Source organism: Chenopodium album, chromosome 12 (genome assembly GCF_948465745.1).
Source record: "Chenopodium album chromosome 12, dcCheAlbu1.1, whole genome shotgun sequence".
Lineage (NCBI taxonomy): Eukaryota > Viridiplantae > Streptophyta > Magnoliopsida > Caryophyllales > Amaranthaceae > Chenopodium > Chenopodium album.
Genome location: NC_137845.1, coordinates 45,308,508 through 45,380,596, shown reverse-complemented (window position 1 = coordinate 45,380,596; position 72,089 = coordinate 45,308,508). Strand labels below are relative to the sequence as shown.

Below are 72,089 nucleotides of genomic sequence, written 5' to 3'. Positions count from 1 at the left end.
GGAGGGATGGGCGGACGGCGGTTTTACAGGGATAGGGAGGGGTTTCTAGGGTTTTATGGGGCTAGGGGATGTTTTTCAAGGTAGGGGAGAGTTTTGCGAGGGAGGGAAGGGGTAGCAAGGGCGTGGGAAGAGGCAGCGAAGTGCGGCGGTGGTGGGGGAGGTGCGGCGCATGGTGGGGTGGCTAAATGGTGGTTGGAAAAAGTAGGAAGTGAAGAAGATAAGCTGTTGTTGTAGGATTTTAGATACTCTAAGCGGAATTTCATGAATCGTATTAATAAGCATCTAATAACCAAGATCATTGCATAACACATAAAGAACATATAAATGTACCTTTGAAGCGTGATTCCACGTGCGATCGAGCAAGAACAATGGGAGATAAAAAAAAACCCCAAGCGTGATTCCTCTGCTTGGTCCACGGGCACATATTAAACTTCCACTAATGTTAGTTAATTGTGATTGAATGCTTCAATCAACCTTCAATGGAGAAGAGAGGAATGAATGAGCCACGAACCACCACCACCACCACCACCGTGAGCAACCACCTTGCTTGGGTGGTCCATACCGTACGGAAAAAGGGGAGGAAGAGAGAGGCGTGTGAGAGAGGGGGATTAGGGTGTTTAGTTGCTTGCTTCACAATTTATTGTATGGGTAAATTATGACTTGTATCAACCCTAGGCATGACCTCTATTTATATATCACATATATAATTAGAGACCATGTGAAGCCCAAACTCCTAGCCCACTTCTAACTACACTAACCCTACTCCTTACATGGCTTGTCATATCCTCATGAATGGGCCTCTTACTTGTTTAACCCAATACCCTTGTTGTGTGACCTCATAGGATCCATTCTATTGGGCTTTGGACTATTTAACTAGCCCAAAGATCATTTGTCATATATAGCACCAAACAATGACGACCCAAAAGAATGAATTTATTATCTCCATAATAGTGATCCTAGATATATCTAGTAATTGCACTTAATCGAAGACACAATTCCTTCAATCTCCCACTTGTCTGAGACAAGTGCGCAATATTCAAATTCCTTAAGTCAATGTGCGTCTGTAGGGAATATTTCAAGCATCCCACACTTGAGCCCCACTGTGAGCATACACTTAAGCATGGTGGCATCTAAAGGGAAGGAAGCTAGAGTAAAAGAGTCGCCAACAAGTTTTAGGAACTTGTAAACCGTTCACAGGGTGAAGGTTACACCCGTTAACGATCCAGGAGATCGTTAACTCCAATAGGTCTGGAACCATGACTGGAAGTTCGGGGATGAAGGTACAAATCCAACCTAAAAGAGATTGAACCTGCCCTAAAAATAGGCCTCTACTTTATTCTTCTCATATTCATGTGCGCTTTCTGACTAACATACAACCAATAAAGTAACCCTAAACCTGTTTAATCTACGTTGGTTGAATTTAATGCACAAACAAAACTATTATTTGCCTTCACTTGAATTATAATTATATTAGCCTAAACAAGATTATTAATTATCTTATTAAGCGTGATTACAAGTACAAATTCCCATTAAACATGCATAAAAGGTGTAATCAAGCAATAACAATGACAATATATATATAATAAGCAACATAATAACAATCATCATCATAATAATAATATTCTCAATCTCAAAGCATAATAATATTAGCAAGATCCTAGGCATGATACTAACAAGATTAATAACAAACCCTAGCATGTCACTAAACATTAAAGATCAAAACTTTATCCCTAACATGATACTAACATGATATTAGGAAAGAAATAAGAAGCAACCTAAACATGATACTAGAAACATACATGATATTAGAAATTTTAGTTATTACCTGTAGACACCCAAATGTGTCTCCCCAAAACCAAACTCAGTGATGAATACCTTTCATGTCATTTGATAATCGAACGAGGTGAAAGTGTGAAAGGTCAGGTGTTGCGGTTGGTTTTTATTTAAAAATTCTTTCTTTTTGTTTTCAAAAACAACTCTATTTTGTGAAAACAGCCAATCCAGTTTAGTTTGGTCCATGACAAGGGTCCAATAATAGTGTAGTTGGATGGGGCTTGCAAAGAGCTTTCCAACGGTATATTATAAGCCCAATCCCGATAAATAATGAGGAAGTTATGGCCAAAATACTAAACTGGGCCCGGTTCGATCTTTACATGCGGCCCAATGATCTAGGGGAGGGCCCAATGTTAATTATTATTCCTAGAGTTATTAGAATTAATTATAGTCTTCTAGAATTCTCTAGAGAGGTTCCTTTAATCCTAATAGCATTAGAATTAATAATTATATTTTGATAAGTTTTTTTTGGAATAAAATATTATTTTATGAAAATACGATTTCAATTTTCATACGGACTTTACAAATCGATTTTGATTCATAAGTGGACTCCGCGTTTGAAAGCGCGTAGAAATCCAGGCTGTCACCACGCGACAGACCCTGTCGCCTGGCGACAAGGTCGGTTTTGCAGCGACAGCGTGGAGTTTTATTCCTTATCAAATTCTACCTATTTCCGGACTGTTTTCTTATAAATAGGGTCCTAAACCTCTGTTTTTATTCATTCACAATCATCATCTACATCCATTAATTCTCTATTTCTCTATGCTCTCATCTCTCTAGCTTTTTACAAACAAAATTCCGCATTCACAAGATCTAGACACACCTAGCCAAGTTCGAAGTTGCCTTCGCCCTAGACGTGAAAGGTTATAATTTCTGAGGGTTTGGTCCCTAATCTCTATTTCAATTAGTTGATTTAATTGTCTGATTTTATTATTTTCCTTGAAGTTACTAACGCGTGTATTTTGTTATTATAAAGAGGTACGAGGCATCAAAGTATGTGATCTTATTGCTCTATTTTTGTAGAAAGCATGTTTAAATTTGTTTAATTCCTAGTATCATGTTAGGATGTTATTATTGCTTTCTAGTATCATGTTTAGGGTGCCTTTTACTCTTTTCTAATATCATGTTAGTATCATGTTAGGACTAAAGCTTTGATGCTTATTGTTTAGTGGCATGCTAGGGTTTGTTATTAATCTTGTTAGTATCATGTCTAGGATCTTGCTATTAATATTATGCTTTAACATGATTATAATAATTATGATTATTATGATTGTTATTATGATTATGATGATTAATATTATATTGCTTGATGATTATTATTGTTATTGCTTGATCACGTCTTTTATGCATGTTTAAAGGGAATTTGTACTTGTAATCATGCTTAATAAGATAATTAATAATCTTGTTTAGGGATAATATGGTTATAATTCAAGTGATCGCCAATGATAGTCTTGTTTGTGCATTAATAATCAACCAACATAAATTAAACAGGTTTAGGGTTAATCTATTGTTTGCATGTTAGTCAGAAAGCGCACATGAATACGAGAAGAATAAAGTAGAGGCCTATTGTTAGGGCAGGTTCAATCTCTTTTAGGTTGGATTGTACCTTCATCCCCGAACCCTATTTGGTTCAAGACCTTTTGGAGTTGACGATCTCATGGATCGTTAAGGGGTGTAATCTTCACCTTGTGAACGGTTTACAAGTTCCTAAAACTTGTTGGCGACTCTTTTGCTCTAGCTTCCTTCCCTTTGGACGCCACCATGCTTAAGTGTATGATCACAATGGGGTTCAAGTTTGGGGTAATGCTTGAAATATTCCCTACATGATACTAGGAATCATAAAGACATCCTAACCTGATACTAGAAATTAATAAAATAATCTAAGCATGATTTCTATATCAAAAGAATTAAAGCAACTACTTACTTGGATGCCTCGTATCTCTTTCTAATAACAAAATACACGCATTAGTAACTTCAAGGAAAATATTAAATCAAACAATTAAACTAAATAATTGAAATAGGAATTTGGGACCAAACCCTCAGAAATTATAAACCTTTTCACGTCTAGGGCGAAGGCAACTTCGAACTTGGCTAGGTGTGTCTAGAACTTGTGTATGTGGAATTTTGTAAAAGGGAAGGTTTAGAAAAAGGATAGAGAGAATAAGATTCTAGCTTTTTTTGAGAGAGAATAGAGAGAGATGATTGTTCTGAATGATTAAAAACGGGGAGATATGACCCCTATTTATAGAAAAAATAGCTCGAAATACGATAGAAAAGAGTTCGAGTCCCATTCGGAATAAAAGACATCCTGTCTTCAACGACAGGAGTTAGCGCCAGACGACAGAAACAGCGCCAGGCGACAGGTAGCAACGCCAGGTGACAGACCTGTCGTTTGGCGCTGGGACAGTTTTTTTGTGGATTTTGTTTTTATCATATCTTTTGATCCAGAAGTCCAAATAATTCATATAATATGTCGTTGGAAAGCTCTTAAAGTTTAATTTCCAAAACAATTTAAATCAGATTAAAATATTTTGTAGAATAAAAGATATGACCAAAATAGTGGAAGGGTGTCAGTTTTGGATAGAATTTCGTATTCTATTCATATCTTTTTCGTCATAGCTCGGAATTAATATTATAATATATCATTGGAAATATAATTTCAAGATCTATCTAATAATATAAGATTTGGATAAAGATTATGAGGCACAAAAATAATATCTGACTGTCTTTGAACATCTTTAAATTCGAAAAGAATTAGGACTTAAAAAAGGAAAGTTTTAAAAAAGGAAAGTTTTTATACAATTTCAAATTCTATGATCTTATGTTTTCAAAAAGGATAATTAAGATCTTTTAGAAACTCATAGAAGCTTCTAATTAATCCTATTTAGTTTAGGAATAGGATTAAACCTTTGGACCCTCCACATGATCATTGGATCGTAGGAAAAATCCAGTTTGGGCCTAGTTTAGTATTTTGGTCATAACTTCCTCATTATTCATCGGAATTGGGCTTATAAGATATCGTTGGAAAGGACTTTTCAAGCCCCATCCAACTAAACTATTATTGGACCCTTATCATGGACCAAACTAAACTGGATTGGACATTTTTCATAAATAGAGTACGAAAAGGAATATTTTCAAAAACAGAAATAAGTATTTTTATTAAAAACAACCACATCACTAGACTTTTCACATTTTACCTTGTTCGATAATCAAGCGACATGAAGGATATTCATCACTGGGTTTGGTTTTTGGGAGATACATTTGGGTGTCTACAGAAGCCACCCACTTTGACTGAGTTTGGAGAAACGCAAGTTTCGAAAACAAAAGTCAAAGTAGCGATAGGGACGGAGATTGATTCAGAACGTTCTGCGATCCTAAATCATTCTTGTAACGCCGATACCTACAAACTAGCATTAGTTGAACAGATAAAAGAGTTAATAAACGCGTATCTTGCACCGTCGAGCACACGTCTCTAGAGTAACCGATTTTTGTTTGACGATCTTCCTCAAGCTAGGGGATACTGCCTGAAGACTACTCCGCTTGAAGCTGCCTTCAATTTTCGCTATTTTATGACCATCTTCCACATCCTAGGGAACATGATCGAAGATAACTTCGCTTGAAGCCACCTCCTGTCTTCTGACAACCTTCCATATCCTAGGGAACGCCGTCGAAGATAACTCCGCTTGAAGTTATCCTTAGTTGTTGTGATAATATTCCGAAGAAAATTACCAAAGACCAACGCTTGTTGATCCTCAAAGCTCGCTTGAACTTTGCTGCTGTGATATTTGCTGAAATTACCGCGGTGCCAGTACGTCGGCGCATTTTGCTGCTTTATGCCTTGGGGGTGATGACAATCATCTCTTCTTTAGGAATAGTTGCTAACACAACTCTTGAATGATGTACGACAATCCAATTTAGGGAAAGTTGTCAATGCCACGTAACAATCCATCCTAGGGAATGTTGCCACGATGAAGTGACAATCCGTATCTCGTAAATTTTGCCAAAATCCAAATTCGGGAAAAGTTGCCAATGCTTCGTAACAATCTGTCATAAGAACCTTGCTACGGTCGACAATCCACGTCTTGAAATATAACTCTTGAAAGCAATCCACCTTGGAAATTTGCCAATATTATGCGATAATCCTTTTGGGAAAATATTGCCACAATTGATAATCCGCGTCTTGGAACATTTGCAAAAAAGAGTCGATCGGCAATCCCTTCGGGAAAATTTGCCACTACTGAAATGAATGACAATCCACGTTAGGGAACCTTTGCTGAAATGTTAAGATGAATAGCGACCTACGACAATCCTTTGGGAATTTTGCCATAGGGAACTTGATGCATGACAATCCAATCTCGGAAATATTGGCAAAGATTTGATGAATGTATGACAACCCGAACTTGGAAAAACTTGCTACATAGAGAAGGAGCACGACAATCCATGCTTGGAAACATTGCCAGATTGAGGTGACAATCCAATCTTGGAAAAATTGTCGTTTTAGTGATGCGCTTCTTTGTGAACCATTACTTCGGTGCTTGCGATGAGCCGATACTTAGGCGCTTTAAGCTAAGTGAGACGATCATTTGTCAGGTCGATCACTTACTGCGATTGTAATCAAGCCGACTACTAATCATGTCAATTTGCTTATAGGGGCTAACTGGTGTACCAAGGAACCCAATTAATCAATATGACCATTTGATTCTAGTTGATTTGCTAAGTTGTTTGCGTCCTTTTGCTTCGAAATTTTTGTAATGATCACCTGTCCGTCTGAGACTTAGTGTGCCTGCATTTATATATTGGACTATAGGACTTTGTTCATGTCTTTAAGGTTGACTTTGTGTGACTTAATGCTATTGCCTGACTTGACATGTAACTCGATGTACTCAAATCGACTCGTGTGCGTAGACTTAACTCAATGTGATAACACGACATGACTTAATGTGTACATGACTTGTGTGTGCAAATTATTATGATGTAAAATGCAGAAAAGCAAAAATTTTCCGTCATTTTTGTAGAGAGTATCGATTTTCTCCCGAAAAATAAAGACGCAAAAGGGAAGAAGTGAAGTGTTTGATGGTGCATGTTGAATGAGCTTAGTCAAGTGTATGCATTGATGTTTTATCTCATAGTGCAAGGATTAATTCACCCTAGGCTATTTCGATTGTTGAATCGACGATGAAAGTATTTGGGTAACTTAGGCACGGAGGCTAAGTACTTCATACTTTGTGATGCAATAAGAATTATGATAATGAGTGATCTTGATATGACAAAGCGTACTTCAACGTTGTGTCAAGATTTCATGACAAAGGGTTCCTATGAGGTAGGATTATTTGTCTATGTATCTGTGATGTGTGTGAAAGTGACACTAAAGCTAGGCTGCAAAGGCTAAGTGTATGGAATATATTTTTTTGAAAAGAGTCAAATCGTGGTGACTCTTAGGCTAGGTAAGCTAATAATATAGGGATCAAGCCCCCAAGTCTAGCTCTTAATGGATAGGGATGAGCATAGGAGATCCCTTGATATGATCATGCATGAATGTGAATATGGATGCATTTTTATTACAGCCGCACCTCGATGTGAGGTTGCCTACGTATCCGTTAGGAATAAGGCCAAACGTATCTCTAGCCGAACCTCGCACAAGTGTGTGTATACCTCAAAGAGGTCTTTTAGGAGTTGTAACGTGGTTAGGCTAAAGGTTGAAGAAGAAGGGGATAAAGGCTCAAGACCCTAGATAAGCCCCTAAGGTGTGCAACCTTGCTTTTGAAATCTTTGTACTTTTATGCTTGAGATTTTTCACTTTTGAACTCTCTTTTGTTTATATTTTGCTCTTTCTTTTTTTTTTTTTTTTTTTTTTGCTTTTGCATTTTTTTTATTTTGATAAGTGTGGGAAATCCCAATCATGCGGTCTATCACCCACTTGGTATTCATGTTTCTCAGGCACGGTACCGAGCACTCGATAAGAGACGCAATCTGAGACGTGTTCATATCAAAGACATGTTCATGTCAATGACATTGGAACACTTGCCCTTTTGTACACTTTCATTATTTTTTGCTTTTTGCTATTTGAATCTTTTGAAATCACTCAAGCTTTTATTCTTTGAAAATTGCATAAGTTGCACACCATCCCATCCCAAGGTTAGATAGATATGGGTTGAAGAAAGAAAGGTCTATCATTAGACGAGACTCAAAGTGGTTTGTCAAGAAATGATTGTATATTTGAAGGGTGAAAGGTGATATGATGTGGCTACAAGGGGTGCCTCAAATCATTTGTATACCTTGTGCTTGGTTTGACATGGAATTTTTTTTTTTTAAATGCAATGTAATGAAATGATCATATGCAAGAAAAGAAATACTCATTTTAATAAAAGGTAAAGTAAAAAACCTACAAAATAAGATCTAAGGAAAATAAAAGGTGCCTATGCTAGACTTATTAGGGAAAATAAAACAAAAAAAATAGAAAAAGAGGTCACGAGATCTTGTCGTTGAAGCTTGCCTTGTGTCTTTTGCTTGATCATCACCCGGTCTTCTTGCTAGCTAGAGGTAATGGGATCTTGTTTCCTTTTATGAGATCTTGAATGAGATTTTGAAATCTGTAACATTCATCCGTGGTATGACCCTTTCCTTGATGGTACTTGCAATCACTAGTGCATAATTGAGTTTATGTAACACATGATTAGTAACACTTCTTAAAATGCAAAATATTAGATTTATAAGTAACATTTTGGTAACACTTTATTAAAATGTAGCATAAGTATCATTTCAAAGTATCACTTTTAAAATAGGTAGCATTTGATGGTAACACAAATATAGATGTTACCTATTTTTTGGAAAAACAAAATACATAAAACATTGAAATTAGAAAAAATACATGTGTTAATCCCCAAATTTATATCAATTAATTAAAATAGCCAATTAGCCGCCAAAGTTAAAAAAAAAAAATTTGGCCAAAACCGCCAGATTAATAAAATAAACAAGAAGAAAAGAAATTTTTTTTGGCCAAAACCGCCAGAAAATAGATAATCGTTTAGGTTTAAGCAGAAATCAGTCATCTCCACTATTTCATCATAAGATTAGTCTTCTCGCGCAATTTCGTCTGAATTGAAGTTTCTATAAAAAATCAGTCGTCTCGCGGAATCTGAAATCAAGTCATCTTGGGCAATTTCATCGTGATATTGGTTTCATTGTATTCGTGCTTCTAATTTCAGGTACTTTATGATTTGTGATGGATGGTTTTCTAATTTTTTGGTTATTAACCTTTAATTTTCAAGAATGTATGATCTGAATTAAAACTTTTGTTTTTCGATTGAATTGTGAATGGTTATTGCCTTTGTGTTTGATGTGGTTCTATTTTTTAATTGAATTTTTTGATTTGGGTATTTCGAGTTTTATTTGTGATTCTGAATTTTAATTCTGTGCTATTGGTTTTTTTTTATTTTTTTTATTTTTTTTTTATTTTTTTGGAGTTCATGCATGTCGTAGAGGGCATTCTAGTTGCTACTTCTAAAGCTTGTTTGCATAATTCGAGTGAATTTGTGTTTCTTTTCTTTTTTTTTTCATTGCTGATGTAACAATCCATCTTGATGGTAATTGCCTCTGTTGGGTAGCATAGTTAGTGGATTAAATTTCCAATTAATTCCATATAATGATATAAACCATGATTAGTAGTAGAATTATTGATATTGAAGAAGTGAAAGCAGTTGTTTGTTGTTGTTGGTAATGGAGTTTGAGGTGATAGAGAGCAAAGATCATGTAGGTCCATGTGTGTGGCTCATAATGGAGGATTGATCTTCGTAGAGGCTCATAAGAGACTAATTATGAGCAACATTCTGAGAACAAATATCAGACATAAGGCATAATAACTTCAGTAAAAAAAAAAACTTACCAGTAATAGGTAGCTGTATAATGAGGAAGCAGATCCCATAGGCCTTGATAATTAAGAAATGTTTGCATTGGCTATACTGCTCTCTACATAACCTGTTGCATATACATTCTGTACTGCTGTGTTCTTGAAAGTCTACAATCTCATATCACCCGCTAAATATCTAACGCGCCTCATCACAGAACGCAGCCCATTGAGCAGGTCTCAGACTGTCATCTATTGGTTTACATTCACTAATCATCATTTATGCCCTTCTTCTGTCTGCAGAGTCGGATATTAAGTTAATTACATATTACAGATAGTAAATTACAGAAGATTCAAGGAACCCAACTTTTAGAATAAATTCAACAGTATCCCAGAAGCTTCATTGCATTTGTTATTTACACCTTTAAAGATACATCAATAAAATGTTCTTATCTTAGTGGAAACTCAAATTATTGTGTTGGATGACCTTGATGTGGAAAAAATAGACCTCTTTCTTAAGTTGTGGAACAATAAATTAGTACGAGTAAAAAAAATGAATTTTCCCAAAGTCATGTAAATATCACTCACAAAGTACAAGACAATTGCTAAAGCCCTGACATTATAGTAAAATCCACAATTTTAAATACTAAATTATTGCAAAGTCCGTAAAATCCGAAATAAAATATACCTCCTTACTCCTTTGTTGCAAATATGGAGTAATAAGAAACGGTGATACTTTATAGTTATAGTATGATTACTATCACAATTATTGTCCTAAAATAAAATAAAAATTGTACAATTGGTTCGGGTGTGACATGACTTACAAAATTAATTGCATAGCACATAAACTTTTACCAATCGTGCATAACTTGTTACTTGAGTATAATTGTGCAAAGCCACGTGTTAAATATTATTGCCACCACCATATAGATAGTGTGCAGAACTTCTGAACCTGTTTATGTTATTTTTCATCCTAAAAGTGTACACATCATAGTATGTGGTAATGTGATAATGAGTGAGAAACTTATTTTTGCTTCTTCCAAAGTCCCTAGAGTAGAATCTGTTTAGTAGTGTATAACATAATTCTATTGGAACAATACTATTTCTACATGTCTTACTTTATGGGAGTATGTCTCTATGAATATTATCATCCTTTTAGACATGTTAAAATTATATGTGATTGTTTTCAATCTCTCAATTCGTGTATGTTTAACTTTTCATAAAGGAGACGAAATGAGTAGTTGGACCAACTTCTTACAATCTAGTCATGAATATGAGAAAGGTGTAGAGGATTATTTAGATAAAGCGTTCTCTACACGAGCAATTGGAGATCAAATTACTTGCCCGTGTAAGGCGTGTTATCACCGCTTTTGGCATCGTAGGGAGACAGTGTTCAATCATTTGATTGCAAACGGGATCGAGCCTGGTACTGAAGGATGGCATTGCTATGAAAAGGTCAAGTCATCAACATCAAATACTAAGAGGGATGTTGAAGACATGCATGACGATATTGAACGTTTGATATATGATGTTCATAGAGATATGGCAGAAAGGTATGAAGGTGTTGGAGATGAGCCCGATGATGAGGCTAAGAAGTTTTATAAGTTAGTTGAAGATGGAAAACAAGAGTTATATCCTGGGTGCAAAAAATTTTCAAAGCTATCATTTCTTATTCGTTTTTACCTTTTGAAGTGTACTCATGGGTTAACTAATATAGCAATTTCAGAGTTTTTAGAGCTTTTTCGAGAAGTGTTACCAGATGCATCCAATTTGCCTAACTCTTTTAATGAGGCAAAGAAATTGATAAAAGATCTGGGTCTTCATTATGACAAGATTGATGCATGTCGTAATGATTGTATGCTATATTGGAAGGAGCATGAAGCTGCCACGTCTTGCTATGTTTGTCATGCTCTAAGGTGGAAAGAAACACAGACTGAATCCCAAGAAGATATTAACAATAAACCATCTAAGAAAGTGCATCAGGTCCCTGAAAAAGTTCTTTGGCATTTCCCTCTTAAACCAAGGCTTCAAAGGTTGTACATGTGTTCAGAAACAGCAGAGCTAATGAGGTGGCACGATGAAGAAAGAAAGAAAGATGAGTTATTGAGGCATCCTGCTGATGGTGAGGCATGGAAAGAGTTTGATCAAAAGTACCCAGATTTTGCTAATGAGACACGTAATGTTCGTTTGGGCCTCGCAAGTGACGGATTCAATCCATTTCAAACTATGAGCACACAACATAGTACATGGCCTGTTGTTCTAATTAATTATAACTTACCACCATGGTTATGTATGAAGCCAGAATTCTTAATGCTATCTCTCCTTATTCCCGGGCCCACCTCTCCTGGAAATGACATTGATGTCTATCTTCAACCATTGGTTCAAGAACTCAAAGATTTGTGGGAGTATGGGTTGGACACCTATGATGCGGAGAAGCGTCAAACATTTAAGATGCATGCAGCTTTACAATCAACGACCAGCAACTTTCCAGGTTATGCTATGTTATCGGGTTGGAGCACCAAAGGGAAGTTTGCATGCCCTTATTGTCACTACGAGACTGATCATCATCACTTGAGTAATAGTAATAAATCCTGTTATTGGGCTCATCGTCGTTGGTTAGATGAAAATCATCCTTGGCGGCATGATATGGTGTCTTTTAATGGGGAAAAGGAAGAGAGGACAGCTCCAGATCCTTTAACAGGGGATCAAATTTCAAGCTTGTTGGAAAACTGGGAAAACAAGTTTGGAAAGTTACAACCAAAGAAGAAATATGTAGATTGTCCTTGGAGAAAGTCCTCTATCTTCCACATTTTGCCTTATTGGAAAGATTTGTGGTTGTCGTCATCATTTAGATGTCATGCACATTGAAAAAAACGTTTGTGATAATGTGCTCGCAACTTTGTTAGACATACCTGGAAAGTCAAAAGATCATCATAAGGCTCGATTAGATCTGCAAGAAATGGGTATAAGGGGAGAACTACATCCCGTGGATGCAGATGACGAGCGATATGTTTTGTTTCCCAAAGCATCATTCTCAATGACGAAGGAAGAGAAAAGCATATTTTGTAGTGTTTTGAAAAAGGCAAAGCTGGCCCAAGGTTGTGCATCAAATATTGCAAGGTGTGTACAAGTCAAGGAGGGGAAAATATCAAGGTACAAGAGTCATGATGCTCATATAATAATGCAACACTTGCTCCCGTCAGCTATTAGGAAAACTTTACCAAAGCATGTTGCTTTACCTCTTATGAGATTGAGTGGCTTTTTTAGGGAAATATGCAAGAGAGTCATCAATCCAAAAGATTTGGATCGCCTTCAAGCAGGAATGGTTGAGACTCTTTGTGAACTAGAAAGAATATTTCCACCTTCTTTTTTTGACATAATGATCCACTTACCGATTCATTTGGTTGATGTCGCCCTGAGGCTTCTATAGCAGAAGGTTATTTAGCTGAAGAGTGCTTGATATTTTGCTCTAGGTATTTGAATGCTAGTGTAAAGAAGCGATCTAAGTGGTTTAACAAAAGTCAAGAGAAAACTGATGAAATTGATGAAGAATCACCTTTATTCCCTAAGGCAGGTTATCCTCTTGGGAGGAAAAAGAAAGGGAAGAAGAAAGGGAAGGCATACACTCTTGATTCAGACACAATGGCTCTAGCACATCGTTATGTGTTGTTTAATTGTCAAGATGACTAAGTTGAGAATTACATCAAGTGAGTGATTTTTTAATATCTTATCCATTGTGTTTAAATTTATATTTTATTTTATTACCTTACTTATATGGTTAATACTGTGAAGGGAACATGAAGAGTTTGTGAAGAAGAAGTCTAGAGACAAACGAAAAAGAAGGTGGAAAGAGGCGCAAGAGCATATCAATGAATTCATGGTTTGGTTTAGAGAAAAGGTTGTGGTGGATAATGTCCCAGATCATATTAAGTGGCTATCAAAAGGTCCTTCTACTATTGCAAGGAGGTACACTGGATATTTTTGTAATGGATATAAGTTCTACACTAGAGATCATGATGAAAGGTGTAAAACTCAAAATAGCGGAGTCTCTTTAACTGCTTTGACTCCAAGCTTCGCAAGTAGCAAGGATCACAATCCTGTTCTTGGTAACGTCACATATTATGGGGCTATAAAATCGATTATTGAGGTCGATTATTAGAGTGCGTATAGTGTTGTGTTGTTTGAGTGTAATTGGTTCCATGTGGAAGTAGATGATTATGGACTCACTTGCGTTAACTTTAAGAAATTGTGTTCTAAAGATGATCCTTTTGTCTTGGCATCACAAGTGCATCAAGTGTTTTATACTCAAGATGGCCTTGAAGTAGATTGGCATTATGTGCACAGAAATTTGCCAAGAGACTTTTTTTATGCCGAGGGGCAATCTGAACACACATATATGAATGAAGTTCGTGAGCCCGCAGAGGATGTAATTCTGGCTACAGACCATGATGAACACCAAAGTTGGTGTAGAGAAGCTGCTTATGATAGAGTTGAGGTGCCTGTTGACCGTGAAATGATAGATCAAAATCACGAAGAATGTTCTGATATAGATGACACAGATTGGGATTGGATGGAACCATCAAAGTGACATGTTTAGATTGTGATTTTTTTGGATAATTAACCTTCGTTTGAACTTATTATTTGGATTTGACAAACTATTATTGAAGTGTGCTATTTTTCTGTTTGAACTTGTTTTCTTATGAAATTTATAAGTTAGTGGTTAAATTTGGTGTTGTGCTTTAGAATTTACTCTAACCTTTATTTTAATTGTTAAATTAATTTGAGGTTCGATATTATAGTGACAGTGTTTACATTTGGCAGTTTTGAGTTGTGTGCTATCTTGGTGCTCGGGCAGCAGGTGAGTTGTGTCGGCTTCACTGAGGTAGTAGCAGTCTGAGTATTAGCAAGATTAATATCTACCTCAGACTATTAGCTGATCAGAGTTGAGTATAAGGTGATCATACTATTATGTTACTGAAATTTGCATTGCATTGCTCTCTCTGACAAATAACATGATTTTATGCAATTAGGTGCTTTATCCTGTGCTTATTCTGTGCTTAGGTGCTTAGGTGATATGCATGCTCTACTACAAACTGTTAGTATTAGTGCAGATTTTGTAATAGTATCCTTATTAGCCTATAAACGAAGTGTTTTAATTTTTTTTTTTCATCGAGTACAGAGATCACCAACTTCTAAAGGACCCTCGAATGAGTATTGTGTTTGATTTCCAGTGTCCCCAACCTCAAGTTTGTTGATTGGCATTTGATCACTTAGCTTGTGTGCTTTTTATATGTAGTCCCTCTGTCCTCTTCTCCTTTGGTTGATATGCTTTTTGAAGTGGAATTCCTTTTTTTTTTTTTTTTTTTTTGTTGCCTACTGATTTCCTTAACACTAGTAGATTTGCTATTAAAATTATTAGATTAGTCTGAAAAAGTATATACAAGTATACAACTGTTTCTTGTTAACTTTCCTCAATTTTTTATTAGCTGGTTAAAGATTTGTGTGGCAAATGTGCAAGTCAGTGTAACAACTAAAAGTTAGAGGGAATAATATTTTATGCTTTGTTACAACTGAAAAATTTGATTTGAGCAGGCTTATAAAGTCGCTAAATGGGCAATAAACCTATATTTCATTCTGTTGGTATATGCACATTGCAAACAGAGATTAATAAGGATGCATTAGGAACTTTGCAATCTGCATTTTTCTCTAAATAGATAAGCGAAATATTATAAATAGGCTGCTAACTATTTATAATAGTTCGCTTAACTATTATAAATCTACTACTAACATTTGAGTATTCTGTTGGTTAAATATGTATATAAGATTTTTCCTTCTGTTTCATGGGCTGATTTTCCCTCATAATTCATAAGAGTTGATATGTTAATTTATTACTATTGCTGGTTGAAATCCCTCATGCTTGTGCTTGGCTGCTCCTTTATTACCTCGTATTTTAGATCTTCTTTAGAAAAGAAGAGAAGGGGGGAGGGGGGGAGGGGAGCAGCAACATAGCATTTTTGCATAAAATAAAGTAAAAGTGCGTAGTTAAACTGGTAAAACTAAGCTTTTGTGCAAGAGTGCATATGGGATATGGGTCGTGTGATTTTTCCTCAATCTTGATGCTTGGAGATTCTCAACTCACATACCTTCGCATCCTATTTAAATCAAGGTGTTATTATCAAAATGTATCATGGGATGTAAAGACCCTTAAAAGGTCCCCCCTACCCCCGCAAGATCATGTTCAACAAATGTTATATTTTAATCTAGTGCATGCAGGTTATGAAAACTAAGTACGGGATTGTAATGGACTCATACCACTTCTCAACTAACAACAAGGCCCCAAAACACAAGTCCTAAGCTTACAACTCTCAATTAGTGGGTTTAGCCCATAACACTCAGAGATACTCTACTACAAACTGTCTTCCCTAAGCTTCCCCCCATTTTCATTTATATACACAAGTCCCCAAACTGATCTAGTGGCTGGTTTTGTCTTCACTTGCTGAATTCAAAACTGAAATCCAGAGCCGAATTCAGAATTGAAATCCAGAACAGAATTCAGAACTAAAATTCAAAACTGAATTCAGTTCTAAATTTCAGAACTGATATTCAAAGCTAAATTTCATAACTGATATTCAAAGCTAAATTTAAATATGTGAATTGATTATGAGCATGAGAATTGAATTCTTTAGTCCCTTACATTTTAATGAACCTGATGCAACTGATATTCTGCATGTATCTATCAAAAGCTACATTTTCTGCTTCAATGTTTCCCTCCTTATATTCTTTTAACTTAGCAAATCTCCTCACCATTTCTGGCGAGAGAATGGAAATTATTTTAGAGACCAAGGTAATGCTTATTAACATTAGTGGACACTAGACAGGTTATATAAATTCTTGCTTAGCAATTTAAGTATAAAACACATGCTCAGAATTTTTTTCTCGAATCTACGAACAAATATCTGCTGTAGACATTGTACAAACTTCTAAACTGACTGCCTTGTGTGTTATTTGTAGGAAGAAAGATTTAGATGGCAGACTATGAGAAACTTAGACAAAAAACTATAGAACAAAATAGAATCAGGATGAAGGATTTAGGGGTTACATCCATGGCTTATGAACTGAAGCAGTCGATGAAGGGATCGAAACAAACGAAAAAAAGGAAGAAGGTGACAAAAGATACTGACGAGTATACACCTGATGAAGAGGCTGAACTGAACCACTCAAGTGAAGAGGATGAAAATGAGATAAGGAAAAACGCTACAAACTTGAGGTCTCGTTCAAAGAAGGTGGTTTTTTTTTTCAACTTAATTTTGTGAATCATAATTGTTCAAAAATCATGTAATACTTGTATAATGATTTTCGTGAATACTTAATTTCAGGTTGTGGCATTGAGAGGGAAGATAACCACAAACATCAAGGACACGGCATGTGTCTCTTCAGTACCAATGGCTAATCGAATTAAGATGCATATTCAAGACACCGAGAGACAACACTTAGATCAAGGGTTACAAGGGAGAGATTCAACGCAAAGAAAAATCCAATTGGGCAAATCTACTACACAGAAAAAATCAGCAGTCCATAATCTGCAAGAGAAAGAGGTTGAGATTGGGAATGGTGCCCAAACTAAGACAAGGCAGAGTAAGACAGTGGTTGCCCCTGGTTCACTCAGTGCTTATAGGCAAATGCAAACACAGTTGCTAGAAAAGGAGAGGAGAGCAAAACAAAGTGATTTATTACTACGACGGCAACTACGACCTATTAACATGACTAGTTCACAGCCTGTTAACATGGCTACTTCACAAGTGCATTTGGGGAGTCCACAAGCACAAAGTTTTTCACAACCACAAAGATTTGGACATGACTTACAAGAAGATTATGAGAATCATATGGGTTCAAATGAACGCATTTTGGAACAATATGAAGATGAAGAAGATGATTTTAGTGAGGATTTGAGTACTCTTACCCCTGAGGAGCTAGGAATAATGCAAGATGCACCACTAATGAATCAAGAGCACGAAAGTGAACAAATAGGTAACGATCACTATCATTCCGTTCTAAATATTTTAAGATAGATATGTTAAGAGCCATATATGATTTTAATGACTATGTCGAGTTAATATTCATGTAGCACTTCCAAAAAGTAAGCGAACCAGAGGACCAACTATGTGTAAAAATGTCCATGAATGGACATTAGAGGAACGTAAGCCTATTGTTCTTAATGAAATGGGAAAGCCTATTGGTCCCGATGATCAGACTGTGAATACATTTACAAGATTCTTAGGGACTTTAGCTCATAATTCTTCTCTAGCGTCGTTGAACAGGATTAGTTGGCATTATGTTCCAGACAAGGAACAAATTTGGAGTTACGTGAAGGTATGCACTTTTTTTTTTAACGAATTCAAAAGCTGGCATAATTTATTGCTCCCTAATTTTGTTGTTTAATATTTTACTTAATACAGAAGAAATTCATTATCTCGGAAAATGGGAAAGATTGTGTTTTGTCATCTGTGGGAAAGCTTTGGTGTAGATATAAATGTAGTGTAAAGGCAACACACTTTACTCCGTACGACAATGATGGTGATAGGTTGGCAAATCCACCTAATACAATTCCAGAAGCACATTTCAAAGAGTTGCTAGAATTTTGGAATTTGGAACCAGTCCAGGTAAAGTTATGTTGTTTGTTTCCATTTATATTACAATTGCTTATTTCCCTCTCAAATTGAAATGTGTTAAACTATAAACCGTGTGGTATGCATGCATGCAGGAGGACAGCAAAAAGAAAAGGGAAATAAGTATAGATAAAAAAGATAGGCACACTATGGGTCCTATGACTTTCGCGAGGAAACAACATAAATTGGTATGTTTTTATACCATTTTTCCTTCTTTATCTTTCTCACTATGATCATGTAAACAATATTTATTCAATTCTTGTTTGGATGTGTTTTTTTATTTTAGCAACAACTAGATGTTGAAAACAAGCCACCATCCTTAGCACTCATGTACAAAGAAAGTCGTAAAAGGAAAGCAGATAATAAATACAAGACATCTTATGAGCCCACCCAAAGTAACATCGTAAGTCCTGTTGTCTGCATATTTTTTTGAATATGATTATTTGTCTAAAATCAGTTTTTAATTGTTATATTTCCATTATAGGACAAGATGGAGGAGGTACAAATTCAAAATGAAATTGATGGAGATGTTGCATACTATGAAGTAATGAATAAACCAAATAACTTTGGCCATAGAAAAAAGCAGCCAGGAATATGTTCACTAAGGGGAAAGAGCAGCAATCCAATAATTCCCGATGAGTTCTTAAAGCCCTATAAAGACCAAATTGTGAAAGAAACTGTAGCAGAATTAATGAAGACGCTCAAGCAAATTGATCCTGAAGTGTTGAATACTTTGACACGATCACTTGAAAATGAGTCATCCAATCCAGAACTTACAGATCATATTCCCATTGTACACTCTAATGAGCAACAGGGAAATGAGGTAATGGTTAATGTATAATATTTTAAAAAGCACTAACTCTTATTATTGAATTATTTCATCTTTGTTCTAATTGTTTGATACATGATGCTTTCACACATAGGATCAAATGGATGAAGATGAAGAATAGGGATAGCAACTGATGATCTACAAGAACTTAATTTTACCGCTTTTTTGTTGCTGTTACCGCTGTTTTGCTGCTGTTTTGCTGCTGTTTTGCTGCTGTTTTTTTGCTGTTACTGCTGTTTTTTGCTGCTACTGTTGTCTATGTTGCTGACTCTTGCTCATTCGGTTTGTTGCCACTGCTGTGCTACTGCTAGTTGCTGCCAACTGATGTCTACTACTGCTAGTTGCTGCCAACTAATGTATGCTACTGCTGGAAGCTTCCACTATTGTCTGCTGTTGCTAGTTGCCGCTAAAGAATGCTGATGGCAGCATCTGTTACTATTTTTTTTTTTTGTCCTTACTTTTTCCAAGCTAGAGATAGAACTTAATATTCTTTGAGTTTGGATTATTATATTGTTTGGCCAAACATTAAAATTGGTGTTTATGGATTTTTTTTGTGAGAATTATGAAAGTATTTCAATCCAAATTGTTTTCTATCATGTGTTGATTACTAATTCATATAGTTGTTGTACATATAATTTTTTTTTCTTCTTATATTTAAAAAAAATATAGTAAATAATAATAATAATAATAATAATAATAATAACAAATGTTACCTATTAATCTATAAAGTGTTACATTACTTTGCAAAAAGTGATACATAATGTTGAATAAAGTGCTACTATATGTCGTAACATGATTGAAAAATGTTACTTAATAATCAACAAAGTGTTACATAAGTTCGAAAAAGTGATACATAATGTCGAATAAAGTGATACTATATGATTGAAAAATGTTACTAAAGATAAGTAAGTGTTACATAAGAAATAAATAGTAACACTTTAAAAATGATACTAATCATGTTAAAAGTGATACATAAAAGGGTTTATAATAACACTTTTGAAAGTGTTACCTAACGTTACCCAAAGTGTTACATTAGACCTTAGGTAACACGGGCGGATGTATCACCCAATAAAGTGTTACCTATTGTCTATAATAACACTTTTACCACTTTGTGTAACACTTTTAGGGTGTTACTTAAGGTTAATTATGTACTAGTGAATAAGAGTTGGGATTCCATCTTGAAGATCGTCTTTCTGGCGTTGGATCTTCAGTAGGGCCAATAGGCTTGATTAATCCTCGATCATGGAGACGATCGAAAGCAGCATCATAAGTCATTCCAATGGGCGTAAACTCTCTTTTGGGCTTCCTTTAGATCCTTGATTATCCATGCCTAAGACTTCATTGAGATCAAAGGTACTAACATTGTTGCTAGAGTGGGTGTTTTCGGAGGAAGAAAGATTGTCGTTCTTCTTTCCTTTCTAGCCACTGTTGTTATTATTGGTAGTAGCTTTTTGTTTCGCAAGGTCATCTTCGATTTCAATACCTATGTCATAGACAGCCTTGAAAGTATTCAAATTATGTTGATATTTCAAATGTTTCGAATACTTGTCTTGAAGGTTCTTGATGAACATCCTTACGGACTCCTTTTCAGTAGGAACTTCAACCATATTAGCGGAAGTTTCCCTCCATTTGTTGAAGAAAGAAGTGAAACCTTCGTTTTCTTTTTGCTTTAGCACCTCGAGTTGTCTATGGCCAGTTTCAACTTGAATGTTATATTTGTATCTATCAATGAAAGCGTTTACTATTCCGTCCCAAGTAGAGGTTTTTTCTTTGTCAAGGGAAAAGAACCAATATTGACAAACGGTTTCGAGTGATAAAGAAAACAGTGTATGAAAAAATTTTCTTATCTATCCCCTTAATGTTCATTATTGTCTCGAACGCTCTTAAGTGGAAGTAAGGATTATCTGTTGCCTTGAACCTAGGGATGTCACTGGCATTGAACTTCTGCGGAAGAAGTTCCTTGTCCACTAAGACCCCTTGTGAGCTAATGCCCTGAAATCTATAGTCATTGGATATTTTGCTCAAGCTTTCTTGCATGAGCTCCATTTGTTGTTGCCTCACAGGGTCATTGACTTGAAGAGCTATACTCTTCATCAATTCAGTTAGGTTGGCCACGTTCTTCTTGAGTTCATTAACTTCTTCTTGAGACTCCATTATCTTCTTAGCTCTTCTTTTCCGACTGATTGGTTTATCAAAAAGTAGTACTTGAACAAAGGTGTTGTCTTTGATTAATCGCCCTTCCTTTCTTGACCAAAAACTGTGAAAAGGGAAGTTATGGATACTTTTTGTTAATTATTTGACTCAAACTCTATTCAACATGTAGTAGATAGGAGGAGGCAGGAAGAATGAAGGTTGTGATATGGAGAAAGCATGTAGAGAATGGAAAGACGATGTGGATGGAGAGATATGGAAAAATCAGGAATAGAGTGGACCCCCAACTCAAATGACGGAAAGGAGACTCTTGCATGAACCTAAGACATGGTCATGATGACATATACACAAAGTGTGTGCTAAGACTAGTGAGTGTAGGTGACATGTTTGACTCGTGTCATGACCATGGGACTAGACTATGTGACTAGACTTAATTAAGGACTAAACATGACTATTGTCATTAATAAACTAATTAAACCGATTAAGCAAACTGATTAATTAGACTCGTCGTGAGGACTTGAGCAAAACATGGACTATCGCCGGAGCAACAGAACTGTCGCCAGACGCTAAAGGTCAGCGCCAGACGACAATATTGTCTCCTGGCGCCACATTCCAGATCTCTGCGCCATTATTGGAACATCGATCTAAGACTGTTTCCAGTATTTTACTCTAAAGGGACAAGCCTAAAAACCGTACTAAGTCAAGTTTGATCAATTTAATTAGACTTTAATCATTTGTTAATTAATTAATTAAATTAGCAAAGTCCTTTAGTAAATAATTAATTTATTTAAACTCATTCACAAGTCAAACAAACGATTAGGGGAAATCACATATAAGATATGCACAACAAATAATGCACAAGTAGTCATATAGTCACGATATGATGCAATGAGTTTGCAACCTAACCATGGCTCTAGTTCTCTAAAGTTCAATATATGGGTTAGTCAAAGAGGGTCCATGGTTATGAGTCCGGATGCACCGCGCGGAAGCCTTACCTTTGGAAGGGTTGGCACGAGTGGATGGGACCCCGCGAGTTAAACTCGCTTCCATGGTTTGGTGAATTCAACAAACTCGGATGTACCCTTCGTTGCCAGGAGCGTTCGATTGGGTAGATGGAGCGTGAATCCCCAGAGGGTTATGACCATATGTAGAACACATATGGGTTTCAGAAAAAAGGGAAAAACTCAATCAAGAAGTAAAACCGAGCAAACAGTACTAGAAAACTAGTCGAAACAAGAAGGTAGATTTCTGGCTCGGTATTGGAAGAATTCGGCGCGAGAAAATAGCGTCTGTCGCCAGACGCTGGCACTATCGCCAGACGACAAGACTATCGCCAGGCGACAGCGCCATCGTTTGGCGCTGACGCTGTTTTCTCAGCGCTAATTCCTACATGCCTCGGCAGCTTTCTGTTCTTGAATTTTCCAGTTTTTTCGTAGCGTTATTTCGACTTTAGTTGTGAAAGATATTTCCCTAATTTCCTACGTGTAAAAATCCTATGTTTTTGACGCATTTCGGATGGTCTTTCCAATACGGACCTTTTTATGCATATGCCAATAATGTTAATCAAAATTACGCACATGAAATACTTAGAACTTTTCGAGTCTCATCCACTCATTCTAAATTATTGCCAAAATAAATTTTAGGAATTAAAATAGAAATCCGTCCCTAGTGGAGTCGCCAAAAAACTGTAGGAAATATTTCAAGCATCCCACACTTGAGCCCCACTGTGATCATACCCTTAAGCACGATGGCGTCCAAAGGGAAGGAAGCTAGAGTAAAAGAGTTGCCAACAAGTTTTAGGAACTTGTAAACCGTTCACAGGGTGAAGGTTACACCCCTTAACGATCCAGGAGATCGTTAACTCCAATAGGTCTAGAACCATGACTAAAAGTTCGGGGATGAAGGTACAAATCCAACCTAAAAGAGATTGAACCTGCCCTAAAAATAGGCCTCTACTTTATTCTTCTCATATTCATGTGCGCTTTCTGACTAACATACAATCAATAAATTAACCCTAAACCTGTTTAATCTACGTTGGTTGAATTTAATGCACAAACAAAACTATTATTTGCCTTCACTTGAATTATAATCATATTAGCCTAAACAAGATTATTAATTATCTTATTAAGCGTGATTACAAGTACAAATTCCCATTAAACATGCATAAAAGGTGTAATCAAGCAATAACAATGACAATATATATAATAAGCAACATAATAACAATCATCATCATAATAATAATATTCTCAATCTCAAAGCATAATAATATTAGCAAGATCCTAGGCATGATACTAACAAGATTAATAACAAACCCTAGCATGTCACTAAACATTAAAGATCAAAACTTTATCCCTAACATGATACTAACATGATATTAAGAAAGAAATAGGAAGCAACCTAAACATGATACTAGAAACATACATGATATTAGAAATTTTAGTTATTATCCTAAACATGATACTAGGAATCATAGAGACATCCTAACCTGATACTAGAAATTAATAAAATAATCTAAGCATGCTTTCTATATCAAAAGAATTAAAGCAACTACTTACTTGGATGCCTCGTATCTCTTTCTAATAACAAAATACACGCGTTAGTAACTTCAAGGAAAATATTAAATCAAACAATTAAACTAAATAATTGAAATAGGAATTTGGGACCAAACCCTCAGAAATTATAAACCTTTTCATTTCTAGGGCGAAGGCAACTTCGAACTTGGCTAGGTGTGTCTAGAACTTGTGTATGTGGAATTTTGTAAAAGGGAAGGTTTAGAAAAAGGATAGAGAGAATAAGCTTCTAGCTGTTTTAGAGGGAGAATAGAGAGAGATGATTGTTCTGAATGATTAAAAACGGGGAGGTATGACCCCTATTTATAGAAAAAAAATAACTTGGGATACGATAGAAAAGAGTTCGAGTCCCATTCGGAATAAAAGACCTCCTGTCGTCAACGACGGGAGTTAGCGCCAGACGACAGAAGCAGCGCCAGGCGACAGGTAGCAACGCCAGGCGATAGACCTGTCTTTGGCGCTGGGACAATTTTTTTGCGGATTTTGTTTTTATCATATCTTTTGATCCAGAAGATCCAAATAAGTTATATAATATGTCGTTGGAAAGATCTTGAAGTGTAATTTCTAACCCAATTAAAATCAGATTAAAATATTTTGTAGAATAAAAGATATGGCCGAAATAGTGGAAGGATGTCAGTTTTGGATAGAGTTTCGTATTCCATTCATATCTTTTTCGTCATAGCTCGGAATTAATATTACAATATATCATTGGAAAGATAATTTCAAGATCTTTCCAATCATATAAGATTTGGATAAAGATTATGAGGCACAAAAATAATATCTGACTGTCTTTGAACATCTTTAAATTCGAATAGAATTAGGACTTAAAAAAGGAAAGTTTTTATTCAATTTCAAATTCTATGATCTTATGTTTTCAAAAAGGATAATTAAGATCTTTTAGAAACTCATAGAAGCTTCTAATTAATCCTAATTAGTTTAGGAATAGGATTAAACCTTTGGACCCTCCACATGATCATTGGGTCGTAGGTAAAATCCAGTTTGGGCCCAGTTGAGTATTTTGGCCATAACTTTCTCATTATTCATCGGAATTGGGCTTATAATATATCGTTGGAAAGGACTTTTCAAGCCCCATCCAACTACACTATTATTGGATCCTTATCATGGACCAAACTAAACTGGATTGGACATTTTTCATAAATAGGGTACCAAAAGAAATATTTTCAAAAACAGAAAGAAGTATTTTTATTAAAAACAACCACATCACTAGACTTTTCACATTTTACCTTGTTCGATAATCAAGCGACGTGAACGATATTCATCACTGGGTTTTGTTTTTTGGGAGACACATTTGGGTGTCTACAGCGTCGATTTTTATAATATGATTGCATCTCATGTCGATATCATATTAATCTACAAATCTTTTCTTGAAATCTGAGTTAGAATTACAAAACAAATGATTACTATGTAATCCATTTGAGCACGGCCATGCATTTTCTGAATTCTCCCTCTATAAGGGGCCAGGACACATTCCTAATTAAATAGGTAGACTCAATCCAATCTTGTGAATTCAAAGCTCCCACTCAATTCTTGAAGTAACCGGGAAACATCCTTTAAAATCTCCAGTTACGGGTAGACGTTTGAATGTACCACAGTTAAATCAATCATTGAATGGAATCAATGTTCCACTCATGTCAAAGGAATCCACTAATATATCCGAAAGCTTTATACTTGAATTTCAAAGTAGGTCTATAGTTCGGTCATGCATCATTCATGCATATCCATGTGATTGACCGAGCATCACTACGCTCCTATAGCCCATGAAATTGCGTTATCCAATCAATCTTACATGCTAGTCCTTGTATTGAAATCATTTATGTCCACTTTAATGATTTCGAACTAGGAACTTTAATAATATATGGATTTTGTTCACCTGTGGGGTTTCATTCACCAGGTCATCAACCTGATGAGCCCATCAATCCATAATTATTTTGGACAATTTAATATCAAAACCATGATTAAATAAGGTTGAAACTTTGTTTCAATTGATAAACGTAATTCTGCAAATTAATGTATTACTTATAAGATATGTTTTTTCAAAACATACACAACTTAAATTACGTAACTTGCTTCAATTTAAGAACCTTAGTATGACTCTCATACCTTGATCATGGAAGGGGTTTAATAAGTACAATTCATGAGACATTCTCATAAATATGAATTTTGCAACTTCTAAATTTTATAATAATATTCATCTCCATACACTAAGAATTTTCCTTCGTCCTTTCGCAAGGAATGAACTTAGGAATTTCTAATTTGTATTCTAACATTACATTGGATTTCGATTGAAATCTATCATCATCACTTGTCCTTAAAACACGTGAATCAAATAGACGAGCATAGTCCATGACATGCATGATGCATCCTTTGCAAAATGCATAAGGAGCATCACTCAAAACCTTAATTTCATCAACCTTTCTCAAAGCATTGAATCTTGTGAAGTTTTGTGCCATGTTATATGGGATTGAAACTCTTTTCAATATAATGTTGAGCCTCATAAGAATCTTATCATTATAAGCTTCTTAATTAACTAAGCTTAAACATCCTTTGAGACCTATCTCTATAGATCTTGAATCCCAAATGTACTCATCATTTTCTTCAAGGTTTTTCAAACAAAATGCATTAACCATCACTTAACTCTTTAAGCAATGAATAATCGTTCTTTGTACTAGACCAAGAAGACTGTATAGCTCCCACTAAACATCTTGTATACATAACACCTTCATTTATGAGAACATCAAACAATTTTGATTAACTCACAAAATTAAGAACACTAACTCCATGATGTTTATTTCAATCCATTAAAGGATCTTTTATGCATCCCTAGGATTATTGGTTTTTCAAAATCATTCTGATTGTATCATATATAAATCTTCTTTCATGAACAATTTCAAGAAAGTGTTTTGAAATCCATCTACCAAATCTCATAAGATAGAAATCGCTAAAATATCTTTAATAGATCTTTGCAACATGACTAACGTAAAGATTTTGTCGTAATCATAGTCATAATATGAATTAGTTGAATCTTTTACCAAGTCTTTGCTTTAGTTAGAAAACATTTTTCTTTCTAGTCTGTTTTGCTTATAATGGGTCTCACCCAATTAGGCAAATTAATCAAGTGTCATACACTTGCTTACAGACTTAGAATCTATTTCAGATTTCATGGTTTTTAAACCGCTTGGAGTTATAACTTGTCAAATCATCTTTATTACTTGCATAATCATCATGTTCCAAAATGAATACTTTAGAACTCTTAGTCAATATGGAATCATATTTCTTTGGCTAAGTTTTACATATGCTAGTCATCATTGTGGGTTTTTATGCAACAATTGAAACTCATACAACAACTTTGTTTAGTTTTCAATGAGAAACGACAATAGAGGATGTGCACTTGGAATGTATGTACTACCTTCGACACATGGTTATTATTCCCATTACACTTAATGAAACCACACGTTGTCATTTAAAACATGAGGTGAATCATGCTCATATTGTTGCTTTATTTGATAACTTCTTAAATTTCTTCAAGATTTTCGAATTAACTTTTCTTGAACTCTTTCAATGCTCTCAAACTTTTCGAGATTCTTATACTCAATTAACTTTTCTTGAAATCTTTCAAGGCTCTCAAACTTTTCGAGATTCTTATACTCCCACTTGCCTTTTGAAGAGGCACATTTAGCATAGGGTGAACCAACCATAGTTTGAACCATGTTTGTTTGTTGCTTTTCTCAAACTCTTTCGAGATTTACACTACTCCCACTTGACCTTTTGGAAATGACATCTTTTCCATAAGGGCATTTATTTGATCAACGAACATTTTGTGCTAAGTATGACTTGTGTAGTAGTACCCCGTGCTCTGTAGAGGAATCAAACGTGTATCAAACGATTTTATACACCTTTATTCTCTGCTTTGTAGAAAGACTTTATAAGAACTTTTCTTATCCATATCACATATGAAGCCTTTTCTACTTTTGATTTGACATATGTAGTTTATTTAGTTTTGTAGATCATCTTAAAAGTATATCCCTTGAATAATGGTTGGAAGATAGGGTATTTTCATCCGTTATCAAATGTATCTCATATAGATTGATAGCTCCTTTTCATTGACACTTCATAAGGTTTTCTTTCGGAGTTTGTTGTAAAATGATTTCACAACTCTTGGATTTTATCAAGGTCTTGGCTCAAATTCTCATTATTACGATCATATCGCAATATTTTGAATATATTGCCAAGTAAATGTCTTGACTCAAACTTTCACCATTACAATCATATTGTAGTGTATTTATTATCTTGTCAAGTTGATTCTGAACTTCATACTGGATCGTTTGAACTTTTCAAAACTTTCATACTTTAGCTTCAACTAAGCACAAGTGATCATATTACAAATGAAGTTTTATTGTCCATCTCTAGCCTTTAAACCTTAGGTTTTCTTACATCAATATGTATTAGACCTTGAGTTCATATCATCATTTCTCTAAACGATGACTTTGTCAAAAAATTTCAAATTAGAATGATATTTACATATATCAATAGATTCACAATCTAATGATATTGAAAGTCCATCCCTTTGGATCTTCCGCATGCAATGTTCATTTTCATTCGAATTAATTGACATTTTAGAGACAATTTATATATATAGAACTGGTTTATCTTTATCTATCATATAGAACTTTTAAACCTATTTACTTTTTCAAAACACATGTAACTTAATAAAGCATAGAATAACATTTACTCCATGTTTTTGAATCTTCAATGCTTAGTTAATATTAACATTGAATGGGTATGTTTTGATAATGGCAAGAATAAATAACATTTATTCAATTCTAGCCATAACTAGGTAAGGTGAAAAACACACTTCTACTTGTAAAGTTGCACCTTTTGCTTCTAAACTTGTAGATTCTACTTGTGAAGTAGCAACATTTGCTTCTAAACTTGTAGATTTATTTCTTCCTTAGCCATACTTCTTTATTTAGTTCATTTACATTCTCAATGAGAGAGAACTAAACATGACATCACATGTCCAACAATTTCTATAATATACTTCTTAAATTGGAACATTTTCATTCTTTTACCTTCCAACTGTATGAGGTAGTTTCTAATCAATTGGAATTGGTCCATTTAATTTGAAACATCTGTTGTTCATAACAACTTTTAAAATGTAAGTAGTTCTAGGTTTGAGAGGTAGCAACTTGTTTACATTTCTTGGCCTATAACTTCTTAATGCAATCCTCATATATTCTTAAACCCTTCCCTTTGAGCCACTTTGAACATTTCTCTTAGGTTCAAAATGATACTTTGCTTAACTTCTTTAAGCACTTTCATGATTTTGCTAAGTCTATTCAATCATTATTCATATTAGAGTTTAATCAACTATTTAACTCCATATGAAATGAATGAAGAATAACGTCATTTGACCAACTTTTGATCATATAGACTTCCAATCACTTTCTTATAATCAATCATATTGAAAATAAGATATTTTATTGGATTTCTGTACTTGTCTTTTAGAGGGTTTGTACCTTCCATCTCATTATATCCCTTAAAACACTTTTCAAAATAAAGATGTATTGGCATTTTACTCAAAGATTTTGAACAAAACCAACCTTAGACATGTGACATGGGTTTCTAAAACTTGCCTTTTTAAACTTTTGAGAACGTTTCTCAACTTTATTTTCAATCGAGGAGATTATATATTAAAATAAAATTAGAACGAAATATTACTTATAAATAAACGCAAAATTCAATTATGTTTAATAAATTTAAAGTACCATAAGCGAATTAAAATTGGTAACTTTAAAACATTTTATTTAATATTAATTGATCCCAATTGAATTAAATGATTCCAAGATCCTTTATTTGTGTAATAGTTGACCGGACTAAGGCCCTACCATCAAGCATTACATTTTCAAGGTGAGTAAACTCTTTACTAATTACAATTCCTGCAACTCTTGGTTGAATAATTAACCATCACATGTTTAATTATTACCCTTTGCTTTTAGATAACCTTGTTGAGCATAACCAATTAAATGCGTAGAACGTGATCTACCACAAATTACCCAAGATAACAAGTGACACTCTGCTGAGGCCGACCCATCACTTACGATCGAAGGATTGTTGGGTACCTAATTGGAAAAGCAATCTCAGTATTACCGGGACCTAGATTTATTATGTTGTGATTATTTAGTGAACTCTTGCGCATCATCAATCAACATAAATAAAATCTCACATGCATAATCTACTAATGCATAAATAAAATGATATAGTATGGCCCCTAATCCTATGAAAACTAATAAAGCAAAACTCCCACTTGAACCTTCATGGATCTCATCCATTTAGCTCCTTTGGGCCTTCACTCCATTGGCTTCTTGGATTGACTGCAACATGTAATACTATTATGTTCTATCTACTACTTAAATAAAATAAAATAAATTACAAAAATACATTATCGGTACGCAGACCGTACTTAGATTACAAAAATGCATCACGATGCGCAGATCGTATTTAGTAATCTACTTGGCCATACTAGTCATTATATACCAACATAATATCATATATTATAAAATTGCCACATAATAAATCATTCATCATGCTTTCCTAAACTACAACATCAAATGTTCATAATTAAGGAAACATGGCACCTAAATATCTCATATTTTAATTACTGCAATTAGATAATATCATATATTATTCATGACCATCAATAAAATATCATATATTTTAAGTAGGCATGAGATAGAATCAAATCTTATTTTAATCTTAAAAGATAAATCATAACTATCCTCAAATATTATCCTAACTAAATTAGGAGATTCTATCCTAATTACTAGCCAATCACAAAATTTTAAATCAATTATATCCTAAAATAATTATGGGATAATCACATTATTTGAATCAATCTTTATCCTTTTGGAATATGCTCAAAACATCCTAACAAATCCTATCCAAAATTAACAACTTTAATTATGGATAATTAATACCAACTTTTGAAATTTGATTTTATCCCCAAAATAAAATCAGATATTATTTTGAAAATATTTTTAAACAAAATAATTTTAATAAAAAACAATTTTTTTAAAAAAAAAAAAAAAAGTCTGCTGCCACGTCAGCCAGGAAGAACCCAGCCAACGCAGCAACAGAAAACACAATGTGCGTCAATCAGGGAGAACGAAGACCCCAACCAACACACAAACGCAGCCAGGAACAGATCCCAGCCACGACGTCACCAGCACCCTAGCTGGAACTGTTCTAACCAGAATTCGCCACTGTTGTCTGGAGGCTGCTATCTCGCGTCGCAGCTAGGCCGGAGCCCAGCCACCTGCGTCTTTTGGCTGCAGCAGGCGGCAGTGAAACAGTTCCACTACATTGCTGCCGCCTGACCGTCGTCTACGCCCTCCCTGCCCTTCTCTTCGACCACCTGGGCAGCCGCCGTGGCCACCTGACGGTGGTTCATCCACCCACCCAAGGCTGCCCCCTCCCAAAATTAAATCTTTTTTTTTTTTTTTTGAGATTTAATCAAATTAAGCAACTATTGTAAAATTAATTTAAATTGGGTCTTTTGAATTAAAACATAACATTTACGCCTGATTCAATTTTGAAATTAAATTCATAATTCAATTTCAAATCTAGGGTTCTTCACAAAATCAATTTAAATTTAATCTAACACTTAGATAAAATTATTGATTATACAAAAATCATATTTTATGTATCAAATCAATCCAATAAAATTTATGAATCATAAAATATTCGAAAATCATCAAATTTAAGCACAAAAATCAAAGTTAGGGCTTTATTTCAATCAAAATTTTCAAAAAACTAGGACTTAATTCGGATTTTTGTAGGAAAAATTGAGCAATTTAAATCACATTTAAACAATTTCAAAAATTAAATCTCCACTTAATATAAAGATTGAACCATAATTAAATTATTCTCCCTCCTAATTGAATTAAAATTGTGGACATTCAAAGAATTAATAATTCAATATGTGTACATGCATAGGCTAACTGATACCACTGTAGGATTTTAGATACTCTAAGCGGAATTTCTGAATCATATTCATAAGCATCTAATAACCAAGATCATTGCATAACATATAAAGAATATATAAATGTACCTTTGAAGCGTGATTCCACGTGCGATCGAGCAAGAACAATGGGAGATAAAAAAAACCCCAAGCGTGATTCCTCTACTTGATCCACGGACACAGAATAAACTTCCACTAATGCTAGTTAGTTGTGATTGAATGTTTCAATCAACCTTTAACAGAGAAGAGAGGAATGAATAGCCACGAACCACCACCACCGTGAGCAACCACTTTGCTTGGGTGGTCCGTACTGTACGGACAAAGGAGAGGAAGAGAGAGGCGTGTGAGAGAGAGGGGTTAGGGTGTTTAGTTGCTTGCTTCACAATTTACTCTATGGGTAAATTATGACTTGTATCAACCCTAAGCATAACCTCTATTTATATATCACATATATAATTAGAGTCCATGTAAAGCCCAAACTCCTAACCCACTTCTAGCTACACTAGCCCTACTCTTTACATGGCTTGTCATATCCTCATGAAAAGGCCTCTTACTTGTTTAACCCAATACCCTTGTTGTGTAACCTCATAAGATCCATTCTATTGGACTTTGGACTATTTAACTAGCCTAAAGATCATTTGTCACATATATCACCAAACAATGACAACCCAAAAGAATGAATTTATTATCTCCATAATAGTGATCCTTGATGTATCTAGTAATTGCACTTATCGAAGACACAAAATTCCTTCATTTGTGTGGTGGTGGTATTAGTGGTGGGAATGGTGGCTTGATTCCCTTTGTTTTTAAAACAAAGAACTTGGGAAATTTGAGGGATTTTCATTTCATTCTCTTTCTTTCCCTTTGTTCATTCCATTCCGTTTACCCCACTTCAACCAAACGGCCTCTAACTCTTTCTTAAACTCTTTCCCTTACTGCTTGTAATACCAAATGGCAAATGCCCCCTTATGTTGCACTATATTTTGAACCCACCTAAGTCCGCCGTTATCAACTTATGAGTCGTGCTTCGTAGTTGTGTAGCTTATGAATGTCCTTGTGGCAGCTTATACCCAAGACTTGGAAGTACAGTGCTACAACCAGATTGTATGATATCTAAACTTGTCGATCATTGTTGTTACCTGCCTGATCAGTTTATAATACAAAGTAATGAACTTCTCATAAATAATCTACAACCTATTTAAGCAAAATTTCCTAATTTGCCCGATAATCAGGCCTATGCATACCTGCTAAAACAGCGGTGCTTTTGTACATGCAACAATTTACATTATGATAACCTAACCCTACATAAATAAGCTAAAGCTCTAAGAAGCCCGGCCTTACTATCCTCTGCTCTTCAAAAAAACTTGCTTCAAAATACCACTTGAATCTCCGAATAAATGCCTGCATTAGTGAAATCAAGATTAATGTTGCACTAATCATATCTTCAAGTTCATCATGGGGCACAATGACAGCAGGCATCATAAAGCTTAACCACATTTTTATATCTAGACTTTAATCACCAACAAATTTATCTTGCAAGCTTAAGACTGGGGATTTGCCTCAATTGTACACAACAAATTGTTATCGAAACAAATGATTTGTTTTTAAAATTGTAATATCATAATAATATACAAAATGACAGATGGTATCATTAAACATGTTTTAAAAAGGGAGGTGTAAGCTATAAAAACATGGTCAAGCAATGAATTATGAGTAAAATAAGAATTCAATAGGTTTTATTATTTATGGGATGGTGGCAGAAGAGAGCTAGACAATGAAAATTCAGGGATTCCTACTTACCTTTCTCAGGATAGTTATTTAGAGAAGAACTGTATCCTGTCTTGACTCAAGCAAAATAGATTTGGTTTTGTGCAGGTAGTGTACTTCACATCACGGATAGGATCGTGGGATTGGAGACTCTGAACAATTTTTAACGAGGGTAACTCTTGCAAGACCAAATTTGACGTTGCTTCATTGCCACATGCAAACACAGGGGTGCCATCCCCCAATCCTATAATGGTAGATTTTGGAAGTCGGATGCTGGGTACATACGCAAGTCTTGTTCCAAACCTTTGATATCTAGAATTTACTCTCTGCAAAAAGACATGAGAACCATGAAGATGGTGCCCCATGGTAGGCGAAGGACCTTGTGTGACTTGAGAAATGCTATAATTATCAGGCATCTCCACTTTTGGTCGAAATGTTGCCACAATATTATCACTGCTGGGGCAGTGAGCAACTGATATACAAACTCCTTGATTTGCTGTTTCTGCAACTAAGGATGGCCTGAAGAAAACAGAACAAGATATCAGTTAACAAATATCAGAAAACTAAACATACGACAGATCTCAGCAAAAGATAAAGAACAGGAATGGCAAAAATTTAAACAATAACCACCCAGGCAGGTTGGCAGTCTTGGCACACACATTCAATACTGATAATTACTGTCAATTTAATCACTCATAAGTATCTACAAGACTCATCTTGGTTGTGGTTATAACCCAGGGAAGAACCAAACACAATAACATTACACACGAATACATGATAAAACATACTACGTATGAAATAAAACTAAAACTTGCACTTGATTTAACACATAGAGCAAGGACAGACCCAATTACATCATTACAGATATAAAACAACTTTTACACTTTGTTCGGATAGAAAGAAATGGAAGGAAAAGAAGAGAAGAGAAAGGGAGGGGGAGGGGGAGGGGGACATTTTCTCTTGTTTGGGTAAAGGATTGGGGGAAGGAAGGGAAAGGAGAGGGAGGGATCCATTTTCCCCCTCTTGAATAAGCATAATCCCTCCAAAATAGGAGAGATATGGAGGGAAAATGGAGCTCACCTCCCCCTCCTTTTCTTTTCCCTTCCCTTCCTCCTTTTACCCTCCCCTTTCTTTCCTTCTTTGTTATCCAAACAAAACGTTAAAGTGACAAGACAAACTTAAAGACAAATTACACATCAAAGCAACCAATTCCTCGGCAAACAGAAACGCCAACTTCTATGAGGTTTGCTTCAAAACTATTATGCATGCTACATTACTATCACATCTTCCCCACAGCCCCAACACAATTCATACAAATAAAGCAAATACAAGACCGGAGAAATTAGGAAGCATAGTGAAATGTACTAATGGAAATGGATTGCTATGTAAAGGTTGTAAAGGAACAATGACGATATTTTGTAGATTCTAATCGCCTAGTAATTTTTCACGGTCCATGACATTGCAATCTATCCTCAAGATTGTTTATCACAATATAATTCACAACCCATTATTACAATTTACAGAGGAATTAATCAATCAAAGCCTTAATCCCATAAGTGGGGTCAGCTACATGAACCAAATTTGATTATTTCGTGTAATCATCAACAAAGATCCTCCTCCTCCATCCCTTACAATCCAATGCCTCATCCTCATGCAAATCCAAAAACTTCATATCCTTCCTAACTCCTTCCAACAGTCATAAAGGATGCATTGTAAGAACATTGATATGAGATATTTCATGTAACTTAGCAAATGGGATAAGACAAAAGTCAGAAACTCAAACTGGTCCACAGTTCATAATCAGCGATTGCATTGACTAAAGGGTTGAAAGTTGTCTGTCAACAAGTACAGCAAGACGTTAACATTGCAGTACATGCCCTGGACATGGAAGAACCAAAAGCTGAGCCATTTTACAAACGTATTCAGTTTGAACTTGGAGCCTAACCTAGAATGGGCTCCTCTTAGAGTCTTAGAAATGAGGCTAAAGCAATTAGTATACAAAATACTTCAGATGCATGAATTTTAAAATACATTCATGATTTATGCCAGGTAGATTACAAAAGCATGCAAATCTAACTTAGCCCTGGTATACTTGGGAAATGGAAGTAGACTTCAGTATAGCTAAAAATACTTAGCATATAGTAAAGGCAAATGAGAGTAATAAGGAGAAATAGTCAGTTAGCAGAAAGTACAAGACCACATTAAGTAGTTTCAATGTTTCCACTTCCACATCCACAAAACCCTTAGACTTTGTTTATCTCAATAGATTTTCTAATTAGATTTCGATCTCAAAAAAAATTATAAAAATTAAAAGAAAGAAAGAAAGAAAGAAAAGAAAAAGGCAACTAACAAATTCACAATAATGGCAAATGGCACCTTAGTTAATGGGGTAGAGGCGATTGTTTGATAGATCAATGGTTATATCTAAGAGTCATCTAGGCCTAAATTATAAGTCATCGGGAATGGAGATGATGTCGGTGGAAAAAGTTGGTGTAATGATATAAATTTTTTCAAATAATTCATGTAATAAATAATTTAAGATGCACACATAAAACATACATTTGAAATCTGGCTAGGCTTATATAAGTCGTTGGCTCATGCATTTTCAGTCTTTGTATGATTGATTACATACATAAATCTAGTGAGACCCATCTTACCGATGGAAGTGTACTGGTATAGCGAAAAATGATACCAGGGAAATTATCAAGCGTTTTTTTTTTTTTTTTTTTTTAATTTTATCAATTCTTAACTAAATATAACCAATTCTACATTTTCTAAAGGCCTCTAATCTGCACCATTTTTCTTTCAAAGATCATGATTTTTCAACTAATTTTTTCCCAAGTGCATCCTATTACAATAATTATACTAAACCCCACTATGCATCTGTAATACTGTTATCACTCAAATTGCTAATAATACTAAGTACAGAGCCCTTAAAGCCCAATGAATGGTAGCAAAGCTCACTTGGAAAGATATAATGAGCTTCAGACCACCAATATTTCATGCCTTGTCATACTCATTATTGCATATCACATGGTTTCAAGAAAAGAATGCATCCCGTTCAAGGAGCTACACAAACCAAATACAAACTAGCGTGACAAAGCGGCTAGTCGATGCAGCTCTACCATAATTCAAACTCCTGTTGTAGATAGACGATGTTTAAAAAAATGGAATTCAGAAGGTGTTTGATTCCAAGAAACAGTTTGTTGGGGATTTTGTGTTTACAAGGGTCACAAAGAAAATTGCAAATGAAATTAATAGAAAAATCTTCGAGGCTTGAACAGGATCACTTTCCCAAAAGTATAATTCCGACCCTATACTACAACCGGGTATCACGGAAATTTACTCAGGAGATACAACGAAGAACAATTGCAATCACAAGTAAGATGATTACAATACAATGTAAATAAACTTTTGTGATTTGTGATGATGAACAATAACTTGCAAAAGGTTTTAAGAGAATGAGAAAATAAAACTGATTTCTTGAAGTTTTTTCATCAATATGAACTCTCATATTTATATCAAGAGCAATTGAAGAATAACCATCAATATTGCCTCCCGTGCCCTTGCCAGGCGAGACCTCGCCCTGCCGGACGAGAGAAATCAAGCAACCCTGAAAAACTAGGGTGTTATCGCGCCCTACCGGGCGGAGACCCGCTCGACCGGGCGGTGGCTCTCGCCCTGCCGGGCGACGATGGCCCCATCGGGCGGTGATAACGCTTAATTATCCTTTGCTCTCGCACCCTGGGCGGACTGCGGAGGAACACTTCTCTAAACCAAGATACAAATTGCTCTTTTACTTGTTCAATAGAATTTCAACACCTTAACCTAAGAAATTCAAGCAAAACACATGAATACTTGTCACCAATACTCTAAATAATTCAACGATCCTCCCCCATTTAGAGTATTAAACTTGACTCATTGCAAAACATCATCATCACAAAAACAATCTCATGCATAAATGAAAGTGTACAAAGACTTAAACTCCCACTTAGTGCAACATACAATTCAAGAATCCGTATCCATTCGATATCGTAAAACTTTTGAACCAAAAGCAACACATATTGGATACTTGAAGATATTACACACACAAGATTAATTACTTAAATACATATTTACTTGACACTTAAGCCATGTGTCCATATCTATTCATAAGTACATCAAAGCTATGCCCCTAATAGCTTCTTGAAGCGGCTAAACCTCGTATTTATATAGGTAGAATCCCAAACATGCTCCTGTGACAAAGCACAATATCAGGAATTCTATTAAGTTAAACTACCTCTTATTCATCACAGTAAATCCGAAACTTTACCTTGGATGATTAAACAAGTTCCCAATTAGCAAATGAGAGTTAATCTTATTGAACTTAAGACCCAACGTCTTATTGGGCGTTAAGTTAAGACTCCCTCATTTGTAATTATTTAGGGCTCCAATCCTAAACCGATTGCCATCCTATTATTAACATCTCTTGCCAATGCCTTTATGAAGCAATCGGCGAAATTAAGATTTGTTCGAACATAATCAATAGTGATCACACTATCCTTGATAAGCCCTTGGATGTAACTATGCCGTACTCCAATGTGCCTTGACTTACCATTATAAACTTGGTTGTAAGCCCTTGCCAATGTAGCATTGTTATCACAATGTATCACTATTGGTGATATCGGTTTTGGCTACAAAGGAATCTCAAACATGAGGTCCTTTAACCATTCGGCTTCTTTACCCGCCGAATGCAAAGCAATGAACTCTGATATCATTGTAGAGTCCGCAATGCAAGTTTGCTTCTTAGAAGCCCATGAAATGACACCTCCCCCATATAGGAATGATCTTTGTAAGAGATCCAACTTGCATCCGAATACCCTTCTACAACCCGAAGGATATCCACTATAAGACAAACCAAACTCCTTGGTTTTCTTCAAGTACTTCAACAAGCGTCTAACCGCTTGCCAATGTAGCATACTAAGCTTACTAGTGTACCTACTTAGTTGACCAACTGCATAAGCAATATCCAGTCTAGTACTTGTCATGGCATACATCAAACAACCTATTATTTTAGCATATTTAAATTGTGAAACTGCATTACCTTCATTAGGTATCAACTTTATGCTAGGATCCATAGGTGTTGAATAAAGAGAAGTAGAGTCTTCACTCACATTGAATTTCTTCAGCACTTTCTCAATGTAATGAGATTGTGACAAAATCAACTTTTCTTTTTACCTCTTTATCCTTATGCCCAAAATGACATCCGCTTCTCCCATGTCTTTCATGGAAAACTTTGAATTAAGGAAAGACTTTGTCATTTCAACTTGTGACAAATCCGTTCCAAAAATCAACATGTCATCTACATATAAACAAATTATGACACCTCGACCGTTGTCATCAAATTTGCTATAAATACACTTGTGTGAATTGTTCAATTTAAAACCATTAGACAACACAACCTCATCAAATTTTTGATGTCATTGCTTAGGTGCTTGTTTTAGCCTATACAAAGATTTAATCAACTTGCAAACTTTCCCTTTTTGACATTCCACAACAAACCCTTCCACTTGTCGCATGTAAACTTCTTCCTCTAGATCTCCATTCAAGAACGTTGTCTTGACATCCATTTGATGGATCACAAGATTGTGGATTGCCGCAAGTGCAATCAACAACCTTGTAGTTGAGATTCTAGCAACAAATGCATATGTATCAAAATAATCAATACCAGGCTTTTGAGTAAAGTCTTGTGCCACTAACCGAGCTTTGAACTTTTCAACCATTCCATCAATCCTCAATTTCTTTTTGAATATCATTTACACCTTATTGGTCTACATTTTGGTGGTAAATTAGCTAATACCCAAGTATCGTTTCCCATGATGGATTCCATCTCATCATTAATAGCTTCCTTCCAAAATGAAGCATCACGAGACCTCATAGCCTCATTATAGGTCAAAGGATCATCTTCCACATTAAAAATGTATGGAAATTGTGTCGAAACAGAACCCCTTGATCCTTCAACTAAGTACACATGAAAGTCCGGGCCAAAAGATTTTCCTTTCCTTGCCCTCTTACTTCTCCTAGGTTGTGATGATGATGTAGATGCCTCCTCTAATTAAGTTTGGTCATCCACCTCTTGATCAATGACAACTTGATCAAAACTTTGAGCATTGGTATTTGAAGTTATATCCTTTGGTCTACGAATTGAAGAAAATCGATTTTCATCAAACAATGCATCCCTTGACTCAATGGTGGTGTGAATCAACCAAAAGTCATTTTGCTCTATTACATAGAACCTATAGGATTTGCTATGATCCACATATCCTATAAAAATGCATTCAACTCCTCTTTCACCTAAATTTTTACGTTTAAGTTCCGGCACTTTTACAATTGCCCTACAACCCCAAACTTTGAGATGACTCAAGTTTAGTTTCCTTTTGAACCATAGCTCATATGGAATAATATGTTTCCCTTTCATAAGAACACGATTTAACACGTAACAAGCCATTAAAACGGCTTCACCCCAAAATCCATCACTTAAACCTGAATAAGACAACAAAGAATTTACCATTTCTTCTAGTATCCTATTCTTCCTTTCCGCTACACCATTTTGTTATGGTGTATATGCCGCGGTCGTTTCATGTACTAAACCTAAAGATTGGAAATAACTTGGGTCAAAGTATTCACCTCCTTTATCAGTTCTTAACTTTTTAATCTTTCCATTAGTTTGCAATTCTACTTCACTTTTGTAGATTTTAAATTTGTGAAGGGATTCATCTTTAGAGAATAACAAATAAATGTAACAAAAACCTTGAAAAATCATCAATAAAAGTTACCAAATATTTCTTATTCCCAAAGGAAGGTGTGTTGTGAAAATCACACAAGTCACTATGCACTAAATCAATCAATGAAGTATTTTTCTCAACAACTTTAGGAAATGGTTTTCTTGTGATTTTGGTTAACATGCATGTCTAACACTTCTCTATTCTTAGATCAACCATGGGTATCAAATCATGCTTAGACATAAAATATAACTTTTTATAATTAACATGACCAAGTCGCAAATGCCATAGAGAAGAATTGTCATTAACAACATACACACCATCATTCAAAGTATTAGAAATACTTAACTTAAACATACCATTACACAAATAACCAAGTCCTACAAATTGACCTCCTTTAGACAAAATAAACTTATCTGACTCAAACACCATTCTAAAACCTAATCGATTAAAGATTGCACCGGATACAAGATTCCTCCTAAGTTCGGGAGCAAACAGAACATCTCTTAAAATAAGAGATTTTCCCGAACTAAAGACTAGCTCCACTTGTCCTTCGCCAAGCACCTTAGCCGTAGAGTCATTGCCCATATAGAGAATTTCTCCATCATCAACCTCCAATAAGGTCTTGAGCAACGATCTATCCTTACACACATGCCTCGATGCGCCCAAATCGATATACCACGAACAATCAGCCTGTACACAATTGATTTCAGAAATCATACACACATAATCCATAAATGAATTAAATGAATTTGTGCACAAGATTTACCTTATTTGTTTTGGGATTGGCTAGCATTGCCATTCCCACCTTGAGCCTTTTTCTTGCTCAATTTCTTCTTCCAGATTGTGCAATCCTCCTTGAAATATCCGGATTTTCCACAAACCCAACAAGCACTTGACTTTGCACCATCACCGCTAAATTTAGGCTTCTTGCCCTTATTTTTGTTCGAGTCATTACCCCTCTTCCTCTCATTTGACTTGGCATCCTCCACTACATTTACCGTAGTGGAACTAGGATTTGCATCCTTATTTCCCTCTTGCACCCGGATTTCTTCCTCAATCCGAATGTGAGAGGCCAAACCCTCAAGATTTACATCATCCTTTCTATGCTTTAAACCACTTTTTAAAGTTTTTCCAAGAAGAAGGCAATTTGTCTATTATAAATGACATTACAAGAGTAATGTCATGTTGCCTAAGACTTCCTAATATTCTTTAAATCTCATGAAACTGTTCCATAAATGGCCTAATATCAACAAACTTGTAATTGTTAAATTTACTAACAAGAAATTTCTTGCTAAAAGCATCTTCAGCCATATATTTAGCCTCTAATTCATCTCAAAGAGACTTAGCGAATCATTAAACTGATGAACATCAAAGAGTTCATTAGACATACCATTGAGAATGTGGCCACAACAAATGTAATTGTCATTCTCCCACTTGTTGCGTTTCCTAGTTTCATCCAATGATTCATCCTCCTCTGTAGGCTTCCGAGTTGCGAGAACATAAGACACCCCAATTGAAGTCAAGAAGAAATGCATCTTCTTCTGCCATCTTCGAAAATCAACTCCCTCGAATTTGTCCAATTTCTGAAAATTGGTCATCAATTCCTTCACATTTGCCATCTTTGTTGAATTTATCCTTTTGGATTGTTGGGGATTTTGTGTTTACAAGGGTCACAAAAAAAATTGCAAATGAAATTAATAGAAAAATCCTCGAGGCGTGAACCGAATCACTTTTCCAAAAGTATAATTCCGACCCTATACTACAACCGGGTATCACGGAAATTTACTCAGCAGATTCAACGAAGAACAATTGCAATCACAAGTAAAATGATTACAATACAATGTAAATAAGCTTTTGTGATTTGTGATGATGAACAATTTGCAAAAGGTTTTAAGAGAATGAGAAAATAAAACTGATTTTTTGAAGTTTTTTTCATCAATATGAACTCTCATATTTATATCAAGAGAAATAAACCAAGCATAACTGAAGAATAACCGTCAATATTGCCTCCCGCGCCCCGGACGAGCCCTCGCCCTCGCCCTGCCAGCGAGAGAAATCAAGCAACCCAGAAAAACAAGGGTGCTCTCGCGCCCTACCGACGGTGGTTCCCGCCCTGCCGGGTGGTGACAACGCATAATTTTCCTTTGCTCTCGCGCCCTACCGGGCGGAGACCCGCGCTATCGGGCGGTGGCTCGCCCTGCCGAGCGCGCCACCGATCGAACTACAGGGCGGAGGAACACTTCTCTAAACCAAGATACAAATTGCCCTTTTACTTGTTCAATTGAATTTCAACACCTTAACCTAAGAAATTCAATCAAAACATGAATATTTGTCACCAATACTCTAAATAATTCAACACAGTTATCACAATTACATCAAGAGTTGCACAAACTGAGTTCTAAGTTTCCTATAAATAAATGCCAAGCATTTAAACATGTACTTGTTAACTAACCATGTTGAAAAACATATACTTTCTCCATTTCATATTAATTGACACACTTCATTTTGGAGAGGTTAGATAGAAAATGCCCTAACCCACCTAATCCTATTCTTGCCCTTTTCTACCTTCATCTCTAACCAGCAACCCCACCCCACCTTTGTTTAGTCCACCACCGCCACTGCAAATTTGTCCACTGCTCATCACTTTCTCCCACAAACTAAGTAATGAACTATGGTTTTCATGAGCCCCGTTGATTGGTTACCATCTCAAATTAAGGTCGCCTCTTTCTCCTATTGCTTAGTCAACCAAGACTCACCAAAATCGTCGACTCATACAAATTACAACCAATTGGCTAATAGATCTCCATTCCACCCATCATCTTCGACATGGACGAGTCAAACAAGGAATTGTTGGCAGTGAGGAAAGAGACTGAATGCCGAGGGAAGGGAATGAGTAATAGTTGGTGGCGGCAAGGGAGACGAGGAGCAATTGTAGGGTTGGCCTCGAGGGAGGTTAGAGGCACCAGGAAGGAAAAAAAGGAAAGAGATTGACAACCGGAGAAGAGGGAGGTGAGAGAAGATTGGCGACAATGGAGGCAAGAGAAATTGGGGGTGGTGAACCAGTGGTTGTAAGGGGGGGTTAAATAGAGCAGATGTTAAAGAGAGAAATTTATTGAAAAAAATAAATAAATTATCATTTGTTCAGAAGATAAATAAGTCTTAAATTGCTGGTGTAATCATATTCCTTCTAAGAAATATCTAATAATCAATACAATATACAGCCCTATTCCCCTAAGAAATATCTTAAAATCAACACAATATACAACCTTATTCCCATACTCTCTCTCTCTCTCTCCCTGTTAAGTAGTTAATCAGTTACAGTATCATCATTCATAATACAAAATTACAAATTCAACCAGACAAATTTGATGATAAGGAAGACAACAGGCATAAGATCAAAAATTTCTTTTATAAGGATAATTTAGCTCTAAAATTTCTTTGCTTGACATAATTTAGTGATTTATTACTTTTAATATTTAGGAAAGTTATTTAGGACATTTATTGAGCTTTATACACATAGACATATTGTTACATTAATATTAATCAAGGACACAGAAAACAGTATATATGATCTCACCAACCACACTTGTACATCAGATAAATTCATTTAGGATATGCCCAAAACAAGAGCCGGGCAAGAAATGACAATATGTAAAATATCATCTATTGTATTTATGAAGTGGTGAACAAGAAATTAAAATCATAGGTTCATAGACTAATTGCCTATTTCCAAGTTACCATAAGCAATAGATTTACGGTCATATGCACTCTACTTTGCTACAGGAAGTCTTGAAACCATATGTTTAAAGAGATTTTACATCAATAGGCCTTGGACAAATAGTCATGAAAACCACATAATTAGCGGCAAGAAGGTAGATCACTCTGATCCACTGAACTACAAGAATAGAGAGATTGCTTACTCATGGAATACAGAATTCACACAAAATAATTATTTCTTAGGTACTTTTATTTGTCAATAAAACTAAATTTTAATAAATTTTCCAATATGATCAAAGTATAAAATAAGTTTCACAAATTAAAATCCTTTAAAAATCCATTTCTTTCTAAGAAACAAGATAGTATTTAAATCTGTAATGATTCACAATTTGGATGGATTAATGGGAATTTAATAAAAAATAATCAAAGTACAACAAACAAGTATGGCTAGAGCCTCAACAGCTAAGCAGAACTAGAAAACATACTCTTTATATTCACCACCAATACTCCACTCACACAAGCCAATTGAAGAACCAGTAAGGAGTTTCTTAGCTCCTAAGTAATCTGGAGCATCCTCTAATAGAGAGCATATGGAATGAATGGGCTTGCAGGTAAGCCCATTCCTCGATTCCATAGGCTTTCCAGTTTGTCTCAAATCGAACACTAAAAGCATGCCATTCTGCACAAATTAATACAGAAAAATAAATAAACAAATAAATTCAGAAAGACATAATATAATGTTTGGCAAGGATGCTGAAGTGGATATGGTTCATATTACAGATCAATTGAGGATTTACAGTTGGATTGATATCCATTCACGGTACAAATTTTACAAATCAAATTTGGAGCTAGATATTGTTGGTATTAGATTAAACTGGATCTGGTGTTGCTTTAGGCAAATTAGGCTAGTTCTACTTGATAAACGATATTTATACTATTCCCTTTAATAGTTTAATGCTTTCCTTCCTGGGTTTACACTGTTTATAGATTAATTGTATGCATAATTCTCAAGAGTTTAATTCCTAGAGGAAGATTCTGAAACTGAAGGAAACAGTGCTCAATAAGAACAGCATATAAATAAAAAACACAAAACATGTTAGCTCAAATAAAAGATTCGTAGATAGAAGATAGATTTTTTTTTTTCTTTTTTTTTGGGGGTGGGGGGGGGGGGGGGGGGGGGGGGGGTTGATAGGGGGGGGCAACTTCTAAGTGAGTGAAGGGAAAGTGAAGAAATAGCATTCCAAAGTCCATAAATTCTTGATGAACTGAGATTACATAGGCTAAAGCAAAGAAACATAGTTCATTTATCTTTATTAAAAAAAAAATCACAGCCTTTGTTCATCGTCATCAAACCACCTTTCCTAGAAAAAAAAAAGCATGAAAGACAGCCAACAAAGGAGGAAAGAGCACCACTCTACCAAGGAGCATATAGGCATTGAATGGTACAAAAACAATAATAGTATTAGTATCCAGCATAAACATAATGTGAACTGTTACTATCATTGGTAAGAGGTAAAACCTGTAATCCAGCATAAACATAATGTGAACTGTTACTATCCCATGAGCAAGACCAAGCAGCAGCCTAAAAAATCAATCAGGAATAATATGAATCAGCGCCAGAATAAATAAATAAATAAATAAAGCAAGAAAATATATTGGAACAAAAATCATAAACACAATTACCAATCATTACCAATAATCAATTGACTATGACCCCATGCAAGAGTGCAAGACAGTGAAGACACTAACTAGAGATGCATAAAAGACCAGCATCTTAAATTATAAGAGATGGCAGCCAATCTTATACAAAAGAAAAGTCCCCCTATATTTGTTCAAGGGGCACCATAATTTAGGACCGTAAAAATGTGGACCACAGGGAAGGAACTGCATAATATGATCATTGATCTTAGGCCAACTTTTTAAAAGAAAAACAAATGAATAATTTGACTACTGTGATAAAAGAGAAACAAATTAAAAATCTAACATTCTAGCCACACCCCTACCTTGCAGTTGACAACTATGGAAATAGATAGCATCTAAACTAATCTAGTACATGCTTAAATCCCGACTTACTCTCTTAAGATTCAAAGAAAAAGGCAGCTATTGGATTTTAAATTATTATGCTCTCTTGTTTTGACAGTCTTATTATTGACATATTATCAATAAAAAGGCAACAAGCCAACAATGACAGCAGTTTTATAAAGTTTATTCTTTCTAACGGTGGGAATTATGGTTCTAGACTTCTAGTAATGAAATAGTTTTCATGTCACCAAAATGATTGTTTAATATTTTAGTGCGTAGACAAAACAAGCAGTTTTAAGAGACCTACATTAAATATTTGGACCCATTTTTTTAGAACCTTCAATTACAAAAAAAAAATAAATAAATAAATAAATAATAATTAAATTAAAATTAAAAAATTCAGATTTCTGTCTATTCAGAAACATAGAAGGTAAAACAGAGAATTCATTTTCAACCATCCCTTAAGTTTAATACCTTGTTCAAGCTTTTATTGATCCAATCCACAGGAACCAATACATGGTCAAAACCAGAAAACAACAAATTAACAATCACTAGAATGATCCAAAATTTCCAGTCTAAAAATCAAAATGATCTAGAAGCTAGAGTAACTAGCCAAGACATGACAATTTTGATAAAAGATTAGGATTGAATTCCTTTCCAATATTCCATGAAAGTCATTTTGATATGGGGACATAACTATTTAACAATGTCAATAATTCTTAGATGAATAAGCAAAATATAGGTTATACTTAAATTGAAGTCCAAAAATACAATTTATAAAAGCATAGGTGTACTATGCTATTACCACAAAAACCCAAGTTTGAGTGACCACCATATACTACAGTGACTGTGAGAGATGAGGAAAATAAGGTGTTCACGTGATCATTAAAACATATAAAGTAAAGGAAGTGTACCGGTAAATCATAGTTGAGGATAACATTGTTGCTTTCCATGCTGAAGGGAAAAAAACAAGAAATTAATAAGACATTAGTGAGAGAAGGACTTCTATCACTCTATCTTTTCAGAATTGCTACATACTAAGAATAACAAAATTTACGTCTTTCATGCAACAGACCATTTTTCATTTATAAAAAGGTCAACATGCTCTAACAAGAAAATAGCATGTTTCCAAAGTATAGTCAATTGGGAGAAAATTTTGCACTATAAGTTCATCCCCACCTTAAAACAGACAGTTTCTTTGAAGCCAATAGTGCAAGTCTGGCAAATGAAGATACACGCAAGTCTCTGACTGCGTTGACTGATGAAGGAAGTAGAATGTTATCTTGCTCACGAGGAGAAACTAAACTCATCTGCAGAACAAAAGAGTAAAGTTAGTTTGGCAAAACTTTATTCACCTCAAGCAAATTGCAAGAAAGAAGGGCAAAAACATACTTTGGTGAGAATATGGGGATCACCAATCCTATTCGGTCTTCGTGCAATAATCAAAATCTGACCAGTATCATCCACATCAAAGTGCCGTGCTCCATCTACTAGCCACTCTTGCTGCAAACATTAAAATGTGCTGATAAATAATTGAGCAACATAGCTAAATAGCTATTGCACAATTTTGCAGTGCAAAAGGGCACAATATATTACTGTTATGGTTTATGGTTATATTATAGAAAAACAGGGAAGAAAAAATCCCTTTTAATCATGGGAAATGGACTTCCTCTCCCTCTCCTCCCAATCCTTCCAACTCCTTTTATCCCAAAACCTCCCTCTCACTAAATTTCCCCCACCTCTCCTTTCCCCTTACTTCTCCTTCTATGCTAAAACTTATGCAAACAATGTTAATAGATTTTATAAAGAACTAGTGTTATATATCTCATTAAACTCAATTTTATAAGGCAGGAGCACCTCAAATAAATCACCTGATCCTATGTGTCATCTCATTTAAACTCAATATTTTAAGGCAGGAGCACTTCAAATAAATCCAGTCTTGATCCCACTCCTAAAAAAAACCAGGATGGACAGGTATAGGTTATATGCAATTCCCAATGGGTATTTAGAAGTATAGCTTAGAACAGGGTAAATCAACAAATATTAAATGTTCATATCAGTATTCTGACTAGTAAATTTGATCCCACTATAGTTGACCAAAGTCTTCAGTGTCCCATACCAGATTCTATCAAATAAGCTTATTGGAATGATACAACACAAAAGACGGAGAAAGGTTCTTTCTAATGTAAAAATAGCATCTTGTTAAAAAAATTATTTAAAAGAAAATTGTAAAAGCATGCTATCCAGCAGCTAACAAAACAAACATGACAAAAATAGCACCTAACAGAAAATAAATGAACCTTTGCTTAAAACAAAGTGGCATGATGTGATCACAAGTCTATTGTTAAGGACAAATAAATTTCAGTCATTCTCGAGGACAAACTAAATCACAAATTTGAATCCTAAGGCCAGCCTGAAGTCCTGCTAAGAAAACTTTCAATATGACATGTACATGACAGAATAGTATACCATAAGTAATTAAGTATTGATTCAAAACACCATTCCTAAATTCCATTAAAGAGAAAGCAAACACTGCATACAAGCAAAGTAGCAAAAACAATAGCCACTGAATCAGCATATTGGTTGGATGACATTTTTGTGTGAGCACCAGCAAAAGCTGCAAGATGTTACTAGTAATAACTGATTACTGGGAACAACACTAAATTTCAGGTGCAATAAAGAGAATAAACACTTCTTATATCACAAAATAGATCTGACTTCTCCAAGGAATGTCTCCCGATACTTTGACAATGCACCTTATATCTCGTTACAAAGGAAGAGTTAGATCTAGACATAGAATATTGTAGATGCACCTTGTCTTCTTTTACATGGGATCAATGCCTTGATATTGCAAAACAACATAGACTGAAAAACTACTTTATTGGTAAATGTATTGCAGCAAACCTGTAATTTAAATGTATAAGAAGATACTTGACGTTGAGTTAATCCAACGTTGACACCTGCAGAACACCACAATTAATAATAAGAAACTTAGGAACTTATTGTACATAAAGCATTACTCAGTAAAAAAAAATTACTTCTGCAGCACATAAAACTACCAACTGATGGCTCAGAAAAGAAAACTCATCACTGCAAAGTATGATTACCTCTAGATGATTGCAGTTGAAACCCATCAGTAGCAGCATCCAAAACCAATGATTTTTTTCCTAACTCAGCCGCTGTACGTTGAAGAATATCCTCCCTCTGGAAGTACATAAATTAGATTGATATGAGGGTCCCAATTAAATTAAACACACATCAGCCGAGGAAAAATATTCATATGAGTAATGCAGAAAAAAGAGAGCTTTCTCCATGGAAAAACAGTTTATTGCACTTTTAAGCACGAATTATTAGAGCTAGAAATAATTTCTGGACTTCTTTGTACCAGCCTATTTACAGCCATTGAAATGAATCAAATGATATATTATAGATACAGCAGCATTCCAGTATCCAAAACAGCCGACCACTAATTCTGATTAAGCATATAGTAGACACTCGATTCATGGCATGAAACAATAGACCATGAAGTAAAAACTCAATCAACATCTATACCTCCTGAAGTTGCTGTAATTTCTGACTAATCTCTACATCTTTCTTCTGCAATACTAACACTTTCATACGCCACTCAGCTTCCTTTTTAAGCCATTCTTCGTCCTGAACCAAACAAAAAAAACCATCATTATATGAAAACAATTTATTCTCTTAACAAGTACATTGTCTTCCCAGCAAGATCAAAATAAACTACATTACAAAGAGGGAATATAGGATACAAAATCCACTGTAATGCATCAGATACACTTTTATCCCTTAATTTAGTCATTTGAAATTTGAATAACTTACATGTTCTTTATTATGTTTTTGGAGTACTTATTAAGGTCCAGCTCTGTAAATATAATTCTCATTAGTTACTGGGCTTAATCTATCTATACTTATATATTAAAAAGCGTTCCTAAAACAGAATATGTGCCACATGGCACCCTTCACATGTATTAGATATATGCCACAACAATAAAAATGCTTATTACAAGGTTTGAACACAAGACCAATAAGAATTAATCTAATGTTCTAACCATCTTTGCTATCGTTTAATTATTTTTCATACGCAATTAAATATACTAAATACTTTGTATTAAGCATCAATTTGAGAGCACATATTTAGTTTCATAGTTATTATTGTTCATTTTTATTCTAATTATGAGTTTGGTTTGTAATATATGGAGATCTCACGCCCGGAGGTACATACCCCAAAGTCCAAGTGTACTACTCACCTCGGCCAACTATTCTTTTAAAACTTGCAATTATACAAAGGTTAACAAAAATAATAAAATTTCAATTCCACACAGCATACACAAGTCAAAAAAAAAATTAACCAAGCAAAAGGATTCATTGATTCAACCTTATCTCTTCAAATCAACTCCTTCTACTGCCTCCTCCTAGAAAATCAAACGAGACTTTCATTTCAATAATATCATAATCTCTGAAGATCCAAGAGATGAAACTAATCTTAAGTATCTTTTTTAATCCTTTTTCCATTCTACCCTACTATTTTTAGGATATAAAATCACATATGAGGCAAACACGGACAACTCATGCAACACAATCACACTATAATTTTATAATTTTAGACTTCAAATTTTATACTCCCTCTGTCCCTTATTGATAGTATTTTATGGCAAATTTTAAGTCCCGAAATGATAGTCCTATTACTTTTATCAAGTACCATTAGTATTAATTTTTTACCAAAATTCTCTCCAATTTGCAACAATATTTGTGCAAATTTAACTTTCCCATGTAAATTTACTTATTTATGTTTATTAATTCCCGTGAAAATTGCCCATAAAGGACTATCATTACAACAACAACAAAAAAAAAAGGTGAAGAGAACAAGGCCTACATGGAAATCAACTTATCATCATCATCCTTGTGGGTTAGACCATATTTGCTAGTTATGCTATATTCATACACGAGAGGTTGGGGTATTGAATTTTATTCATAAATTAGGGTAACAATCTCTAAGTCAAACAGACAAAAAACAGCAATAATATCATCTTTAAACTTGCCTTGATCAAACCAAAGGAACAAGCTACCGCATTTTTGAGATACAAGTAAGAAAGAAATAGGTCAAAAATATGGCAACAAAACAATGAACACCAAGTCATATATGGAAATGAAAAGCTACTGATAAAGAGACACATGAGACATGCCATGCAATCAGTAAACCCAAAGTGAAAATCCATACCTTTTTCTTAAGAGAATCGCATTTAGCCTCGAGATATCGTATACGCTATAGGGAAAAACAAAAAAGGCACAGTGTTTCAAAAAACTTCTTAAGAAGATCCAATAATAGTACATAACAAATTGTCTTAGAATACCTTTTGTGATTCTTCGTCAACTACAACAACCCGTGATCCATAAATCCTCCGAACATCCTTCAATGTACACTTCTTGTTGCATTGTGGACACTATAAAGACAAGGAAGATAACAAAGTACAAAAAGGAAGCACCATCGTTATTTTATCTTTTTGCTAATTTATAACTTATAAGACTTGTGTTTAAGTTTTAGAATATCCCATCATTATCAACTACGTACCTTTCCAGAGTTTTTCCGTTGTCTAAGCCACTTTTTGATGCAAGACATTCCGAATAAATGGCCACAAGTAAGACAACTGCATTCCTTATATCCATATGAACCATCAGTTACAACCAAGCAGGTGATGCTACATCACACCAAAAAGCAAGCAGGCACACACATTTACATAACACTCGCATAGAATGTATGATGGATGATGAATTCTTTATAGACTAGCCATAAAGTTGTCTGACTTCAAACAAGGGTATTCGTAACTGTCACAAAAAGAACGGGAAAAAACTTGAAGAGATCCTTTCACATAAACTTGATTACTCTAGCTTAGTAGTTTAGTAAAATGCACAGTCGCAAGGGTCGATCATTGCTTCTGGGAGCAATATTATAGAGGATTCCTCTTGAAAGTTGAAACAATTCTTCCTGCCAGCCCAAGGGCTCATAATAGTTTACAGGTTCCCTGAGGAGGGTAACTCCTAAAACTCAATGATCATTCTGAAGCAGAGGGCTTGTGGCAAGTCAAACCCGTCATTCCAAGCATGAAGTTGCACATGAATGTAAAATATTTAATCTACATTCTCAGTGTAAATCATGTTATCAATTTTACCTTTTAGTAGTTATAAATAGCTTACCAAAGAAAACGTGGACAGTAAACATAGTCTGAACACAGTTAAACGCAGATAAGACAATTAGCCAGACCAAGCCAATTGAGCTGGCAACATTATCACCCTCCATGAGTTCCGCCATCATAAGTCACAACCAAATATAAATCCCAAAGGTTAGTTTTCCTCATATTGTGAAGGAAGTAATAAACAGCCCATCCTAAATACTTGTGCCCTAGATGGGTCACATTTCCCCAACAATTGGGCACTGACTAACCTAGATTTTACAAGATAGAAGAGTAATCGGGGTTTCCCTACCTCCCCAATTATAAACAACTCGTGTTCCATATACTTACAAGTTACAACGATACAAAATTAATCACATCGTTGATTTAATAAATAATTGTATTGTTGAACAGACACTAACAATCTAAATTACTTACAGGCAAGGCAACATATCCAAAAGGTGCCAAAAACAAATTCCATATATCACTATTGTCACTATCCAAATTGTAATTTTCCCATATAATTAAGTAGTAGAAATTTAAATTTTGGACATGTGAAAATCAACACTTTAATGAAGCCAAACTATTATGGGATCATCATAGCATAAAAATTTTACTTTCCTCATCTGTATAAACTTTAGGCTAGTCCTAATATAGAGATAATTTAACACAAAATTTAACAGTTTAACCAATGCTAATTAGTTCATCAATAATGTACATCATCAACAATTATCCAATACCTCTAAAAGAAGCTCCCCAATGGACGGTGTTAAGCGGTCTATTAAGTACAACCTTAGAACTAGGAAGCTTTCTCCAATGTACAAAATTTTCAATAATCAACTATTCTAAAGGGCCTAAATACCAGATTATTAATGTATGGCAAATAACATTATCGACAACTCTTCAAATTTACACACACTTCATTGAACGAAAAAGCCGAAACATCGTACCAACAATGACACCAGGACATCAAAAAAAAAAACAATCAAACATCAAATTCAACAAACCCAAACAATTCAACACAATCAAATTACAAAACCCAAATTGTAAAACAATTAAAACCAAGAGAAAGAAAGAGAAAGACCTAGGTTGATGTTCGCCGGTAGCAGTCCAAGGGTCCATACAAATAGGACAAAACAAACCCTCAACATCCTCTCTATTCCACTCCAATTTCTGACTATCCTCTCCTTCACCACATCCTCCACTCGTAGACGTCGTACCTTCCGAATCCAGAACCAATCTCACCATCTCCTTCTCCCTCTCCTCAATTCTTGAAACCGTAGACCCCACTGCCGTAGCTTCAGAAAGAGGCGGCCAAGTAATCATTCCCACTTCCTCCTCCTCCACCGCCGCCGCCGCCGCTTCGCCATCATCCTCGTCCTCGTCCTCTGTCAAGAAGAAATCAGCCTCGTGAACGTCGTCATCGTCGTCTTCGACGTCGTCTGTGTAGGGGTCATAAGTATAGTTGCGTCTTGGCATTGTAGATAAATTAGGTTTTAGATGAAGTGATTGATTGATTGATGGAGAATTGAAACAAGGGTGTCTGGGTTTTAGATGAATTGATAGATAAATTCAAGGGAAATTAGGAGTTTCTGGGTTTGGTAACACTTAAATAAGGGATTATGGTTTTGAAACAGTTAAAGGAGGTATAAAACGGCGCTTTATATTTGAACTTTTGGCGGTTGTACGCCGAAGGTTTTAAATGAGTAGTCAATACTCACTACTCCCTCCGTTCATAAATTATATTTTCACTTTTTTTTGGATTTTTTAGATTTCTAATTTTCTTTTTTAGTAATTGAATTTTTATCAAATTATCCTTATTCTCTAAATTTATTCCTAAAATATCCCTAAGTTATCCCTAAATCAGTGTGATGTGGCGTTACTTTAATTATTTTTCTGTTTGCCAATTAATGATTGCACATAAATCATAATTTGACTAGCAAAGCACCCGTGCGATGCATGGCTTACAAATCTTATTATTTATATTCATTTCACAAAACTTTAAGATAAAACGATTTAATGAGTAATAATGAATTTACTTACATAGATGTCTTAATCATGCATTTTTAACCTCTTAAAATAATGATATCTACATTAAAGACAACTTTTTTATTCTTATATTGATTGTAAAGTTTTTAAATATAATTCAACTCAATCAATGAACTACTGATAATCAATCCCTACATTAAGTCATTTTTTTCTCATTTCTACTTGAGTCACTGGCCACCTCATTTTAAAAATGATTAAACTCTGTCCACTAACTCAATATATACAACGCTTTTTCGGTGTGACTGGCACGACTGACACACGCCAAAACACGAGTAACCCCTAACCGAGTAACCCCAAATTGACTGAGTGACCCTTGACCGATCGAATAACCCTTGACCAAGTAACCCCTGACTGACCGAGTAACCCCTGACCAAGTAATCTCAGGCACACGGTGTAGCCAACTAGATATGAAACTTTGTGAACTCAATATATGCTTGAAAAAATAATTTCTATTATAAAACAACATGATCGTTGTATTAATATTGTATTTCGTATATCACAAATAATGTCAATCTTTTTTCTCTATGGCCTCTAAAACACCGAAATTTAACATGTAACTTCTAAAAATAGGAATTTTTATATTCACATATAGCATGAATATAGTCACATCTTTTTATAGACATTTGATATGTTTATCACAATTTTTTATATGCGGCCTGTTGTACCATGCGACATGGGTTACTCGAGTTACTCGAGTTGTCGGGGTTACTCAAGTTACTCGATCTGGGGTTACTTGAGTTATTCCTGACCGAGTAACTCCTCAAGTAACCCCTGACCGAGTAACTCCTCAAGTAACCCCTGATCGAGTAACCCCTCAAGTAATCCATGACCGAACCCCTCAAGTAACTCCTGACTGGTAACCCCTAACTCCTTAAATAACCCTTAACCAAATTACTCGAGTATGTAACCCCTCATCGAACTCCTTAAATAATCCTAACCTAGTAACTCGAGTAACCCCTGACCGAGTAACTCATGATCGAGTAACCCCTCGAGTAATCCCTGACCGAGTAATCCCTCAAGTAACCCTAGAACCGAGTGAACCCCTCGAGTAACCCCTGTCCGAACCCCTTAAGTAACCCCTAACCGAGTAACTCGAGTAACCCCTGACTGAATAACTCGAGTAACCTCTAACAAAATAGCTCGGGTGACCCCTGCCACACGGTGTGGCCTGCTGCACCAAAAAGTTGTAGTTTTATTATGTATGTAAATATTAGTTCTCATATTTTTCTTTCCCTCGTGGAAAATAAAAAATATGAAATTATCTTGTCTCATCACCTACTGAATTTTATCACATGATGAATCAACCTCATCACCACACACATATTGCATCTTCCACATCCAAAAATTTGCACGTCTAAAAATATGAAAAGCCACTACTTAGTATAATTTATTTTTTCAAAAATTGTAACCTTTAGCTATATATGACCTTAGAAGGATGTGTAGGTTTGCCCGTAATTGTTTGATTAATTGTCTTTTTTAATATTAATAATAATAATAATAATAATAATATGTAATCATTTGATATTTTTATTGCACATACAAGTATATAATAGTGAAAAAAAAATTATATGTACACGGATATAAGAGAAGTAAAAAAAATGCATATTACTCTTACATATCACTCGTGACGACATATACAAAATATACAACGCATTTTCTATGCGACTGGCACACCGTGTGGCCACTTGTAAAAAGAAATAGTAACACCACCGACAAGTTAACCCTTATCTTACTAACAGATTAGAGTAGCCCTTTGTTATACTTATTGAGTAACTCTTAAATGATTAACAAATAAAGTATCCTCTACAACACTCACAGTGTAACCACTATAACACTTACTAATAAGTAAGCCCTATATTTTCCTAAAAAAAAAAGTAAGCCCTATATCACTAATTGAGTGACCCCTTTAACACTAACTGAGTAACCCTATGGTAGCTGCCCACATTGATGAATAACTAACACAATCAAACTTTGCATACATGTCGATGCAGTAGTTTGACTTAGTTTTTATGTAATTAAATATCAATAAAAATTATATTCTTTTTAATTATAAAACCTTACATCAATATCTATTTAACAACTTAAAATGATAAAATATGAATTTATTACATTTATTAAAAAAAAGTAAAATAAATAGACTACAATCAGTGTTAATATTACAAATAATGAAAAAAAAGTCTAACGTGTCAGTTATAATAGAAAGAATGGAGTAAAAATTAGTGTCGAACTCTGTATTTAAAAATGAGAATTATAGTTTATAGAGAATTATATATCAATCAACTTTTTTACAATTTGTAGATGTTGTGCATGAGTGTGTTGTGACTTTAGTTGTCAAATAAATGGTTTGTTTATAGGTTTAGCAAAAGTTTAAAAACTTGTTATAATAATTCAAAGACTTCGCGTTTAGGAGTTTTGTAACAAAATATTATAGCAAATGAATTATATATAACATGTATAATTTTTTTAAAAAATTAAGTATGATATACCTAAAATCATATGGTAGAAAATTAGTAAAGTCATTATAATTGTATCATAATTTACATTTTTTTTTTAGAGAAAACACAATCTACATATTTATAAGCTTTTACGATTCACAACATGTCTAATTGTTTAAATATAAGCTAGAAAGCACATTATTATCAAGTTTGATCTTATTAGATTAAAATTATTATAACTTTTCAATATATATGTCAACTTTGTATAATTTAAATTAATGCACAATTATAATAATAATAATAATAATAATAATAATAATAATAATAATAATAATAATAATTAATGGTCAAAATAGTGAATTGGAGATCGTTTAAATGTAACACTTAACAAAGTGGAGGTAGTACTCCGTATTATATTTTTTTAAATAAGATATATAATTTATACACATTAGTATATTTGAGTGATAATCTACATGTAATATATAATCAAATACATCTTTTACTAATCCGTAATATAAACTTGACTTAAATATAAAAGATATGGATGGAGGAGGCCAGGGTGAGATCCATTAAGAAACTTGAAAAGGTCATATCCCACAAGTATAGTCTCAATTCAAGTTGAATTTTTCAGGACAACTAATTGGTTGAATTGAGTTTGATAACAGAGCACAATTAGCTTCAACATCATTAGGAATGGTATTAGTAGTCATAGGAATAATGTGGGGAGGAAAAAAAAATTAGGTTGAAGGAATAACCTGCTCTAATATAGCTATACGTGTGCTAATAAGGAAACCTAAAATATAATGTACAAGTACAAAATAACAAAATATACTCTCCTTGAATTAAGAAATCTAAAGTAAAATGATATGGACTAAATATATGCTGAAAATCCATGAATAATATTAATTGAGAAACAATATTAAGAAAGTTAAGATATTATCTCGGAGTATCTTTAATAATGATCTTTGACAATTATACATTTTACTCAAAAAAAAAAAAAAACCTAAAACAGGGACACGTGACAGCCATGGAGCTAGTGTACCCTATTTTAGTATAGTATATAGAAGATTTGTCCATGTGAATAATAGCAATCCATGTGCAGCACAATAAATAAATATGATTGATCCTTTTATTTTTCATAAACAAATGTGATTGGTCCTTTTTCTTTTCAAAGGATTGATGACATGCACAGACATTTAATTTCATTCTGTTTTATTTTATTCAAAGATAACAATAAATTTCTTGTAATTCCCATTGTACTTTCTAATCATGGATTTTAAGGTTACTCCAAATTCCTTAATTCCCATGTAAATTTAGATATAGGAATGTAATTTAGGGACGGAGGGAGTAGTACACTTGTACTCTTCCTCGAGGATTTGATCATACCTTTAATCCTCACTTCTTATATATAGGATTTTATTTATTTATTTTTTTTTTTTTTTTTTTTGGTAATCAATATTTGTGGGTTAAATACTTTGAAAGTGAGGAGAAGATATTGTAAGTTTTAATTTATAATGTGGCGATTTTATTTAAAAATCTTTTGGTTTCTGTTTTGGGTGTTTTTGTCCCTCGGGAGAGTTACAGCTCGAGGACTGATCCGACTACGCCTGTACCTGCAAAACAACGGAGATTCCGGGTGTTTGGAGTTCCGCCTCGGACGATCAAGTTAGTAATTGAATATGAGTGGGAGAAGGTGCGGAAAATGAAATGAGATCTTTTCGGATTTCGAGATCGGGTATTTTTTTTTATGCGAGAGAATGTAGGGTAGGTGTAATAAATGATTGTCTATCCCCAAAATTTGAGGAATATCTCCCTATTTATAGGGTCATTGGTGAACGTGCCCCTTCTAGGTCATTTGACCTAGATTTGGTGGGCTGTGCCGTTTTGCGGCGCTCTTGGGAATTGGGCCTTGAAGGCTGCAATTCAGGAAGCATCTGAGGTTGACACGTGTCAGTTGGAAATTGGGTCAAATGGACCTGCCTAGGCTTGACACGTGGTCCTCTCTGATTGGTCCACGTGGACAGGGTAATTTTACCCAAAACATTTGCCCCTCACAGGTGGCACGTGGCTGGCCACGTGGCGCCTGTGACACGCGGCATTCAGTAAAGGTGAATAGTAAAAACTATTCACCTTTTAGGGTTTACGGGGATGCCCTTGCTTTTATCCCTCTATAAATAGAAGGTTTTACCCTCTCTCTCTTCCCATTTCACACTAGAGCCTTTGACTTCTTAGAGAGAGAAAGAGAGAGCTTTTTAGAGAGAGAAACTCTGCATCTGTTTTGCTGTGATTTTGCGTTTTTCCGGCTGCATTTCAAGGAACACATCCGGTCACTGCGTGTAGCTGTTTTAAGATATTCAGAGCTAAGTTAAAGGTAACCGCCTATACTCCTTTCAAGCTTTTTATACTTTTCCGCTTGTGTAGTTAGGCTTCAAAGATAAAACGGACTCTTCATCAACCCACACGGCACCGCCTAGGTCATTCAGTCAGTCTCCTAGTATGGCTGAATCTAGAACCGGGGGTGCCATTTCTGGAAATTCGGACCTGCTTTGCTCATCCCCGAACACCTCCGTCTCTATGTCTATGTAGGACAACATGGCCAGAGTTAAACAAACGGCTGTCAAGCCGAGCAGGCGGCGCGCTAGAAGAGTGCCCGCTAATGAAGTTATTTCAGATGAAGAATATGAGGAATATGAAAGTTCGAAGGAAGAGCAAGAGTAAGAGCAAGAGCAAGCGGGTTCTTCTCCGTGTGGCACCCCTTCAACCCCCATTGACACAATATTGGAAGGGGCAGACGGCGAGGACGATGCCTCTTCCCTAGGGTTTGATTAAGAGGGGTCAGGCGGTGAGGAAGCCGCCGAGAGGTCCGGCTCAGAAGCGTCGGGCTCTGACCAGGAAGATGTAGCGGCTGAGTATCAGCAGCCGGCTAAAGGGCCTGATCAGCCAAATCCCTTGACAACTAAAATGCTTCTTAGAGACTTAGCTGTCATGCAAAGCAGCTTTAAGGCTTTTGCGGATGCGCACCCGGTAGGAGAGGGATGGAGAATAGAGGTTCCTCCGCCTGAGGCAACGATTGCTTGGGGGGACGATATTGAGAATGCCGACAACTGTTTCGGCTGTTATGAGGCCGTGATTAAAGCCGGCCTCCGCTTCCCCCTTCACAAAGGGATTAAAAGAATTTTGAAGGGGTATGACTTGGGTGTCTGGCAGCTTACCCCAAACTCGTGGATTAACATTCTGGGGTATATTGCCGCCTGCGAGTATCAAAACATAGAGCCTAGTTTTGCTGCGTTTGCTCATATGCATTATATGAGCCGGGCCCCAGGCTGGTATGGTGCGTGGTACACTCTAACCACACACCCGGAATACTTAATAACTTTGGACAAGCCGTCCAAATGGCCCGGGTGGAAGGACAGATTTTATTTGATCTGTTCTCCAACTCTGGGGCACAACCGGTTCCTTCGCTGGTACAATCAAGATCCGGCGCTGCTTGAAAAGAAGTGCGCGTTGCCCCGGATGTCTTCTAGGGCTTACGAGCAGATCATGGAGCCGGGCTTTTTTAAGACAAAAACTATGCCCTTAGAGGATGGGACTCAAATAATTGTTCCTAGGAACTGGATACCTCATCCGGACTTCTTTAAGAACAAGGCCTTCCTCTCCGCCTGTGGGCTTAGCCCTATGTTCAAGCAGGGTAGACTTATAACACACCCGACAATTTGCCGTCTGTATTAATACCTCGTTTGTTTTTTGTTACTCTTTTTGACCAACTGTTTCCTTTCTTACCGCAGACGAAGCAAATAATATGGTTCCTCCTGAGATGACGCCTGCTTAGTCGGCTGCTCTTCTGAGGAAGGAGCAGCTTCTGGAAAAGAAGGCAGCCTTGGAAGCCAAGGAAGCCAAGAAGGGAGGGGTAGGCCGTCTGTTAAACTCAAACTTCCGGCTGTACCCCTTTCAGTCAACTTATGAATTTCCGTTTGTATCTCATACTTTATTGTTTGGAGGGCGGAAGCAAGTCAATCCCCCGCTCCATCACCAAATTGTTCAAGCGACCGGGGGAAGAGCTGGCCAAAACTCCGTCTAAGATAGGGAGAAAGAACCCTTCTACTCCCTCTTCAGCCAACCCAGATTGTCCTACAACCGGGGGCAAAGGCCCTGCTGCAATGAAAGTTTTGAGTGAAAACTCAGGGCGATCTGCTGGAAAACAGCCGGATGTCTCAACGGCATCGAAGGGTGGCGAGCCAGTCACTGCTACAGTCGGCGCTGTAGCGGCTGAAGGGGAGTCTCCTCAGCCCCGCGTCTAAGGTAAGACACGAGTCGAACTCCCCTGGCCAGTTGACTATATGCGAGTCAAGACTCGGGTCAATCCGCTTGAAGGTTCGATGAGCAACCGGCATGAGCCGGGTGCCGCCTATGCTGCTTTCTCACCAAGTACTTCTTTTGGTGCATATACTCCCTCAGCTCCGCCTGACATGCAGGTGTTTGCTAAGAGGATGGTGCGGACACTTACCCGGACAGAGAAACACTCTGTGCCGGATGTGCAGGTTGTGGAATTCGATCGAATCCAGGACTTGCTGGCTGAGGTAATTTTTCCTTAGAACCTCATCTTTTTAAAGCTTTTAACTCTCCTTATTAACCGTCTGACCCCACCTTTTCAGGCGATACTGAGGGTTGACGGGCTTAGGGTCCCCTTCAGACGGAAGGGAGAAGAGGTAAATGACGCTAAACAGAGGGTCGTTCAAGCTCTCAACTCTGCTGAATACAGTAAAATACAATGTGATGTTGAAATTAAAGCAGTAGAGTTGAAACAGGAGGAGCTGATAAAGAACTTGATGGCTGCTAATGACGCTGCAAACGAGCGGCTAGCCAAGCTTGAAGAGGAGCTGAAGACTGCCCAGTCGAACCTCAAGGCCTTGGAGGGAGCTGACACAGAAAACACCCAGCTGAGGGCAGACGTCAACCGCTTGGGGGTCGAACTCGTCCAACTACGGAATAAACACAAGGACGAGATTGCCCAAGAGCAGAAGCGGCTGGTTGTTGAGAACAAGCGGGACACTGAAGCCCGGCTGCGCATTGCATGGGGTCTGCTCCATCCCAAGGTTGAGTTTGATGTGCTTAGGCTTCGATACGATTACGCCACTGAGGTGTATGATGCACAACAGCTTAACGAGGAGGCCCCGCCTCCCTTCAAGGCATGGGCCCTTGAACAAGGCTACGAGGTTTCTGATTATGAGGAGGAGCCGGCTGTGGACCCGGATGATCAGATCCAGGCTAATGAAGCTCAAACTGATCAAGTCCAAGATGGTCAAGTCCCGGATAGTCAGGCCCAGTAGCCATGATTCAGCTTCCTCCCTTTTCTTTCAGCGGCAGTATGCCAATCTTTGTCCTTTTCCGGCCTGCGTGCCGAGTATTCCTGTAGTTTTACCGACTGAGGGGTCGTGTAACAATTATACTTTCTCTCATGTCGGATGTATATCCGGTAAATAATGTTATCCGGTTTTGACCGGTTTTGAATGAAATTTGCCGACTGGGTCGGTTTGATGAATTTGCTCTTTTGTTTCAATTTTTGAATTTTTGCCTAACTTTTTAAAGCATGCGGCAATTCAGATAGTATGGCGGCTACTCTTGCCCCTGGCGGCTGTGTGGTTGGTTTTAGTACTTCTTTGATTGATTGACTTTGGAATGCTTGATACTTTAAAGAGTATGGAATATTACTAAGTCAATCAATCACAGTAGTGATTGCCCAAAACCAAGCACACAACCGTCAACGACAGCCATTTTAACCAACCGGGTATTCGCATATAACTTCTTTGTGAGCCAGACGGGAAATTACCACCTGACAGTTAATGGAACAAGGAACAAGGAACATATTGTCCGCCTGTCTGATGGACCCCAGGCAGCTTAAAGGCCGTCTGGGATACCTGCAATCCATTGACCCTGGTTCGTCTGCCCCATTGGGGTGACTGGTATAATTTCGTTGAACAACCTAACAGAGAACTTCAGTAATTAACCGGCTGATGTCACTTGACATCCGACGTTACGCTTAATAATTCTTATAGATTGTTTTGGTCAGACAGCTATGAGTTGACCAATTTGGTCGTTTAATCTTGACCGTCTGCATATGCTGGTAGAGCAAACGATAGAATGCCCTCTACGACAATAACACCCGGAGAGGCGTCGCCAGACGCCATACTCAAATAGGAGCAGACGAATTTATAAAATAAGTTTGCATCCGACCATTGGCCTCGGTTTGAATATCATTTTAGCCACTGAGTCTTTTAACTTAGCTTAGTTTTATTCATTATCAGGGTCGTCTGTGCATTGCACTGACGATGGTCCACCAATTTTAAATATTAGGTAAGCCGCTAAGTTTTTAACCTAGCTTATTTATTCAATAGACCGTCCGTGTTTTCAACAGGCGGTAGTATATTGTTGCGCATGTATATATACAAAGCAATTAACATTGAAAACAAAAAGCAACTTTGCATTGATAGACTTTTTATTTACAAAAATTTACAAGTCTTAGAAGTAGTACTTTTTCAAGTTATCTACATTCCAAGTTCTAGGCAGCCGCCTGCCGTCTGGAGTTTCCAGCCGGTAAGTGCCGTTTCTTACTTCTTCATAGATCTGGTAGGGGCCTTCCCAATTAGGAGTTAGCTTTCCTTGCTCATTGGCCCTACCGGTTGCCTCCATCTTTCGTAACACAAAGTCCCCAACTTTTAAGGGTCGTTTGTGCACTCTCTTGTTGTAGGCACGAGTCATTCTCAGACGGTAAATCTCATGACGCAAGGCGGCATTGTCCCTACGCTCCGGGAGTGAGTCCAATGCTAGCCGCATGGCCTCCTAGTTTGCCTCTTCATCGTATAGCATGACTCGTAGAGTTGGCTCATAATGCTCGATGGGCAAGACGGCTTCAGCACCATAAAACCATGAGAAATGGGGTTTCACCGGTTGCCCCCTTTTCAGTTGTCCGGATGGCCCATAGGACATGAATCAACTCTTCAGCCCATAAACCACCGACTCTTTAAATTTTCTTTTTTATACCGTCTGAGATGAGTTTGTTGAAGGCTTCAACTTGGCCGTTTGCTTGGGGTCGGCCGACTGATGCAAAACAATGCGAGATCCCTTGATCTCCTAACCAAGTTTTAAGTTGAGGCGTCTCGAATTGAGGTCCATTATCGAACACCATAGACATGGGTACCCCAAACCGGGTGATAATGTTCTTCCAGATGAAGGAGATGACATCTTTTGTCTTGATGCCTTTTACAGCCTCTACTTCCACCCACTAGGTGAAATAATCCACAGCCACCAGAATGTAGCACTTTCCGCCTGGTGCAGGCATATAAGGACCTAGAATGTCCATGCCCCATTTAGCAAATGGGACTGGGCTGTGGATTGCCGTCAGATTAGTAGCCAGCCGATGGATTAGCTTACCAAATCTTTGACACTTGTCACATTTTTTAACAAATTCCATGGCATCTGACTCAAGAGTGGGCCAGAAGTAATGCCGTCTGGCCCTGACGGCTAAGGATCTGGCCCCTGCATGAGAGGCGTAGTATCCCGCATGCAACTCTTCGAGAACTTCTTTCCCCTTTTACGGGGTAACACACTTCAATAGAGGCTTCAGAAACCCCGCCTTGAAGAGTTCTCCTTTTTTCATCTCGAAGTTTGCTGCACGCTTCTTCAGCACGGCTATCTCCTGAGGTGAATTAGGGAGCGTGCCGTCTGTCAGATACGCCCGGATGTCATCCATCCAAGTAGAACTTCGGTCCAACACTCCAATGGGTTCATCATCAGATATGCTTCGTTTTTCCATTACTTCCTAAAAGACTGACCGAGGCGTATCACAGGAGGCAGAGGATGCCAACTTAGACAGAGCATCCGCCTGGTTGTTTTCAGACCGGGGCCCTTGAGTTAGATGAAATTGTTCAAGTGTCCCAGCTTCAGCCTTGACCACCTGCAAATATTTGATCATAGCCGTATGGGTGGCTTCATACTCACCATGGTATTGGCTAACGACCAACTGAGAATCAGAGCAGGCGTCAATTTTTGTTGCCCCTGCCGCCTTACACATGCGAATGCCGGCTAGCAGGGCTTCATATTCCGCCTCGTTGTTTGAGGCCTGAAATTTAAACCGTAGTGCATACTCATATTTATCTTTTTCCGGAGATTGACAGATAATGCTTGCACCACAGCCGTTCATAGTAGAGCTCCCGTCTACATGCACCTTCCAAACCTGATCAAGGTTATCCGGAGCAACCGGCCTTGTCATTTCAACAATGAAGTCGGAAAACGCCTGACCCTTCACTGCCTTCCTTGGTTCGTAAGTGATTTCAAGACTTTGCATTTCAATAGCCTATTTGAGCATTCTGCCGGATGAGTCCAAGGCTGTCATTGGCCGCTTAAGGGGTTGATCTGTGTAGATCACCACCGGATGTGCCAAGAAGTATGGTTTCAACTTCTTGACAGCCATGTAAAGAGCAAGGCTAAATTTTTCAACCATGGGGTACCGGAGTTCAGCATTTTTGAGCACATGGCTAATGAAATAGATTGGGAGCTGATTGCTGTCTCTCTCAGCAAGGAGAACAACACTAAGGGCATGATCTAAGACGGCTAGGTACATATAGAGCATCTCCTTTGGCAGAGGGCTAACAAGCCTTGACAAGGAGTGTAAGTGTTCTTTCAGCTTTTGAAAGGCCGCCTCAGCATCATCCCCCCATTCAAATCTAGTCTTCTTCCTAATTGCTTGGAAGAAATAAAGGCACTTGTCACCTGACCGGCTGAGAAATCTCCCAAGCGCAGCCAGGAAACCGGTAAGCCTCTGAGCTTCCTTGACAGAGTGAGGTGACTTCATGTCAATCACCGCCTGTATCTTCTCGGGGTTAGCCTCTATCCCCCTTTGGTCAATCAGGAATCCGAGAAACTTCCCAGACTCAACACCAAAAACACACTTTTTGGGATTTAACATGACCTTATGCCGCCTGAGTGTGGTGAAGGTTTCTCGGAGATCAACAAGGTGATCCATCTGTAGCTTGGATTTGACTATCATGTCATCAATTTCCGCCTCTACATTCCTTCCAATCTGATTAATGAAGACTGTATTAATCATCCGTTGGAAAGTAGCCGGCGCGTTCTTCAAGCCAAACGGCATCACCGTATAACAGAATAACCCCTGATCAGTGACGAAGGCCGTCTTTTCTTGATCTTTTTTCCACAGGGGTATCTGATGGAAGCCGGAGTAGGCATCCATAAAACTCATCAAGGCATTCCCGGCTGTAGAGTCGACCAGACTGTTGATCTTTGGAAGCGGGTAATTGTCCTTTGGACATGCCTTGTTCAAGTTAGTGTAGTCAACACACATGCGCCAAGTTCCATTCGGCTTCTTAACAAGCACCACGTTCGCAACCCAATCAGGGAAGTTACACGGCCGAATGAATTCGGCGTCTAACAGCTTCTTGACCTCGGCAGCAGCAGCCTGACTCCTTTTCTCGCCATGATTTCTTTTCTTTTGCTGGATGAGCTTCTTTTTTGGATCCACGGCGAGTTTGTGGACAGCAAGATCCGGGCTGATGCCTGGCATCTCTTCCACTTCAAAGGCAAAAATGTCTTTGAATTCCTTCAGCAGAAGGTGCAAGTCTGCACTAAGCCTTTCAAAGGCAGCCGTCCCCACCTTAACAGTCCGCTCTGGATGGCTGTCATCCAGAGGAATATCAATGTGCTCACCAGCCGGCTAGAGACGGAGATCATCTGACCGTTCCCTGGTCAGTGATTGCTATTTCTTCTCCTTCTTCACCTCCACCAGCTGTTCAGTTTTTCTTTTCTTTGCAGCTGCTGGAGGGGGTGAATCAGGGTCTTTGACATCGTCAAGGTCTATTGGCTCCTTCGGTTGACCAGCTGCAACAGTAGTCGGCTTGACGTCTGAGAGATAGCACTCCCTTGCCGTCTTCTGATCCCCGTTGAGGGAGCCAACGGAGCCAGCATCCTTTTCATACTTCATTCAGAAGCATGAGAGCTGGGATGATGACGGCCTTGCACTCGTTCAGAGTGGGTCGGCCAAGAATGATGTTATAGGCGGTCAGCTCTTTAACCACTAGGAACCGGACGACCATGTGCCGCCCCTTTCCCTTCTCCCCCAACCGGATGGGTATGTCAATTTGTCCGACTGGGTGCACAACCCCTCCGCCAAAGCCAACTAGTGGATGGGAGACGTCGCGCAGGCTATCCCGCTTGTAATTAAGCCGGGAAAGACACTTGTAACTAATGAGATCAGAGGAGCTACCCGTGTCTATGAGGATCCGGCCAACCAGCTGGTTGGCGACCTTGCATTCAATAACGACTGGGTCGTCATGCGGTCGGCGAACTTTGCCCCGGTCCTTCTCAGTGATGAGGACGTCTGGGAATGTTCCACTTGAGGATGCCTGTCCATCATCAATCGAGTGAATCATCCTCTTCAGATGATCCTTGGTGCCTCGGATGGTCGGGCCACTGCATGCGAATCCGCCTGCTATAGTGTAGACCAGATCCTTGTCGGTATCCAAGCTACTAGTAGGTTGGACAGTTTTTGACGACTGTCCCGGATTTGTCTTAGAAGTCGCTTTGGACTTCAAGACATAGGACTTCAGCAAGCCCTTATCAGCCAGACGGTCCAACGTCCGCTTGAGGCTATAGCAGTCATTGGTGTCATGGCCCACCTCCTGATGGAAGTGACAGAATTTATTCTTGTTTCGCGACTGAACGGAACTCTTCATAGGATTCGGCTTCTTAATGGCCAGCCGGTCCTTCACCTCTGTAAAGATGGTGTAACAATCTTTATTGAATTCATACCGTGAGACATACGGTTTGAATTCCTTCTTCTTCTTTTTAGACGGCTGATCAGGTTCCTCAATCTCCTAGACTTCTTTTCTCTTTTTGCTCTCTGCAGCTTTCTAAGCCGACTGAGCAGACCGACTCTCCTTTTGTCTGTCGGACTTCTTAGAGTCCGACTGGTTGCTGGACGACCAGAGGTCGGTGGCTTGAATAAAGCTCTCCGCCTCTATCAACGCCTCTTGAAGGGTGAAGACCCTCTTTTGGACAAAGTCGAACTTAAAGTTTGACCCGTCCTTTAGACCCTTGAAGAAGTCTGTATAGGCTACCTCGTCAGACAGCCCCTAGATTTGAATCCTCACCAGGTTGAACCGCCTGACATAGGAGCGAAGCCCTTCTCTATCTCCTTGCCGGATGGTACTCAAGTCAAGACTTGTTTTCTTGGCAGGGATGTTCATTGAGAAGTTGGAGGCAAACAGGAAGGCAAGCTTCCTGAAGCTGTCTATACATCCGGCTGGCAGGTTGCCAAACCATTGTTGGGCAATGCCCTTCAATGTAGCCGGGAAGCACCACATAGCATCCTCCAGCCCCTTCATGTGCATGAGGTTAGAGTAGGCCATGAGGTGGTCCTCCGGGTTGGTGGTACCATCATAAGCCCAACACATTCTTAACCTTGGCCGGCTGTGCCACCTCGGTTATCTCCTTGATGAACGCAGAAGTTTGTTCACCAAGTTTGAGCAGACGGAGCTGCCAGTCCAAAGGCTGGACGTTATATGCCGCCTGACCCCCAAAGAGGGCCGGCTACATGAAGTGAGGAGAATATGGACCGTAGACCATAGGGGGTACATACGGTGAATTCCCAATCATTTGAGGGCCAGAATGAACGGTATTACCGCCTGTATGGCTCTCATGCAAGGATTGAATATTCCATGCAGATGTGTTTTTGAAGATGTCTGGAAAGTTCGAAGCAGAGGCTGACTCAGACAGCTGCTGACTTCTCCTGCGCTCGATGATTTGCCGAGCATCAGGGATAGATTTCTTGCTACCCACCGATTGATTCTCCTGGCGGGGACTCCTTGGACCAATCTGGGGCAGAAGGATCTTGGACCAGTCAAGGGTTGCGGCTGCCTTGTCCTTTGGATGTGGAGTTGGCTGCCTGTCCCTGACTGGCTTCTTCCTCGCAGTTCGAGGAGACTTCTTGGCCGGCTGACTCTTGCTAGAGCTAGCCGTTTTCTTTTCGATCAGATCCTTGATCTCACCCTTGAAACTCGTCATGAATTTCATGAGCTTATCTCTGGTGACTGGAGCCTGACCTCTTGCCGATTGGGTTTCCCCTTTCGGCTGACCAGGGGGCCTACTGGTACCCGCCTGGCTTTCACCGCGTTCCAGAGTGTCTCTGGGACGGATGCGCTTAGTGATGAGAGAGCCATCTTTGGCTATGTACGTTTCAACTTGAGGATCATCATCTCGTCATCTGTAAAGACCTCCGGCTGGTTAGCCTTGGGGTCAGGAGGCGGTACAGACTCTTGAACCATCCTTGAGGTACTCTCCCCACAGACGGTGCCAAGTGTTTTGGGTGTTTTTGTCCCTCGGGAGAGTTATAGCTCGAGGACTGATCCGACTACGCCTGTACCTGCAAAACAATGAAGACTCCGGGGGTTTGGAGTTCCGCCTCCGACGATCAAGTTAGTACTTGAATATGAGTGGGAGAAGGTGTGGAAAATGAAATGAGATCTTCTCGGATTCCGAGATCAGGTGTTTTTTTTTATGCGAGAGAATGTAGGGTAGGTGTAATAAATGACTGTCTATCCCCAAAATTTGAGGAATATCTCCCTATTTATAGGGTCATTGGTGAACATGCCCCTTCTAGGTCATTTGACCTAGATTTGGTGGGTTGCGCCGTTTTGCGGCGCTCTTGGGAATTGGGCCTTGAAGGACGCAATTCAGGAAGCATCTGAGGTTGACACGTGTCAGCTGGAAATTGGCCTAAATGGACCTGCCTAGGCTTGACACGTGGTCCTCTCTGATTGGTCCACGTGGACAGGGTAATTTTACCCAAAACATTTTCAGTTCTTAAAGCATCAACATTGGTGAGGAGGTTGTAAAAAAAAAAAAAAAACAGTGGTAAGGAGGTTGTAAAAAAAACGTTGGTGAGGATTAGGAATGCTCTCCGTTTAATTTTCCTTCTTTGTTCTTAAATATTAAAAGCATTGTTATTATTATTATTGAGAACTAGGTTAGATCCTGTGCCATGCACGATTTTTCACTCCTTGTTACGGAGTATCAATTTAAAACTACATTTAAATATATAAAAAATAATAATTAGTGTAATTATTTTTTTTTTATCCCAAATATAGCAACTTAAAATTTTATTTTTTACCTTTCATGACTATATATTAATATTATGGCATATATTTTTATAAAGCTTTCTGCTATTTTGAACCATAATGGCATACTTATTTTTATTTTTTTATTTCTCATTTGATAATTTTTCATTCACCAATTATGTGAGGTTGAAAGATATATATATATATATATATATATATATTCATGATTTTTTTTACTATAAATAATTGGGATACATTTAAAAGTAATTACTTATATACAATTTATATAAAAATATGAGATGCCTAAGTTGGTAAATTTGGAAGAAAATATTTTTTGTATATTCTCTATAAATTTTTTTAAAAGTTTTTTTTTTTAAAAAAATAATACTAAAGACACACCAGAAGATGACATGTGTCATTGCTGGTGTGTCTTTTAGTATATAGTTATTGATTGATGCTAAGAGTATCTTTTACCAACATGAAAGGCTGTATTCCTCATGGTGAAGAGGAAAAAAGTCGGCATATTCGGTTTTATAATATACTAGTTTTGTGTCCCGTGCGATGCCCGGGTTGTTTATTGAATTTTTAGATAAATTTTTAATCTATATATCAAATTTTAAAATATATCATTGATACAAAATTAGTTATGAATTGATAGTGCTTTTGTGACGATTTGATATCTAGTAGGCATGTAATGACTAATAATAATTCGGGTGGAAATGTTCGATTTGATACATTAAAAAAATAAAAAATTAGCAAAAAATAAATTAAATAAAATAAATGTTCAAAGTTCCGTTATGCCCCCAGGTATTGGGAAAAGGCGAATATACCCACCCCTAGCCCCGCTCCGCCCCACCCGCTTGGGGCGAACCATAAGAGAGACCGAACGGGGCTTGGCCCCTGATAACTTTGGGATAAAAAAATTATACTTAGTGTTAAAGGGCCAATAAAAAAAATATTAATTTTTTTTTTTGCCTAGCAGCCTAGGCCCTAATAAAGCGGAATATAGAGTGGAGCTACGAGTATAATTTACAATAGTCAGTAACTGAGAGTGAGGGATATCTCAAGTGGTTAGAGTTTCCTTCCCGATCCTAGGGGATCTTGGGATCGATTCTCATTATCGGCCCCTGTGACTCTCTAAACAAAAAAAAAAAAAAAAAACAATAGTCAAGGCCAATAGATTATTCAGTTAAAAGGAACAAGGAACATATTGTCCGCCTGTCTGATGGACCCCAGGCAGCTTAAAGGCCGTCTGGGATACCTGCAATCCATTGACCCTGGTTCGTCTGCCCCATTGGGGTGACTGGTATAATTTCGTTGAACAACCTAACAGAGAACTTCAGTAATTAACCGGCTGATGTCACTTGACATCCGACGTTACGCTTAATAATTCTTATAGATTGTTTTGGTCAGACAGCTATGAGTTGACCAATTTGGTCGTTTAATCTTGACCGTCTGCATATGCTGGTAGAGCAAACGATAGAATGCCCTCTACGACAATAACACCCGGAGAGGCGTCGCCAGACGCCATACTCAAATAGGAGCAGACGAATTTATAAAATAAGTTTGCATCCGACCATTGGCCTCGGTTTGAATATCATTTTAGCCACTGAGTCTTTTAACTTAGCTTAGTTTTATTCATTATCAGGGTCGTCTGTGCATTGCACTGACGATGGTCCACCAATTTTAAATATTAGGTAAGCCGCTAAGTTTTTAACCTAGCTTATTTATTCAATAGACCGTCCGTGTTTTCAACAGGCGGTAGTATATTGTTGCGCATGTATATATACAAAGCAATTAACATTGAAAACAAAAAGCAACTTTGCATTGATAGACTTTTTATTTACAAAAATTTACAAGTCTTAGAAGTAGTACTTTTTCAAGTTATCTACATTCCAAGTTCTAGGCAGCCGCCTGCCGTCTGGAGTTTCCAGCCGGTAAGTGCCGTTTCTTACTTCTTCATAGATCTGGTAGGGGCCTTCCCAATTAGGAGTTAGCTTTCCTTGCTCATTGGCCCTACCGGTTGCCTCCATCTTTCGTAACACAAAGTCCCCAACTTTTAAGGGTCGTTTGTGCACTCTCTTGTTGTAGGC

The 72,089-nt window shown here is 36.9% G+C and overlaps 2 protein-coding genes and 1 pseudogene across 3 annotated transcripts; 2 read left to right on the top strand and 1 right to left on the bottom strand.

Annotated features, from left to right (window-relative positions):
- The first annotated feature begins 10,909 nt into the window (after positions 1-10,909).
- LOC145571224 (uncharacterized) lies at positions 10,910-12,544 on the top strand. The gene has a single exon (XM_081630292.1). It carries the CDS (start codon positions 10,910-10,912, stop codon positions 12,542-12,544), a length of 1,635 nt encoding a protein of 544 aa, XP_081486418.1.
- Positions 12,545-18,832: 6,288 nt separating this feature from the next.
- LOC145572453 (uncharacterized) lies at positions 18,833-19,429 on the top strand. Its single transcript, XM_081631432.1, has 2 exons — positions 18,833-19,165; positions 19,266-19,429. Exons 1-2 carry the CDS (start codon positions 18,833-18,835, stop codon positions 19,290-19,292), a joined length of 360 nt encoding a protein of 119 aa, XP_081487558.1. The 3' UTR covers positions 19,293-19,429.
- A 13,626-nt stretch (positions 19,430-33,055) lies between these two features.
- Positions 33,056-53,867, bottom strand: LOC145571223 (uncharacterized; annotated as a pseudogene). The gene is made up of 14 exons (XR_014096569.1): positions 53,473-53,867; positions 51,791-51,866; positions 51,573-51,662; positions 51,440-51,484; positions 49,753-49,854; positions 49,308-49,404; positions 49,078-49,160; positions 47,593-47,754; positions 47,380-47,510; positions 47,115-47,154; positions 45,698-45,760; positions 44,664-44,857; positions 33,731-34,216; positions 33,056-33,331 (listed from the first exon to the last, which is right to left on the bottom strand). The product of XR_014096569.1 is annotated as an uncharacterized LOC145571223 (transcript).
- Between the last annotated feature and the right edge of the window lie 18,222 nt (positions 53,868-72,089).

Excerpts from the sequence above, each read along its gene's own strand:
- LOC145571224 (XM_081630292.1), top strand. The coding sequence starts at position 10,910 with ATGAGTAGTTGGACCAACTTCTTACAATCTAGTCATGAATATGAGAAA.
- LOC145572453 (XM_081631432.1), top strand. The coding sequence starts at position 18,833 with ATGGAGGAGGTACAAATTCAAAATGAAATTGATGGAGATGTTGCATAC. Across the intron at positions 19,166-19,265 it reads ATGAGCAACAGGGAAATGAG|GATCAAATGGATGAAGATGA; the intron begins GTAATGGTTAAT and ends TTTCACACATAG.